The following is a 64,703-nucleotide window of genomic DNA, read 5'->3' on the forward strand; positions in this document are numbered from 1 at the left end:
CATGTATTCTCTCTCTCTCTCTCCCTTTCTCTTTGCCCTCTCTCTCTCCCTTTCTCTCTCTCCCCTCTCACTCCTCTCACTCTTGCTCTCTATCATTCTCCTCTTTCTCTATTCTCTCTCTCTCTGTGTTTTGTCTCTCTTTCTTTTCACCCCCCACCTCTATCTCTCTCTATCCCATTCTCCCTCTCCCTCTCTCTCTCTCTCTCTCTCTCTCTCTCTCTCTCTCTCTCTCTCTCTCTCTATGCCCCCATTCCTCTGTCTCGATTAAATAAGCACAAAAGCAGCAGAGGATGGAGAAATGTTGAAATACTGGGCCAGGATTCAAAATCTTTTCCCTCTTTCCCTCCCTCCTTCCCCCTGCTTCTTACCAGATCCCCGTCTCTCCTGCCAACACCGGCCCAAAACTATGAGCAGTATACACAGCCCTTTAATCTAAAACACATACATGGACACACACTCTGAGAGATTGTTAGTTTAAATAAAGACACATTCCCTCTTAGTGAATTTAAGGCATTAGAGCGCAAACAGACATTTTGGACATTCTAAGGACGCATTTTTAGAGAAAAAAACATAGACAGACAGACGGACATTAACCCGACTCTCCTTCTCTTCTTCCCCCGCTAAAATAGCAGCGCTCTGAGCTCACCTTCTTCCCCCGCTAAAATAGCAGCGCTCTGAGCTCACCTTCTTCCCCCGCTAAAATAGCCACAAGGCCCAGGATGAGTGACTACGGCCTGGGAAGGGAGAGCAGGGAGAGTGGGTGTCCAGAGGGTCTGGGGTCTGGTCAGGGAGAGCAGGGAGAGTGGGTGTCCAGAGGGTCTGGGGTCTGGTCAGGGAGAGCAGGGAGAGTGGGTGTCCAGAGGGTCTGGGGTCTGGTCAGGGAGAGCAGGGAGAGTGGGTGTCCAGAGGGTCTGGGGTCTGGTCAGGGAGAGCAGGGAGAGTGGGTGTCCAGAGGGTCTGGGGTCTGGTCAGGGAGAGCAGGGAGAGTGGGTGTCCAGAGGGTCTGGGGTCTGGTCAGGGAGAGCAGGGAGAGTGGGTGTCCAGAGGGTCTGGGGTCTGGTCAGGGAGAGCAGGGAGAGTGGGTGTCCAGAGGGTCTGGGGTCTGGTCAGGGAGAGCAGGGAGAGTGGGTGTCCAGAGGGTCTGGTCAGGGAGAGAGAGTGAGAGAGACATAGACGGACAGATGGACAGACAAAGCTCAACCTGATTCATAGAGGTGAAGGGGGATCTTAACCCGTTAGCACTGTATAATGACTCCATGTAATAAAGCATTTATAATGGGTTAGTGAATAGTTTATTCATCATTTATTAATCATTACTCCATTCATAAGATGTTTAATATAGGTCCTTATAAACCACTACTAATCATTCATTGTTAGTTGTCAATTCCGAACGAGTAACCTATTGTTCTATAGTCTCTGTATATCGGACTCTGACCCTGACTGACTCTAACCCTGACCCTGACTGACCCTGACCCTGACTGACTCTGACTCTAACCCTGACCCTGACTGACCCTGACTGACTCTGACCCTGACCCTGACTCTAACCCTGACACTGACCCTGACCCTGACTGACCTTGACTCTGAATGACTCTGACCCTGACTGACTCTAACCCTGACCCTGACCGACCCTGACCCTGACTGACTCTGACCCTGACTCTGACCCTGACTCTGACTGACTCTGACCCTGACTGACTCTAACCCTGACTCTGACTCTGACCCTGACTGACTCTGACTCTGACTGACTCTGACCCTGACTCTGACTGACCCTGACCCTGACTCTGACCTTGACTGACTCTGACCCTGACTGACTCTGACCCTGACTGACTCTGACCCTGACTCTGACCCTCACTCTGATTTGACCCTGATTCTGACCCTGACTGATTCTGACCCTGACTCTGACCCTCACTCTGATTTGACCCTGATTCTGACCCTGACTGATTCTGACCCTGACTCTGACCCTCACCCTGTACACAGCTTACTTACTTTCTCCTGTTCTTCCTATTTATATTTTTCATGTGGTTTCTACATTACTTTTTCATGCATTTTGTTATAGTACTACTGATATTGATTACTGCATTGTTGGGAAAGAGCAAGCGAGAAAGGCATTTCACTCTACTTGTGAAACTGAATATGACTACCAAGCCTGGCCTATAGACGGCCACTGTTCTCTCTCACATGTGCCTGTAGACCCAGCCTCACAGCCAGTCACTTCTGTTTAGTCTGTGGACCCAACAGTCTGTGTACATTAGACATAAACAAACAGCACACAGACCCCTCCACTAACCCAAAGATGAAGGGGGATATTCATTGTAAAACAGCCAGGGCTTAAGGAGATAAGGAGACCCCCTTAACCCCCATGTAGCCCGTTATCACAGACCCCCCTTTTATACGCACAAACATACATACATGAATGCATATGCACACACACTCTCCTTCTTTGTTTGTGTTTATGGTGGGAAAACTGTATATATGTAGCACTCACATGACCCTCCATTTGAGCCAATGACATTTAGTCACACACACAGGCATACAAATGCACACTGGTGTGGGAAACAACCAAACCAACGTGTGTTTACCGCATCATCTGTAATGGGTCATAGAGACAGATGTAATATTCACATCACAGACTCAACACATTGGACATGGAGGAAAGGAGGAGAGGAGAGGAGAGGAGAGGAGAGGAGAGGAGAGGAGAAGAGAAGAGAAGAGAAGAGGAGAGGAGAGGAGAGGAGAGGAGAGGAGAGGAGAGGAGAGGAGAGGAGAGGAGAGGAGAGGAGAGGAGGTTTTAATTTAGTGACCATGACTGTAGTTGACCATGGGCACAAGAATGGAGAGGAGAGGAGAGGAAAAGTGGAGGATATGCTTCAATGGTTTAACAGGTTTAACAGTTGTTTTTAATTTAGTGAGGAGGAAATGACTGTATAGTCAACCATGACTACAACAACAGAATACATTTTACATTTTAGTCATTTAGCAGACACTCTTATCCAGAGTGACTTACAGTAGTGAATGCATACATTTCATACATTTTTTTTTTTCTGTGCTGGCCCCCGGTGGGAATCGAACCCACAACCCTGGCATTGCAAACACCATGCTCTACCAACTGAGCTACAGGGAAGAGTAAGATGACGATTTTCATCCATCCAGCCAACCAAACCCACACCATGAATGCATCCCAAAATGGTGTGGCAACCTACTCCCTGTAAAGTGTACTACTTTTGATCAGGGTCCATAGGGCTCTGGTCAAAAAGAGTGCACTGTATAGGGAATATGGTGCCATTCAGGACATACCATCTCTCCTAAAGGCCAAATGTTCTAGTGGTCATATTGGTTCTATTAGACACTAGGTTGGGTTGCCATGTTGGGTGAAATCAATTCAGTTACCTCAAATAGGATGTTGTTATAGTCAGCTGGGAGTGATGAGATCATGATGTCAGTAAATGACCTCAGCCTGCAACTGTTGTTTTTATCTTCAATTTAGATTACTGGATGTGCCACACAGTCTCCAAAAATATGACCTTCTAGGTTGTGATTGATTTGTGTTGATTTAGTTTTCGTTTTGTGGCATAGCTAGGACATTAACTATTGGTGATGTACTGCTGGATAGAACACAAACTATAGGTCAAAGGTGAGAGGTCATGAGGGGTCAAGAAAGGGATCGTGGACGTACTGGTCTGTTTCATGGTTCCCATGCCCATAGTACAGGATAAGGACATGGAATGTAGAAATCGGCCACTCACGAGAAAGCAAATGTTCTGAACACTACTGCAACTAGTTGGGTCAGGACAACCTTCTCCTCTCCACGTTTTCCCCTGGGCCACTATGTGCTAGTTCTAGTAGAACCACCCACCACCCTGCCTACCCACCCACAGACGAACACGTACCTAGGGAAAAGTGACTTACCCTGGGCTGGTTCTCAGCAGAGGCTCCCTGGCCCCTCCAGTAGACTCAGGGCTCCATGGTGGAAAACTGTGTGAGAACACAACAAAGTAGTGAGAGAAATGTGAGAAAGAGGGAGAGAGAGAGAGAAAAACTACACAGAGAGAGAAAGAGCGAGAGAGACAGAGAGAAAAACTAGAGAGAGAGAGAGAGAGAGAGAGAGAGAGACAGCGAGAGAGACAGAGAGAGAGGGAGAAAGAAAGAGAAAGAGATCAAAACTACATTGCAGCTATATCATCTTAATAAGTATACCCACTTACTTGGAACATAGAGTAAAGTGACAGTGCCATAAATTCTGGTGACAATTCAATTGTTTGAGCCTGTCACCAACTAAACCATTTATGCTTGACGAACCACCAAATTAGAGTTCAGATATACCCAAATGCTTAGTTTAGATATAAGTGAATGAGAAAGGAGCAGAGGTTTAGCATAACGCCATATGATGTATTATAGCTGTTCTGACACCTTACTTTAGCCAAAGGCTTCAATTCAGAAAAGAAAACGGATTTCCCATGTATTTTTGTCTTGAGTAATTACAGTACTGAATTCTATTTGTCCCTTTGCGGTAGTGTGTGTATGCGTGCGTGGGTGCGTGCATGTGTGTGTGTGTGTGTCCCATTACCCTTGTGTGTGTTTAATTAAAGAGGAAACATATAGCGTTCTAACAAGGAAGATTCCCATCCTTATGCTGATTTAGATAAAGCAGTGAATCACATCTCTGAGTGAACTTATCTTCCAGATGTGAACATCACAGTCATCCCACCAAGATAAACAGTGGGAATCGCTGCTAGGAAACCGGGAGACAGAAATGTAAAAGAGAGAAGAGAAGATATAATCAACAGGGCCACAACATACACTACTTGGCCAAAAGTATGTGGACAGCTGCTCGTCGAACATCTCATTCCAAAATCATGGGCAATAATACGGAGTTGGTCCACTCTTTGCTGCTAGAACAGCCTCCACCCTTCTGGAAAGGCTTTCTACTAGATGTTGGGACTGGCTTCCATTCAGCCACAAGAGCATTAGTGAGGTCAGGCACTGATGTTGGGCGATTAGGCCTGGCTCGCAGTCACCGTTCCAATTCATCCCAAAGGTGTTCGATGGGGTTGAGGTCAGGGTTCTGTATAGGCCAGTAAAGTTCTTCCACACCAATCTCGACAAACAATTTCTGTATGGACCTCGCTTTAAGCACGGGGGCACTGTCATGCTGAAACAGGGAAGGGCCTTCCCCAAACTGTTGCCAAAGTTGGAAGCACAGAATCGTCTAGAATGTCAATGTATGCTGTAGCATTAAGATTTCCCTTCACTGCAACTAAGGGGCCTAGCCCGAATAATGAAAAACAGCCCCAGAACATTATTCCTCCTTTACCAAACTTTAGTTGTCACTATGCATTCTGGCAGGCAGCGTTCTCCTGGCATTCCATAAACCTAGATTTGTCTGTCGGACTGCCAGATGGTGAAGCTTGATTCATCAGTCCAGAGAACGCATGTCCACTGCTACAGAGTCCAATGGCGGCGAGCTTTACACCACTCCAGCCGATGCTTATCATTGCGCATGGTGATCTTAGGCTTGTGTGCGACTGCTCGGCCATGGAAACCCATTTCATGAAGCTTCCAACAAACAGTTATTGTGCTGACGTTGCTTCCAGAGGTTGTTTGAAACTCTGGCAACACTGTTATCTGTATGTTTCTCTGACAACACAGTTACCTGTATGTTTCTCTGACAACACAGTTACCTGTATGTTTCTCTGGCAACACAGTTACCTGTATGTTTCTCTGACAACACAGTTACCTGTATGCTTCTCTGACAACACAGTTACCTGTATGTTTCTCTGGCAACACAGTTACCTGTATGTTTTTCTGGCAACACAGTTACCTGTATGTTTCAGGCAACACAGTTACCTGTATGTTTCTCTGGCAACACAGTTACCTGTATGTTTCTCTGGCAACACAGTTACCTGTATGTTTCTCTGGCAACACAGTTACCTGTATGTTTCTCTGACAACACAGTTACCTGTATGTTTCTCTGACAACACAGTTATCTGTATGTTTCTCTGACAACACAGTTACCTGTATGTTTCTCTGACAACACAGTTACCTGTATGTTTCTCTGACAACACAGTTATCTGTATGTTTCTCTGACAACACAGTTACCTGTATGTTTCTCTGACAACACAGTTACCTGTATGTTTCTCTGACAACACAGTTATCTGTATGTTTCTCTGGCAACACAGTTACCTGTATGTTTCTCTGACAACACAGTTACCTGTATGTTTCTCTGACAACACAGTTACCTGTATGTTTCTCTGACAACACAGTTACCTGTATGTTTCTCTGACAACACAGTTACCTGTATGTTTCTCTGGCAACACAGTTACCTGTATGTTTCTCTGGCAACACAGTTACCTGTATGTTTCTCTGACAACACAGTTACCTGTATGCTTCTCTGACAACACAGTTACCTGTATGTTTCTCTGGCAACACAGTTACCTGTATGTTTCTCTGGCAACACAGTTACCTGTATGTTTCTCTGGCAACACAGTTACCTGTATGTTCTCTGACAACACAGTTACCTGTATGTTTCTCTGACAACACAGTTACCTGTATGTTTCTCTGGCAACACAGTTACCTGTATGTTTCTCTGGCAACACAGTTACCTGTATGTTTCTCTGGCAACACAGTTACCTGTATGTTTCTCTGGCAACACAGTTACCTGTATGTTTCTCTGGCAACACAGTTACCTGTATGTTTCTCTGACAACACAGTTACCTGTATGTTTCTCTGACAACACAGTTACCTGTATGTTTCTCTGGCAACACAGTTACCTGTATGTTTCTCTGACAACACAGTTACCTGTATGTTTCTCTGACAACACAGTTACCTGTATGTTTCTCTGGCAACACAGTTACCTGTATGTTTCTCTGGCAACACAGTTACCTGTATGTTTCTCTGGCAGCACAGTTACCTGTATGTTTCTCTGACAACACAGTTACCTGTATGTTTCTCTGACAACACAGTTACCTGTATGTTTCTCTGGCAACACAGTTACCTGTATGTTTCTCTGGCAACACAGTTACCTGTATGTTTCTCTGGCAACACAGTTACCTGTATGTTTCTCTGACAACACAGTTACCTGTATGCTTCTCTGACAACACAGTTACCTGTATGTTTCTCTGGCAACACAGTTACCTGTATGTTTCTCTGGCAACACAGTTACCTGTATGTTTCTCTGGCAACACAGTTACCTGTATGTTTCTCTGACAACACAGTTACCTGTATGTTTCTCTGGCAACACAGTTACCTGTATGTTTCTCTGGCAACACAGTTACCTGTATGTTTCTCTGACAACACAGTTACCTGTATGTTTCTCTGACAACACAGTTACCTGTATGTTTCTCTGACAACACAGTTACCTGTATGTTTCTCTGGCAACACAGTTACCTGTATGTTTCTCTGACAACACAGTTACCTGTATGTTTCTCTGGCAACACAGTTACCTGTATGTTTCTCTGGCAACACAGTTACCTGTATGTTTCTCTGGCAACACAGTTACCTGTATGTTTCTCTGGCAACACAGTTACCTGTATGTTTCTCTGGCAACACAGTTACCTGTATGTTTCTCTGGCAACACAGTTACCTGTATGTTTCTCTGACAACACAGTTACCTGTATGTTTCTCTGACAACACAGTTATCTGTATGTTTCTCTGACAACACAGTTACCTGTATGTTTCTCTGACAACACAGTTACCTGTATGTTTCTCTGACAACACAGTTATCTGTATGTTTCTCTGACAACACAGTTACCTGTATGTTTCTCTGACAACACAGTTACCTGTATGTTTCTCTGACAACACAGTTATCTGTATGTCCTCTGGCAACACAGTTACCTGTATGTTTCTCTGACAACACAGTTACCTGTATGTTTCTCTGACAACACAGTTACCTGTATGTTTCTCTGACAACACAGTTACCTGTATGTTTCTCTGACAACACAGTTACCTGTATGTTTCTCTGGCAACACAGTTACCTGTATGTTTCTCTGGCAACACAGTTACCTGTATGTTTCTCTGACAACACAGTTACCTGTATGTTTCTCTGACAACACAGTTACCTGTATGTTTCTCTGGCAACACAGTTACCTGTATGTTTCTCTGACAACACAGTTACCTGTATGCTTCTCTGACAACACAGTTACCTGTATGTTTCTCTGGCAACACAGTTACCTGTATGTTTCTCTGGCAACACAGTTACCTGTATGTTTCTCTGGCAACACAGTTACCTGTATGTTTCTCTGACAACACAGTTACCTGTATGTTTCTCTGACAACACAGTTACCTGTATGTTTCTCTGGCAACACAGTTACCTGTATGTTTCTCTGGCAACACAGTTACCTGTATGTTTCTCTGGCAACACAGTTACCTGTATGTTTCTCTGGCAACACAGTTACCTGTATGTTTCTCTGGCAACACAGTTACCTGTATGTTTCTCTGGCAACACAGTTACCTGTATGTTTCTCTGACAACACAGTTACCTGTATGTTTCTCTGACAACACAGTTACCTGTATGTTTCTCTGGCAACACAGTTACCTGTATGTTTCTCTGACAACACAGTTACCTGTATGTTTCTCTGACAACACAGTTACCTGTATGTTTCTCTGGCAACACAGTTACCTGTATGTTTCTCTGGCAACACAGTTACCTGTATGTTTCTCTGGCAACACAGTTACCTGTATGTTTCTCTGACAACACAGTTACCTGTATGTTTCTCTGACAACACAGTTACCTGTATGTTTCTCTGACAACACAGTTACCTGTATGTTTCTCTGACAACACAGTTACCTGTATGTTTCTCTGGCAACACAGTTACCTGTATGTTTCTCTGACAACACAGTTACCTGTATGTTTCTCTGGCAACACAGTTACCTGTATGTTTCTCTGGCAACACAGTTACCTGTATGTTTCTCTGGCAACACAGTTACCTGTATGTTTCTCTGGCAACACAGTTACCTGTATGTTTCTCTGACAACACAGTTACCTGTATGCTTCTCTGACAACACAGTTACCTGTATGTTTCTCTGGCAACACAGTTACCTGTATGTTTCTCTGGCAACACAGTTACCTGTATGTTTCTCTGGCAACACAGTTACCTGTATGTTTCTCTGACAACACAGTTACCTGTATGTTTCTCTGGCAACACAGTTACCTGTATGTTTCTCTGACAACACAGTTACCTGTATGTTTCTCTGACAACACAGTTACCTGTATGTTTCTCTGACAACACAGTTACCTGTATGTTTCTCTGGCAACACAGTTACCTGTATGTTTCTCTGACAACACAGTTACCTGTATGTTTCTCTGGCAACACAGTTACCTGTATGTAGACTTCAGTTTTTTCTTTATTTTTTCTTTATTTTTTCTCTTCTCATTTCTTTCTTTCTTTTCATCTCACTCTCCATCTTTTCCAATTTATTGTTCATTGCCATCGTTCAGTTCCCTCTCTCTTTCATTTTTTCTGTCCCTTTTCTTTATCCCACTCTGTCTTTCATTTCATTAAAAAAGTTCAAAAGCACCAAGGGGAAAAGACAACTCTCCTCCACCCACCCCCTCCATCCATCCCTCTCCTCCACCCACCCCTCCATCCATCCCTCTCCTCCACCCACACACCCCCTCCATCCATCCCTCTCCTCCACCCACCCCCTCCATCCATCCCTCTCCTCCACCCACCCCCTCCATCCATCCCTCTCCTCCACCCACCCACCCCCTCCATCCATCCCTCTCCTCCACCCACCCCCTCCATCCATCCCTCTCCTCCACCCATCCCCTCCATCCATCCCTCTCCTCCACCCACCCCCTCCATCCATCCCTCTCCTCCACCCACCCTCTCCATCCATCCCTCTCCTCCACCCACCCCCTCCATCCATCCCTCTCCTCCGCCCACCCCCTCCATCCATCCCTCTCCTCCACCCACCCACCCCCTCCATCCATCCCTCTCCTCCACCCACCCCCTCCATCCATCCCTCTCCTCCACCCACCCCCTCCATCCATCCCTCTCCTCCACCCACCCACCCCCTCCATCCATCCCTCTCCTCCACCCACCCCCTCCATCCATCCCTCTCCTCCACCCACCCACCCACCCACCCCCTCCATCCATCCCTCTCCTCCACCCACCCACCCCCTCCATCCATCCCTCTCCTCCACCCACCCCCTCCATCCATCCCTCTCCTCCACCCACCCCCTCCATCCATCCCTCTTCTTCACCCACCCACCCCCTCCATCCATCCCTCTCCTCCACCCACCCCCTCCATCCATCCCTCTCCTCCACCCACCCCCTCCATCCATCCCTCTCCTCCACCCACCCACCCCCTCCATCCATCCCTCTCCTCCACCTCCCTCCCTCCATCCATCCCTCTCCTCCACCCACCCCCTCCATCCATCCCTCTCCTCCACCCACCCCCTCCATCCATCCATCCCTCTCCTCCACCCACCCCCTCCATCCATCCCTCTCCTCCACCCACCCACTCCATCCATCCCTCTCCTCCACCCACCCCCTCCATCCATCCATCCCTCTCCTCTACCTCCCTCCCTCCATCCATCCCTCTCCTCCACCCACCCCCTCCATCCATCCCTCTCCTCCACCCACCCCCTCCATCCATCCCTCTCCTCCACCCACCCCCTCCATCCATCCCTCTCCTCCACCATCAATGATGGTCCAATGATGCCGTGTAGCTGACAGACCTGGGTTCAAATAGTATTAAAAAAATGTAAAATACTTTTAGAGGCGGTTTACCTGACATGGTTTCTGTGGGTTTGCAGGAGCCAGAGCCAGAGAGGAGAGAGGAGACAGGACACAGGAGACAGGAGAGAGGAGAGAGGAGACAGGAAAGAGGAGACAGGAGCATGGAGAGAGGAGAGAGGAGACAGGAAACAGGACACAGGAGAGAGGAAACAGGAGAGAGGAGACAGGAGAGAGAAGACAGGAGAGAGGAGACAGGAAACAGGACACAGGAGAGAGGAAACAGGAGAGAGGAGAGAGGAGACAGGAAACAGGCCACAGGAGAGAGAGGAAACAGGAGAGAGGAGACAGGAGAGAAGAGACAGGAGAGAGGAGACAGGAGAGAGGAGAGAGGAGAGAGGAGAGAGGAGAGAGGAGAGAGGAGAGAGGAGACAGGACAGAGGAGACAGGAGAGAGGAGACAGGAGAGAGGAGACAGGAGAGAGGAGACAGGAGAGAGGAGACAGGTCAGAGGAGACAGGTCAGAGGAGACAGGAGAGAGGAGACAGGAGAGAGGAGACAGGAGAGAAGAGACAGGAGAGAGGAGAGAGGAGACAGGAGAGAAGAGACAGGAGAGAGGAGACAGGAGAGAGGAGACAGGAGAGAAGAGACAGGAGAGAGGAGAGAGGAGACAGGAGACAGGAGAGAGGAGAGAGGAGACAGGAGACAGGAGAGAGAAGAGGACGACGAAGTATCGTCTCCCACACACCAAGTCACCAGTCTCCTTTGGTGTAGTTAGTGTTATACACCAGAGGACCCATAGTAGAAAACACACACACACACACACACACACACACACACACACACACACACACACACACACACACACACACACACACACACACACACACACACACACACACACACACACACACACACAAAAGAAACTATGCTTACACACATCCAAGCACACACAGTCACATATGCAAACATACTCTCAGAAACATATGGGCCCTCAATCCCATCCACAAACACAGCTGTTGTGACACGGGTCAAACCGTTTCAACGGACCTTGTTTTTTGTCAGTCTTAATGGACAGACCCAAACGGTTCTGTAGTCTCTGTTGTGTTGCTCGACCACCACTGTTTTAATTCAATCATATGGAGGAGCCACAGGACCATGAGCTCACTGTCACACACACACACACACACACACACGCACACACGCACACACACACACACACACACACACACACACACACACACACACACACACACACACACACACACACACACACACACACACACACACACACACCATGAGCTCACTCTAACCCAGATAATGGATATTCCACATCTGCCCTCTGTTACGGAATCACTACGATACATCTACAGAACCTTTCATAATCTCCAAGGCAGTAAATTGATAGTTTGGAGAAAGGAACTTTACTTCTGGCCTTCTGAATCCTCAGTACTACACATTTCACAGAAATTACCCCAAAAACATTACCAGGCATGAGGTCATCAGTTTGTGTGCACTATGTCATCATATTTCGCTGCTTAACTGCAGTTGGATGTATGGAGGATTGGAGGGATGAGAACTGGGCCCAGAATATCCATTAAATGTTATTACATCCATACTGAGCAAAAATATAAATACAACATGCAACAATTTCAAAGAGTTGACTGAGTTACTGTTCATATAAGGAAATCAGTCAACTGAAATAAATAAAATAGGCCCTAATCTATGGATTTCACATGACTGGGCAGGCTTGGGTGCAGCCATGGGTGGGCCTGGGAGGGCATAGGCCCACCGACTTGGGAGCCAGGTCCACCCACTGGGGAGCTGGGCACAGCCAATCAGAATGAGTTTTTCCCCACAAAAGGGCATTATTACAGACAGAAATACTCCTCAGCACCCCCTCAAACAATCCCACAGGTGAAGAAGCTGGACGTAGAGGTCCTGGGCTGGTGTGGTTACACGTGGTCTGCGGTTGTGAGGGCGGTTGGATGTACTGCCAAATTCTCTAAAACAACATTGGAGGCGGCTTATGGTCAAGAAGTGAACATTCAATTCTCTGGCAACCTCTCTGTTGGGCATTCCTGCAGTCCACATGCCAATCGCGCGCTCCCTCAAAACATCCATGGCATTGTGTTGTGTGTCAAAACTGCACATTTTAGAGTGGCCTTTTACTGTTCCCAGCACAAGGTGCACCTGTGTAATGATCACGCTGTTTAATCATCTTCTTGATATGCCACACCTGTCAGGTGGATGGATTATCTTGAGATAATATGCTTTTTGTGCATATGGAACATTTCTGGGATCTTTTATTTCAGCTGATGAAAAATGTCACCAACACTTTACATGTTGCGTTCATATTTTTGTTCAGTATATAAAAAAAACACACACGGTATCCATTTTGTAATCAAGTAATCTGATTCTGAATTCGGGGTTAATAATTGAATACTACTGTAGAAAAGGTCTAGGCACATCTCTGTGACCTCTGCTATGTAAATAGTGTGCTAAAACACACACACACACACACACACACACACACACACACACACACACCGTGCGGACAACATGCTAACACAGACACATCCCTCTGCATCTGGCAGTGATCTAGAGCCCTAATCAACAGGGATGGGGGTGAGGAGGGTAGGGGTGAGGGGTAAATTGGGTTATAACTGTGATTATGGGGAAATGGGAAACAGGGGGCCAGTGCTACACACACACACACACACACACACAAATGGATGGACGCATGCAAGAACGCGCATACACACACGTACACACACACACGTACACACACACACACACACAAATGGAAGGATGCATGCAAGAACGCGCATACACACATACACACACGTATACACACACGTATACACACACACACACACACACACACACAAATGGAAGGATGCATGCAAGAACGCACATACACACACGTACACACACACACGTACACACACACACACACACACACACACACACAAATGGAAGGATGCATGCAAGAACGCGCATACACACATACACACACGTACACACACACACACACACACACAAATGGAAGGATGCATGCAAGAACGCGCATACACAGTTGCTGGTGGTTTTATTCTGAGTAATATGGAGAAGTGACTATAGTGAAGGCTCACTGGGAGAGAGCAGACGCCAGGCTACTTTGTCTCTTAGAGTTTATGAGTGTGTTCATGTTTGTGAACAATAGAGACAAAAAGAGAACAGAGATGTTTTATATTACAGATTTCTCATACTTCAGACCAACACAGCTAATTCTCCAATATAGTCTATAGCTCCTTGACTTCTCTACCCTGGTTTGATCCTACATTCAACCTGGGTCAGTAATTGTTTTCCACTACAGCCCCTTCCTGTCCCAGTCTCAGCCCTGTCCTCCCTCCCTTCCCCTCCTACTGTAGCTGTGGTTCCTAGTGTTAAATCACTGCTAGTCCCTTCATTATGATGTCATCATGAGTTGGGTTCCATGGTTCCGTGTTCCGTGTGCCCAGCCCTGACACTAAGCTCTCGGTGGTGAGGTCAAAACCACCATCGTTTGTCAAGGCGGTCAGAACCAGGGCTCTGTCCTTCTCCTCTCCTCCTTCCTCCGTTCCCTCCCTCCCCAGTGTGGTTGGTGAGAAATGGAGAGAGGGAGGGAGAGAGAGATGGATGGAGATATGTTTTATGTGAGAAAGGGAGATATTATGAGTGTTGCTGACATCAGCAGTGTGCCACTATACAAAGGGTTTAACAGACCTATTAGTCCATTCTAATGTTTACATGGGCCCATGTTGATTTTTCCATATTCTATACACCTGTGGGAGTGGGTGTGCATGTGGGTCAGCCAGTAAAATCCTCAGGATTATAAAGAGACATTAATACTCCCTGGGCTTGAGGAGAGGGAGAAAGAAATACAGAGATAATATTTAATAATAGACTTGATCCCACCAGGCCTCCCCTCTCTCTTTCCGTCTATCATCCCTCTCTCCTAACCTCTCTCTTTTCCTCTTTTCCCCTCTCTCCCCCTCTCTCTTTCCCTTTATCCATCCCACTCCCCCCCTCTCTCCCCCTCTCTCTCCCCCTCTCTCCTTCCCTCCTGTGTAATTTGAGGTAATAACCTCCAATCTCTTCATCGCACAGATCCGCCTTATTAAGGTAAATAAGCACGGCGGTTAACATGTGTGTTCAATTCAGACAATTTTAGATTCACCTCACACACACACACACACACACGCACACACACACACACACACACACACACACACACACACACACACACACACACACACACACACACACACACACACACACACACACACACACACACACACACACACACACACACGCACACACACACACACACACACACACACGCACACACTATACAAAAACTTCCTAGCATATTTAGAGAGTGAGGTCAGGCAATATAGACCATGCCAACACTCCGTACTAACAAACAGTGTAAGACAGACAGGGATTCAGCTTTACAAAACATCAAATCAAAACTTTTAACAGACTTTTTTTTTTTAACTGAGTGGAGGGCAATTACTGACAAACTAGGCAACTCAAAGTCATTCTAGAACCCTTTATACGTCCAGAAAGGTGTATAGAAACAGACTACACAAACACAAGAGCTTCCTGGCTGCCAATCATGTCTAATTGACAGCTGGTTGCCGGGGACGACTGGGAAAAGGTTGTAGGCAGCTTGGGGGTCCTGAGTCCTTTAATAGGGGGCCTTCTTATTGCCTGTACAGTACACAACTCAGACAGTGACCACCCAATAACCGCACAGTCCCTCTCAGTGCAACACAAAGGGAGCTGAGAGGAGAGCTGGGAGAGTAGAGTAGTGAATGACCTTTCATTAAAGCAAGAGGCCAAGATTCATTATGAACTCAACCTGACAATGAACTTTGCTGTCTGTCTATGCTTGGACAGCTGCTGCTTCCTTAAGTAAAAAACTGTGTGTGGGGGGGTAACTTGTGTGTGTGTGTGTGTGTGTGTGTGTGTGTGTGTGTGTGTGTGTGTGTGTGTGTGTGTGTGTGTGTGTGTGTGTGTGTGTTAGTCAGAGGAGGCTGGTGGGGAGAGCTATAGGAGGACAGCTCATTGTAATGGCTGGAACGGAATATATGGAATTGTATCAAACAAACAATATTTGGAAACCACACTCCATTTGCTCAACTGGGTTGTGTGTGTGAGTGAGTGAGTGAGTGAGTGAGTGAGTGAGTGAGTGAGTGAGTGAGTGAGTGAGTGATGAGTGAGTGAGTGAGAGTGAGAGTGAGAGAGAGAGACAGGGAGAGAGAGAGAGAGACAAAGTATGTTCAGGTGTCAGTATTTCCTATGTACAGTGTTTATGTGACCATACATTTGACCAAGATACGTGACTAAGTATTAGATTCAGCATCACTATGACTTGAGGCCAGTCTAAACGGTTGTTCACAGGGATCTCTCTGTGCTGTGGGTATGTAGTCTCAGCATCACTATAACTTGAGGCCAGTCTAAACGGTTCTTCACAGGGATCTCTCTGTGCTGTGGGTATGTAGTCTCAGCATCACTATAACTTGAGGCCAGTCTAAACGGTTCTTCACAGGGATCTCTCTGTGCTGTGGGTATGTAGTCTCAGCATCACTATAACTTGAGGCCAGTCTAAACGGTTCTTCACAGGGATCTCTCTGTGCTGTGGGTATGTAGTCTCAGCATCACTATAACTTGAGGCCAGTCTAAACGGTTCTTCACAGGGATCTCTCTGTGCTGTGGGTATGTAGTCTCAGCATCACTATAACTTGAGGCCAGTCTAAACGGTTCTTCACAGGGATCTCTCTGTGCTGTGGGTATGTAGTCTCAGCATCACTATGACTTGAGGCCAGTCTAAACGGTTCTTCACAGGGATCTCTCTGTGCTGTGGGTATGTAGTCTCAGCATCACTATAACTTGAGGCCAGTCTAAACGGTTCTTCACAGGGATCTCTCTGTGCTGTGGGTATGTAGTCTCAGCATCACTATGACTTGAGGCCAGTCTAAACGGTTCTTCACAGGGATCTCTCTGTGCTGTGGGTATGTAGTCTCAGCATCACTATAACTTGAGGCCAGTCTAAACGGTTCTTCACAGGGATCTCTCTGTGCTGTGGGTATGTAGTCTCAGCATCACTATAACTTGAGGCCAGTCTAAACGGTTCTTCACAGGGATCTCTCTGTGCTGTGGGTATGTAGTCTCAGCATCACTATAACTTGAGGCCAGTCTAAACGGTTGTTCACAGGGATCTCTCTGTGCTGTGGGTATGTAGTCTCAGCATCACTATAACTTGAGGCCAGTCTAAACGGTTCTTCACAGGGATCTCTCTGTGCTGTGGGTATGTAGTCTCAGCATCACTATGTCTTGAGGCCAGTCTAAACGGTTCTTCACAGGGATCTCTCTGTGCTGTGGGTATGTAGTCTCAGCATCACTATGACTTGAGGCCAGTCTAAACGGTTGTTCACAGGGATCTCTCTGTGCTGTGGGTATGTAGTCTCAGCATCACTATAACTTGAGGCCAGTCTAAACGGTTCTTCACAGGGATCTCTCTGTGCTGTGGGTATGTAGTCTCAGCATCACTATAACTTGAGGCCAGTCTAAACGGTTCTTCACAGGGATCTCTCTGTGCTGTGGGTATGTAGTCTCAGCATCACTATAACTTGAGGCCAGTCTAAACGGTTCTTCACAGGGATCTCTCTGTGCTGTGGGTATGTAGTCTCAGCATCACTATAACTTGAGGCCAGTCTAAACGGTTCTTCACAGGGATCTCTCTGTGCTGTGGGTATGTAGTCTCAGCATCACTATAACTTGAGGCCAGTCTAAACGGTTCTTCACAGGGATCTCTCTGTGCTGTGGGTATGTAGTCTCAGCATCACTATGACTTGAGGCCAGTCTAAACGGTTCTTCACAGGGATCTCTCTGTGCTGTGGGTATGTAGTCTCAGCATCACTATAACTTGAGGCCAGTCTAAACGGTTCTTCACAGGGATCTCTCTGTGCTGTGGGTATGTAGTCTCAGCATCACTATGACTTGAGGCCAGTCTAAACGGTTCTTCACAGGGATCTCTCTGTGCTGTGGGTATGTAGTCTCAGCATCACTATAACTTGAGGCCAGTCTAAACGGTTCTTCACAGGGATCTCTCTGTGCTGTGGGTATGTAGTCTCAGCATCACTATAACTTGAGGCCAGTCTAAACGGTTCTTCACAGGGATCTCTCTGTGCTGTGGGTATGTAGTCTCAGCATCACTATAACTTGAGGCCAGTCTTAACGGTTCTTCACAGGGATCTCTCTGTGCTGTGGGTATGTAGTCTCAGCATCACTATAACTTGAGGCCAGTCTAAACGGTTCTTCACAGGGATCTCTCTGTGCTGTGGGTATGTAGTCTCAGCATCACTATGACTTGAGGCCAGTCTAAACGGTTCTTCACAGGGATCTCTCTGTGCTGTGGGTATGTAGTCTCAGCATCACTATAACTTGAGGCCAGTCTAAACGGTTCTTCACAGGGATCTCTCTGTGCTGTGGGTATGTAGTCTCAGCATCACTATAACTTGAGGCCAGTCTAAACGGTTCTTCACAGGGATCTCTCTGTGCTGTGGGTATGTAGTCTCAGCATCACTATAACTTGAGGCCAGTCTAAACGGTTCTTCACAGGGATCTCTCTGTGCTGTGGGTATGTAGTCTCAGCATCACTATAACTTGAGGCCAGTCTTAACGGTTCTTCACAGGGATCTCTCTGTGCTGTGGGTATGTAGTCTCAGCATCACTATGACTTGAGGCCAGTCTAAACGGTTCTTCACAGGGATCTCTCTGTGCTGTGGGTATGTAGTCTCAGCATCACTATAACTTGAGGCCAGTCTTAACGGTTCTTCACAGGGATCTCTCTGTGCTGTGGGTATGTAGTCTCAGCATCACTATGACTTGAGGCCAGTCTAAACGGTTCTTCACAGGGATCTCTCTGTGCTGTGGGTATGTAGTCTCAGGCCTGTGGTTGGTTAGTGTGGGGCAGAGTTAAGGCAGGGATTTTAGCCCTGTTTGTGTCTAGGTGGCTTATGCCTGCTTTATGACTGTTTTGTCTGAAGCCACACTAGCTGGTGGGTACCGTGGTGGTGGAGGGGGACCCTGGGCTTGTCACAGGGGCCTAAAGCCTCTTCATTCCTGGGCTGAGGTTGGAGATGAAGCCTGGGAGAGAAGGAGATGGACTGATGGATGAGATGGGGGGATGAGATGAATGAAGGAGTACTGAATCATAAGCAGCATCTAGGCCAGGATGGTTGACAGTCAGAGAGACTATGCTATAGAAGCACCCAAAGCCATAATCATAAGGAACCAAGAAACAGGCCTGTTAAATGAACTTCACTGTTGATCTAGTAATCACTGGCCATTATGAGGGAAGGGTGTGTGGAGGGCGCATGTGTGTGTGTGTGTGTGTGTGTGTGTGTGTGTGTGTGTGTGTGTGTGTGTGTGTGTGTGTGTGTGTGTGTGTGTGTGTGTGTGTGTGTGTGTGTGTGTGTGTGTGTGTGTGTGTGTGTGTGTGTGTGTGTGTGTGTGTGTGTGTGTGTGTGTGTGTGCTAGTGATAAGTCAGCTGCCAGTGACTTGGTTGGATTATTCACAGTTTAGCAGCGCCATCTACTGTATATATCAGGTGCAGACCTACCGACAGCACTGACTTTTAGTAAGGGTCAATTCAATAAAATAATTGTTACAAAGACCAAATATGTGTTTTAATAAAGGTTATATACTTTTTAAATGTGTTTTGGGACACGACACCCTAATGTAAAAGCAGTGGGTTTATAAGCATGTCTACTTTTTGCAAGCTCACTCAACACTGTTTTCACTTTCACCCTGTCGGTGTTTATGATATGGCATAAGACATGTGGTCTGTCTCATCAAGGGTACTTAAGTCCACAGTCTATTGGAAACCTCTGGACCAGAATCTCTACAGCACTGGATCAGGTGTCGGCCCAGAAAAACACCAATAAATGTAACGAGGTCACACAGCAATTGTCTCAATCACTATGGAGACCCCTTCTGCTACAGGCATGCTTTCCTTTTCAGCCTGTCCTTTTCTTCTACACGTAGAACAGTCTTACCTAGAACAGATCAGAGTAGTAGACTATACTTGGGAGAGGCCTAAGCAGCAGTCAAATCCACAAGGAAGTAGTAGGCCTATGTACTGTACATGGTACAAAGTTAGATACTGGAGCTTTGTAGTAATCAAGCTTTTGAATGTACAAACTTGTTGGATACATTTGCTGTTTGTTTTGGTTGTGTTTTGCCCAATAGGAACTGAATGGTGAATAATGTATTGGGTCATTTGGAGTCACTTCTATTGTAAGTAAGAACGAGAAGATGTTTCTGAACACTTCTATTGTAAGTAAGAATGAGAAGATGTTTCTGAACACTTCTATTGTAAGTAAGAATGAGAAGATGTTTCTGAACACTTCTATTGTAAGTAAGAATGAGAAGATGTTTCTGAACACTTCTATTCATGTTGATGCTAATATGAATATGAATAATCATGAATCAATTGTGAATAATGATGAGTGAGAAAGTTAAAGAAGCACAAATATCAACCTACCCCCCCCAAAATGCTAACCTCCCCTGTTATTGGTAATGGTGAGAGGTTAGCATGTGTTATTGTAGTCTCTGTAACCTTCTCACTAAACATTATTCTATTTGTTTTCTTCATGGCATGTCCAGAAACATCTTATTAACTCACTTAGTTCCTATTGGGTAAAACAAAACCCACAACACAACCAAAACAAACTGCAAATGCATCCAAGTTCCCAGATGAACAAGCTTGATGTAGTCATTGCGTGCTACGAATGTGGGACCAAATACTAAACTTTTGACTACTTTAATAGACATATCCTCCCGAGACCCAGCAATTCATTGTTGTCCTCTCTAGTGGACATCAGTTCTTGGTCTGTATCTCTGAGGCCATACAAGCGACTGTGTTAAGTCCTGTTGTCCCTTTAAGAGGACATTCTGGGCATTGCAATGATAGCACTTGTGGGGGTGTGACCTTGACAGTTAGATCTTCCTGGTTCTTCAAAAAATGTATGCCATCAAAATGAGCACATTTTATGGAAATTTGAAAAGAAGTGTGTTTGTAATTATTAACTGTAATTTTTATGAGTTTGATATTCAAATTGTTTCTTGTAAGTGAATATCTCAGGAATATTTAAGTGAGGTGTCAGGACTGTGTAATAATATTTTCACATTAAATAAGAGCTAAATAACAACTTATCAAGAAATGTCCTCTGTAGTGGACACCCGTATCCCACAACTATGTTTTTCACCTACTGTACCCATTGACTGTAATGTCATTTTTTTCACATTTATGTCCTATTTTGGGGGGGGAGTAATTCTAATGAACTTATCCTCTGCAGCAGAGGTAACTCTGGGTCTTCCTTTCCTGTGGCGGTCCTCATGAGAGCCAGTTTCATCATGGCGCTTGGTTTTGCGACTGCACTTGAAGAAACTTTTATGGTGACAGGAGATACAATGGGGAATGGGGAAGAAAGATAAACTCCAGGGGGAAGCACAGAGAGAGAATGAGGGGGAAATGTCTTATTCTAGATGTATTGTCTTACTACAGATTATTTATTTAACCTTTATTTTACTAGGCAAGTCAGTTAAGAACAAATTCTTATTTACAAGGACGGCCTAGGAACAGTGGGTTAACTGCCTTGTTCAGGGGCAGAACGATCGATTTTTACCTTGTCAGCTCGGGATTCGATCTAGCAACCTTTCGGTTACTGGCCCAACATCCTAACCACTGGGCTGGCTACCTGTCGCCACAGATCAATTGTCTTATTGTACATTTTATTGTTGTTGTTTTTATGTATTTTACCCCCTTTTTTTCGCCCCAATTTTATGATATCTAATTGCAATACAATTACGATCTTGTCTCATTGCTGCAACTCCCCAACGGGCTCGGGAGAGGCGAAAGTCGAGCCACGCGTCCTCCAAACATGACCCGCCAAGCCAGCTGCATCAATGTGTCGGAGTAAACACCTTTCAACTGAAGACTGAAGTCAGTCTGCAAGCGCCCAGCCCGCAACAAGGAGTCGTTAGAGCGCGATGGGCCAATAAAGGCCCCCCCCCGACCAAACCCGGACGATGCTGGGCCAATTGTGCGCCACCCTATGGGAATCCCGGTCACGGCTGGGCGTGACACCGTTTGGGAACGAACCCGGGTCTGTAGTGATGCCTGATGCAGTGCCTTAGACTGCTGCACCACTCGGGAGGCTCCATTCTAGACTTCTTGTCTTACTGCAGATTTATTGTCTTATTCTAGACTTCTTGTCTTATTACAGTTTTATTGTCTTATTCTAGACTTCTTGTCTTACTGCAGACGTATTGTCTTATTCTAGTATTCTTGTCTTACTGCAGACGTATTTTCTTTTGACAGACTTATTGTCTTATTCTAAACTTATTGTCTTATTACAGACGTATTGTCTTATTCTAGACTTATCATATTCTAGACTTCTTATCTTATTCTAGACTTCTTGTCTTATTCTAGACTTCTTGTCTTATTCTAGATGTATTGCCTTATTACAGACGTATTGTCTTATTCTAGACTGACATATTTGTCTATTAGTCACTGATTTTCACTTTCATGGCAATTAAGATGAGAATCAAGATGCTATACAATGTAACTACACACCATGTGAAAATAGTATCAAAATGAAGAAATCTGCAATGGGTTGATTCTTCATTCACACATGATTGAAAAGGCAGTAATAACAGAGCATTGTTTCTACCATAATATTTTAATTTATTTAAACCTAGGTAAGTCTTACACATACAACACTACAATGACAATACAACTAAATGCATTGGCCTTTATCAGACCACAACATGATGCAAATGGCTGTGTTCTAGACACCCTAATACTGTGCAGATTATAGGATCGTTATATCATATAGACTTGGTTAGCACTCCTACTCTGAGAAGCTTTATGAATACAGGACCTGATCATCTGTGCAGAATTTTGGTATCTGGAAGACACTCATTGTGAAGTGCTCGCTCAAGTTCTCTCTTCTCCTCACCTCTAATCTTCTCATCTTCCCTTCCTTGCCAAGCATGCAGACACTGGCGTCCACTTTGATTCCCCTCCAGTTATTACACGTTCTTAGTGTCCCACCCCAATACCTGTCTCTTTGGGGACTGAACAGTGTCCATGTGTGGCTTGACTCCTTGATGGACCATTCCCTGAATATAGATGTCCTCTCCTCACATCCAAACCCCTCTCTCTCTATCCAGGCGGTAGGCGAGGAAGGGTAGTGAGAGGGACAGAGCACCAATAGCTTACCTTCTCCCATTATTGTCCTGTTGACCTCTTATCTGGGGAGAGGAAATGAAAAATAGGGGTCAGACAAACTCTTCATAAAGTGACTATTTTGGTCAGGGTTACTGGGAGGGGTGGGAAACAGGTGTGAGGCTGGTTCTATGGAAAAGGCCTAAGGAGAAGAATTAGGAACAGGTACAGTATATTTAGTTATACATATTATCTACAATAGAACAGCAACACCGCAGGTTGGAGGAATGATATGATAGAGTGTATGTGTGTGTGTGTTATGAATGTATATGATTGCTCATGTTAAAATCAGACAAATACATTACAGAGCTAATGTAAAGGGGTGGGGTTAGGGGGTCCTAACTGAGAAGTGACTGTCAGCTAAAGATGTTCTTGATTTTGGAAAAGAAGCCCTCCTCTTCTTCATCTTTCTTGTTCTCCTGGCCCTCCTCTGTGCAGTCTTGATCACTCCTGCCGCCTCCTGGACAAAAACAGGTACTCCAGTCCTGCATCATGTTTGTGAGTGTAACCGATGTGAAATGGCTAGTTAGTTAGCGGTGGTGCGCGCTAATAGCGTTTCAATCGGTGACGTCACTCGCTCTGAGACCTGAAGTGGTTGTTCCCCTTGGCGGCTTTCGTGGCGCGATGGGTACCGATGCTTTGTGGGTGTCAGTTGTTGATGTGTGCAAGGGTCCCTGGTTCGAGCCCAGGTTGGGGCGAAGAGAGGGACGGAACCTACACTGTTACATGTGCACCTGTGGACAACATTCATAATATCCCCCTTTCTAAGATAAACACCTCTCTCTCTCTAATAGACTAGGAGCAATTTACTAGAAACCACAGCTACACCAGGGCTTTAGTACGAACGTAACTGTAGTGATGTGAAATACTGCAGTTACCAGTTGAGCCACTTGATGGTGCTGTGGTTACACTAGTCATCTTACTTGAGTAGAACAACACAGAGTTTGTTACTCGTGTTGTTGGGTTAGCGCATGCCTGCCTGTAGCAACAAGCTGCAGTTTCAAAGCAACAGTCATAAAGTTACTGACCCAGGTTGGCTAGGGTCAGACCAGGCTGTAATTCAGAGGCTGTATGGGAGAATGGGAACTGTTTATTGACGTCCACACATAGAGTGAATAAAGAAAACACATTCTCTCCCAGTGTGAATGATCTATAATCATTCACACTCTCTCCTCCCTCCATCTCTCTCCTCCCTTCATCTCTTTCCTCCCTTCATCTCCCTCCTCCCTCCCTCCCTCCCTCACCCACCCATATTACCAATCAAATACCCAGCAACCCCCCTGATAGGAACCACAGCCCTCCCCTCCTAACATTGACTGTAAAACCTACCTGACAATAATGACTGACTAACTGGAAAACAGTTAGCTGGTGCCACATTTTCATTTGTGACAAAATCAAAATGAAAGAAAAGTTACCGTGCAAATCCTGCAGACTGTGGTGTGAAAAACATATTTATTTGATTATTTACCGTTAATGCGTACTATGGTGTGCTTTGGTATGCTTAACAAATCACCTTTTTCCCCACTCCTATCGATAAAACATACAAGAGTGTTTCTGTCCGTGAAGTTTAAAATGCATACTGTCATTACTAAACGTGGAATGTGATATATTTTAATATGACACTTTTTTTTACACAACACCAAACAGGAGCAAACGTACCTAAAAGTCTGTTCAAGAACGTTTTGAGGAAACGTGTCGTTCAGTACAAACTGTTCAGTAATGTATCAAATGTTCAAGCGAACTGAATGCACCTCAGTCGTCTAGGTCAAATGAAGGGGATCTGATTGTGATTTTGGTCCACAACTCGTGGCTCAGTCATATAGCTCGCCAACTTCAAGTCCTAAAACCCGGAAATGTTCCGTTTCGTTCAGCCATTCCTACGGGGGAAATGAATGGAGTTAGCCGTGAGTTAGCCTGACCCGGTTAGTTCTGAAGGATTCGTTGCCATAGAAATACACCTGGCGAAAAAGTGAGCCACTTTGGTATGACCAGTTATCCCGAGTTGAACTCAGAGTTGACCAAAGTTACCTGGCTAACTCCTCAAACCTGCTTCGTAAGAATACCCCTCACATTCTACTTGTCAACTAATCATCAAGCCCTTGACCAGTTTGTCTATTAATGTAGTAAGTTGTTACATTGTCCAGTGGTTATAATGTTATCAAGTGACTAACAACTTGTTGATGAATAATGAAATAAGAACTTCCCAAAGGCACTGTCCGTATTATTTATTTATTTAATTTCAGATGGCATGTACACGTTGCTGCATGCACATTAACCACAACCCTGCTAGTAACCTGACATTAATATAAACTAGACAACATAATAGTTTATTAGATTAAGTGTAAATCACTATTGATCTAATTACAGTATGTAATTCACAACTAAATGTTTGCCAACTAGATATCTTGCCAACTAGATATCTAAAGTTAACTGTCTAAAATGTGCTAAATGATCTGCATTTGAATTTCTACTTCAGGAGTTAGTTAGCTACCTCGGTAAGTGGTTAGCGTTTTCCAAAATCAAGCATTTTTCGGCTTGGTAACAGCAGAGAATCCCCTCTTGCCATCAAGAGCCTGGCTAGCTAATATTTGTTTTGTGCGTGCAGCAAATTGTGAGTAGCATTTTGGAGTTACTTGTATAGTTTAGGTCAGAAACTGTACAAAATGTTCGCAATGCGCTCGTTATTATTTACGCAGAACAAAAATATAAATGCAACATATACAGTGTTGGTCCCATGTTTCATGAGCTGAAATAAAAGATCCCAGAAATGTTCCATACGCACACAAGCTTATTTCTCTCAAATGTTGTACACATTTTATTTTCATCCTCGTTAGTGGGCATTTCTCCTTTGCCAAGATAACCCATCCACTGACGGGTGTGGCATATCAAGAGACTTACACAGGAGTGAATCTTAATTCCTGTCCCGTCTTGTCTGTAATTGTTTTGCTATGATGTCCTGATTTCTGGAATAAGATACGGGCTCGTATTTCATAGAGCGCTCCGTAAGCCACGACCCAGAGGCTGGCACTTACTTGTGTGTGTGTGTTGTCTAATGTGCTGAGCCAGCTAAGATGTTAGGTAAAGGTTAGACACCATTCATTTAATGTCCCATCTATACAAAAAGTTGCCAGATGGGAGTCATGTACTGAAAGACACCAGATTCTACAGATACACCATTGAGCGCATCCTGTCTGGCTGCATCACCGCCTGTAAAGGCAGCTGCACTGTCCCCCGGAAGATCAACAAGGACTACAGCCAAGGCCTGTTCACTCCGCTTCCATCGGCAGACTAACTGAGCATCCACCACCAGGCTACAAGACTGTAGTTGTTCACCTGCATTTTAAGAGACTATTTCCACTGACTCTCTGTAACAGTATTGCTTCCGTCCCTCTCCTTGCCCCAACCTGGGCTCGAGTCAGGGACCCCTGAACACGTCAACAACTTGTCACCCCACAAAGCATCGCTTTGCTCCACTTAAGCCGCGACCCTTGCACAAGGTGAAGCACGTTCAATCACTCCCATGACTGCTGCTATAATGTTTTACTATATATTTCTACTGCTCACTTTACCTACTTGTTGACATAGCACATTTCATAGTACATATCGTTACTGCTACTGTTTTACTCCTACGTTTATACATTTTAATATTTGTTTAAGCGAGTAGTGTGATAAGAAGCAACGCGGCTTGGCAGGTCATGTTTCATTACGCGTCTCCAGCCCCGGAGTTTTTACATCGTAGGGTGGGGGGCGTTGTGCTGCTGGGTGTTAGCTCCACCCCTTTGCTAGCTCCCCCCCAGGAGCACAACGCCCCCCACCCTACGATGTAAAAACTCCGGGGCTGGAGACGCGTAATGAAACATGACCTGCCAAGCCGCGTGAGCCAGACAACGCTTTCATTGCTCTGACTGAAATAGCTGACAATGAAGACCGATGAAGGTGACAATATTTTGCTTCTTTCTTTTAGTCCCAGATGAAAGTTATAGTCCCAGTCAGCATTGATCTTACTGAACTGGGCTGGTTTACTTCCCAAAGCCTTCGTAGTTAATTGAGCAGGCTACAGGACGAGGTAACATGTTATTATGCTTTGCAATGTTAATGGCAATGGATTAGTGATCTACTAGTGGCACGCGTGACAAAATGTTTACTATCCATTTTTAATGTGTGAAAATTTCATTGGGTTTCCTTACATTTCACTGTAATACAGGAAACAAGTATTTTTTTACATTGTTGTAGCAGGCATAATATGGGCCATCAGTGTTTGAATGTTAAATGACGAGACAGAGGCATGGATGCGAGTAACCAGTCTTGTTCAGTATATTGCAATACATCCGGGTATTTCAAGCACACCGGTAAAACACTGGAGTTGCAGTAATTAACATTTACCAACAGATGGCATCACTGTGCCATCTTACACCCATAACATCTTTCCTTTTATAAAATAGGACAGGAGCTGTCAATTCACTAACAAAACAAACCTAGTAATAATTTCCAACATGAACAGTTTAGTATTATTATTTTTTTATTTTATTTTTTTCTCAGGTAACAACTTAACACATTTTGATACTCTCTTCACTTTTATCTCTGTCTGTCAACAATCCCTAATGGGAAACCTACAGATTAAGTCTTTTTGGTGGCTGGGACAGACGCCCACAGCGTGAAAAGACAGGGGGCTTGTCTGCGAGGACTGCGGGTTCCCGCACAGGCGTGTCACCTGACTGTCTAAGGGGAGTATTGATGTTCGAGGGAGCGGCCGACCTGTGATCCCCTGGCTCTTCGCGCAGTGCCTCAGGCCCCATGTGACTTGCTGGGGTTCTGTCTTTTGTCATGCGACCCCTTTGACCATCAGGGTTCTGAGTAGGTGCTGGCTCAGCAATCCGAAGGTCAACCCTGTTACGACGGTACCGTGATCCATTCACCTCGACCAAGTAGGAGCGTGGTGCCACTTTCTGTACACAGGATCCGAGTCTCCAGAGGCCAGTCCGGTCCCCTGGTAGTGGCTTCATCCGCACCGTTTCACCCACCCTGAGCTCAGGTAAGTCTTTTGCTGATTTGTCATAGATGAACTTGGAGACCTGTCTTCTGTGACGTAGCTTCACCAGCACGTCTGTCACCACACATGGCTCCAGGAGAGTGCTGGCTACTGGCAGAGCTGCTTTTAAGCGCCGTGCCATGAGGCGCTGGGCCGGGCTGCTATCCATGCCTTCTGTCGGGGTATTGCGCCACTGCAGGATTGCTTTCCAGGCATCTTTGCCCTCTCGCAGAGCTTTTTTGCAGAGGTTCTTTGCGATTTTGACTGCGGACTCCGCCTTCCCATTAGCTTTTGGGTGTCGTGGTGATGAAGTGACGTGCTCGAATTCCCAATCTGCAGCAAATTTTCGGAACTCAACTCCGGAGAATTGGGGTCCATTGTCTGAAATTACCCTATCTGGCTGGCCATAGCGGGCAAACTGAGCCTTGCAGCGTTTGATTGTTGTCTCTGCTGAGAGGTCGGGGAGGAGGTCAATCTCCCAGAAGTCTGAGTAATAATCGACTACCAGCAGAAAGTCTTTGCCACTGTGCTGGAAGAGATCTAGACTTACTATCTGCCAGGGGCGCATCGGTAGCTCGTGGGACATCATCGTCTCTCTCTGTTGCTCAGTGGCATATTCATTGCAGATTGTGCATTTACTGACATAGTCTTTGATTTCACTCTGCATTCCTGGCCAATACAGTGTGTCACGTGCTTGTCTGTAACAGGCCTCACCTCCTATGTGACTTGAGTGCACGCGTGCCAACATCTCAGGGCGCAGAGACCGGGGAATAACGACTCTCTGACCCTTGAATATTACTCCGTTTTGAACACTGAGCTCCTCTTTGACTGGCCAATAATCTCTGACGGCTAAAGCAGTTTCTTCCTTGCAGTCGGGCCAGCCCATCAGAATCACAGACCTCAATGCCTGGAGTTGCTCGTCCCTGTCTGTGTGCTGTCTGATTTGTATCAGGCGCTGGTCCGTGACATTGAGGTAGTCAGCCTGGTTGATGTGTTCAACATCCACTTGCTCTGTTTGTAAGCTGCACACTGCGTGTCGTTCATGCATGGAGCGTGTGTGAGTGCCTGATGCAGTAGCCCTGCTGAGCGTGTCACTCACATACATCTCTGGCCCTGGCTTATACACCACCTTGAGGTTGTAGTTTTGTAGGGCCAGTAGCATGCTCTGCAGTCGTTTCGGGGCATTCAGGAGAGGCTTGCTGAATATAGCAATAAGGGGCTTGTGATCTGTCTCTGCGGTAATATTGTCGCGCCCGTACAGATAGTGGTGGAAGCGTTGGCATGCAAACACAATGCTGAGGCACTCCTTCTCTATCTGGGCATAGTTCTGCTCTGTTGGGGTGAGTGCCCTAGAGGCGAATGCCACAGGCTGGCCCTCCTGCATGAGGCAACAGCCAAGTCCATACTGGCTTGAGTCACTCTGAATCGTGACAGGTTTTGACACATCGTAGTATCGCAGTACAGGTGTCTGGGTGACCAGTTGTTTTATTTCCCTCACCGCTGCGTCATGTTTTGGGAGCCAATGCCAGATGGTGTCCTTGTCCATGAGCCTCCTTAGTGGCTCACACACTTCAGAGAGCCGCGGTAGGAACTTGGCCAGGTAGGTGACGAATCCGACGAAGCGCTGCACTGCCTTCACGTCGGATGGGTGGGGCATTTCCAAGACAGCCTTCACTTTTTCAGGATCCGCCTTCAATCCAGTGGAGGACAAGATGTGCCCATGAAAGCGGACCTCTGGCACTTTAAACTGAAGCTTTTTTATGCTTAGCCTTAGCTTGACCTGTCTGCATCTGACCATCAGGGCCAGCAGCTTGGCATCATGGTCACATTCTGCCTCCTCATCACTGTCCCCACAGCCCACTACGAGGATGTCATCTGCTATGGGTTCCACGCCACTGAGTCCCATCAACAGCTCATGCTGCTTCCGCTGATACACCTCTGGAGCCACGGAGACACCAAACGGGAGCTTCAACCACCTCTTCCTGCCCCAGGGTGTCCAAAAGGTGGTCATGTAGCTGCTGGGCTCGTCGAGCTTGCACTGCAGGAAGGCATCTCTGGCGTCCACGAGCGTGAAGACTCTGGCCTTTGGGAGCTTGTAAAGAACATCCTCCAACGTGGGCATAATGTAATGTGAGCGTCTCAGAGCCCGGTTGAGGTGTTTAGGATCAATGCATATCCGTAGCTTGTCTGGTTTCTTGACGATGACCATATTACTTATCCAGTCTGTAGGCTCGGTGACGGATATCATGTGGCCATCTGCTTCGTATTTGTCAAGCTGAGCCTTTGTAGCTGCTTTCATGGCCACTGGTACATTGCGGGGTGCACACTGGACAGGCTGGATTGCTGCGTCCAACTCAAAGTGGACTTCGCCGGGAACTGACTCGACCGGTGCATTGAAGACATCATGGTACTTGCTCAGGAGTGTCTCCTTGCTCAGGGGCCCAGCCTGGACATTGTCTACAATGTTAAGATCAGCTGGGATGGTGAAGTTAATGAGTCCAAGGCGCTCGCATGTAGAACCTGACAGTAATGGCTGTTGACTAGCCTCAACTATTTCAAACTCAAGGGTGTGTTTCTGGCCACGTAAAACACACTCTGTCACAAACAGGCCTAAAGAGGTCATGAACTGTCCCGAATACAGTTTCAGCTTGGTGCTACTCTGTGTGAGTTTGTCTCTGGGCGCGAGCCTCCTTTTGTCTCTAAGGCTCATAACGTTACATGTGGCCCCTGAATCTAGCTGGCATTGCTGTGGTTTATTATTAAGTAGCAGAGTGACAAACCACTTTTGTCCTTTTGCCCTCACTGCCCCTATGCACTCGCTAGCATATACATCCTCTGTGCTGTTGTTCCCTTCATCTGTGTTTGTTTCAATGGAGTGCACTTTACCCTCCTTTCTCTTGCTTTTCATGCAGACCCTTGCGAAGTGATTAGCTGTACCACAGGATTTGCATATTTTTCCATAGGCTGGGCAGTATTCTTTTCCTCGTCCATGAGAAATGCCACAATATCTGCACATATTGGGGTTGTCTGCTGCAGAGTTGGCTGTAGTATTAGCATTAGCAGTGGCAAAGGGGAATTTCCTTACTGGCTGCCTGAATGTAGCATTGACATTGTCCATATGTTGTCTTTCTAGTTCCATGGACCTTACCCGTATATCAGTAAGCTCTGCTGCACGGCATGTCTCCACCGCCAAGACCAGCGTCAGGTCGCGTTCTCTCAGCAAACGTCTGCGGGTGCCCTCATCAGTTATGCCAAGCACTAGCTTATCTCTGATCAGTTCATCTCTTAAAGCACCATAGTCACATGTAGCTGCCTTTTCCCTTAGCCTAGTGACAAAGCTGTCAATGGACTCCCCGTCCTCCTGTTTGCAACAACCGAAAACATAACGCTCGTAGATAACGTTCTTTGCTGGCTTGAAGTAATGTTTAAGAGCATCAAGAATAGCTGTAGCGTTACCTTGCTGAGCTGCTGTTAGGTTCAGGTTGTGTTTGTATACGTGTCGGCATTCTGTTCCCATTATAGTCCTCAAAGTGGCAGCCACTACCTCATCGTCCTTTTCCAGAAGTCCCGTTGCTAGTGCATAGTCCTCCCATTCACCTCTAAACGTATCCCAGTTTGTGCTCCAGTCTCCGCTAAGCTTCATAACGGCGGGAGGGGGAATGTTCGCTGCCATGTCTAATCGGTGCTAACAACACTGAAGCTAACTAGCAAACTCACTCTAGCTAAGGACAATTCCGGCGTCAGGCGAAGTTTACCTCAAAAAAGCATTTTTAGGGGGTAAACCAGAACAGGTGACTCTAATTTGCGGAAAGCATGGTTAGTTATCCGACTCTGACACCATGTTTGAATGTTAAATGACGAGACAGAGGCATGGATGCGAGTAACCAGTCTTGTTCAGTATATTGCAATACATCCGGGTATTTCAAGCACACCGGTAAAACACTGGAGTTGCAGTAATTAACATTTACCAACAGATGGCATCACTGTGCCATCTTACACCCATAACAATCAGTTCTAGCGCGTTAATGTGTTGTAAAAAGCGTTGGAAATAGTTGTGTCAAATAATGCCATCTAAATAGGCTACCTACAACTTGTTGTAACTTGCAGCAAGTACTGCGCCGTCTCCTCTCACTCATAAGACTCAGCTGCAGCGCTTAAAACACACAACCCCACCACTCAAACAGAAACAGACTGCCTCACTGCCTGGTAGTCAGCAGCATCATGTCACAGTGAACAAAAAAAATAAATGAAATGTCCCCTCACTGTCAACTGTGTTGATTTTCTGCAAACTTAACATGTGTAAATATTTGTATGAACATAACAAGACTCAACAACAGACAAATTGAACAAGTTCCACAGACATGTGACCTAACATAAATGGAATAATGTGTCCCTGAACAAAGGGCTGGGGGGGTCAAAATACGTGGGTCAATACGTGTCAAATTTGGTCAACAAAAAATGTAATGGCTTATTTGCTACGTGAGGTTTATTTGATCGAATAGAAGTTTCGTAATACTTAGCTTGTTACAAGTGTTCTGCTATAAGCAGGACACGTGACATCCTGGCAACTTTGAGAAAAAACACTATCGGAATAGTCTCGAAGGCTATGCATATTCATGTTAGGAGGCAAGTAGCATAGTATCACTCTCCATTGAATACAGGCGGTTGACGTAAAAAAAAGTACCCAATTGTCATACTTGAGTAAAAGTAAAGATCCCTTAATAGAAAATGACTCAAGTGAGTCTCACAGTAAAATAATAATTGAGTAAAAGTCTAAAAGTATCTGGTTTTAAAGATACTTAAGTGAGTGTAAATAATTTCAAATTCCTTACATTAAGCAAACCAGACGGTACCATTTTTCTTGTTTTTATTTTATTTACGGATAGCCAGGGTCACACTTCAACATTCAAACATCATTTACAAACGAAGCGTTTGTGTTTTAGTGAGTTCGCCAGATCAGAGGCAGTAGGGATGACCAGGCATGTTGTCTTGTACAAGTGCGTGAGTTGGACCATTTTCCTGTCCTGCTAAGCATTCAACATGTAACGAGTCCTTTTGGGTGTCAGGGAAATGTATGGACTAAAAAGTACATTATTTGCTTTAGGAATGTAGTGAAGTAAAAGTTGCGAAAAATATAAATAGTAAAGTACAGATACCCCCAAAAACTACTTAAGTAGTACTTTAAATTATTTTTACTTAAGTACTTTACACCACTGCTTATTGCCATACAGGGCCTCGCTGTTGTCACTTCCCTGTCATGCTGACCAGACCTCACGTGCGTGTGCCATCGCGCGCATGTTGATTTGGTCCACTCACACCAGACGCGATCAGGACACGCAGGTTGAAATATCAAAACGAACTCTGAACCAACTATATTCATTTGGGGACAGGTCAAAAAGCATGAAACATTTATGGCAATTTAGCCAGCTAGTTTGCTGTCGCTAGCTAATTTGTCCTGGGACAAATTTTACCTGAAATGCACAAGGTCCTCTATGACAATTAATCCACAGATAAAAGGGTAAACCGAGTTTGTTTCTAGTAATCTCTCCTACTTCAGGCTTCTTCTTTGGAATTTATATGACAGTTGGCAACCAACTTTAAGGTGCATTACCACCACCAACTGGACTGGAGTGTGGACCTCAGTTCATCTTTCAATCATCCACGTGGGTATATGCTCCTAAAAACCAATGAGGAGATGGGAGAGGCTGGACTTGCAGAGCGTCACGTGTCACAAACAGAACCAAATTCTATTTTAGTGCCTGGCTATGCAGACGCTCGTTACCGCACGCGAGCAGTGTGGTTGGAACGATTGAATAACAGCGGTGGTCAGCATGTCACTGTCATTTTTCCAACTGTTAACGACGGTGTGTGGAGCGCTTTATGTCCGTGGCAAATAATTAGAAAGCTCACCTACTTACAGCATTGTTGTATTAGTTATGTTACATTTATTTCTCTCCCTTTATGATGATGATCGGGGCCTGTTAGGTGTAGTTGTTAGGGGTAGTTTTGTGATAACTGTACTGATTTTTGTTTTCCGCTATCGACTTTTTCTAAACGTTAACGATCCCAATGTAATTTAAACATTTAACATTTCATACCCCTACCTTAAATTTGACGTTTGGAACAACTTCTAAATGTTGTTTTTAAACATAGATGAATGTCTAATTCAACATGAGACGGAGCTTGTTGAGGCTACTAACTTGGCCGTGTAGCAAATAGGCTCAACTGTGATAAATACTAGTGCAGAGGCCTGACATTTCCTAGGATCCATAAAGTAACTTTTCATGACCTAATTTTGCACCAGTTCTGTCACACAAATTTTGGTGTCAAAAAAGTACAGTTGTTAGTAATGTATTTGACTTATATCACGTTGTTTGTTTTCTCTTCCTTGATGGTCCCACTAGCTTTGGGAGAAGGTCATCCTACTAACAGGACAAACCAAAGGAGGCACAGTATTGTATTGTATCCCCCTGACAGTAAGAACACATGTCATATTACAAGTGTATCTTGTCCACAGCTGACTACTTTGGTGTACATGTGGCCAATCATAACTGAATTACTGAACACACAGAATTGCTCATTCACCTGTAACACACTAATCCTCTATAGACTGCAAAAATGCTAACTATTACATAGAATAACAAAGGAGATGAATCATCACAGTAGGCTACACTGCACTCAATTTTGCTTCTATCTTTTGTCACAGTGAGTTCAGAGCAGACTGAGATCGGTCAGAGCGATCAACCTGGGGGGCCCCTCTGCACCGTGACGCACTGGAGGACGACTCTGACAACGTGGATGATTACCAACTTTAATGTGATGTTCGACCAGGTTCTACATTGGATATACAATGTATTTAAGAAAATGAGGGGAGAGGAGATGAGAAGCTGAGTTGGAGAATGTATTGATTTGGAGCCATGCCCTGCAGTAGTGTGATTCGCTAAGATGAAATAATGAAAAAAGTCATAGAAAACAAACATGTACAGTATATTGCACTGGTTGTGTGGAACCAACTGGACCCCGATCAGCTTCTACCTCCAAACCAGAAGACTGCATGCACTGACCCTTTTTGCACTATTTTGACTCTAGACTCGCATCGCATACACTGCTGCTGCTATTTATACAGCCACGTTATTGTTACTCATTGTGTATTTATTCCTTGTGTTACTATTTTTCTATTATAATTTTTTATTCTTTACACTGTTGAGGTGGACCTGTAAGCCTTTCACTGTTAGTCTACACCTGTTGTTTATGAAGTAGGTGACAAATCAAATTGGATTTGAATGGAAGGAGATCGAGAGAAGATTAAGGTTCAGAGAACCGCTAGGGAGACTGGTAAACAATGTGGGGGAAAAAACAACAGAAAAGAGAGTGGGAATGGTGAGGGAAAAGAGTGCGTGATTGTGACAGATCGCATGGGAAACCAACAAGATTGTTATTTTTGTGTGTATATAGATTGTGGCATTATTGTATGTATTGTATATGTAATATATTTACTACTATGTTTTCCATTTGCTGCCAAATAAACACGGTCCACTTATACTGTACTCCAGAAGGGTTTAGAGATGCAATGATACAACTATGATTATCACTACATTTTAGTCATACGTTTACAACTTCATCATACATTAAAATGCTGCATTGTGGTATTTCAGTTTCAATACTTTATTAACGAAGACTTGCACAGCTGTGTTGCCCCTTACACAATGACAATACAACTAAATGCATCAGCCTTTATCAGACCACAACATGATGCCAATGGGTGTGTTCTAAATACATTCTGCACAGATTATACAAACACTCTTATGGATGTGGTTCCTAAGACACTTCTCCAGACCAGCCATTGTAAGATCAGGGCCCATATTCATAAAGCGTCTCATAGTAGGAATGCTGATCTGGGATCAGTTTAGCCTCAGATTAAAATTAATGGACAAAGGGGGAACTGATCCTAGATCAGCACTCCTACTCTGAATACAGGTCCTGATCATCTGCAGAATTTGTGTATCTGAAAAGCTTGCTCAAATTATTGTCTTCGCTTCTTCTCCTCGCTTCTCTTTGCAAATCTTCTCCTGTACTCCTTGCTGATGTCCATTTTGAATCCCCTCCAGGTAAAACAAGTTTTAGTTTCTCAACCCAACACCTGTGTCATTTGGGACTGAACAGTGTGTGGCAGGGCTTTCTTGATGGCCCGTTCCGTGTCTAAATGGTTGTTCTTACAACAAATCCAAACCCCTCTCAATTTCTCTACCTTCCTCTTTCTCTCCCTCTATCCAGGCGGTAGGCGAGGGAGGGTAGTGAGCGGGACGGAGTGCCAGTCGCTTACCTTCTCCCATTATTGTCCTGTTGATCTCTTACCTGGGAAGAGGAAATGGGGGGGAACAAGAGGTCAGACAAACGCTTCCAAAAGTGACTATATTAGTCAGGGTTGGTGGGAGACATGTACAGGTGTGAGTCTGGTTCTATAGAATAGGCCTAAGCAGAGGACTGAGCAGCAGGTATATCTAGACCTACATACTATCTACAATAGGATAGCCACACTGCAGGTTGTTGGAGTGATCTGTTAGAGAGAGTGTGTGTGTGTGTGTGTATTCTGACATTTTGCAGATTTAAAGCAAATTTTCTTGCAATTCTATTCATTTTGCCATGTCTAATGTAAATTCATGTGCTGTATACCCGCACCCTCCCTGACGACCCCGAGAGTGCCCACCCCACAGTTTGGGATCCACTGTACTATAGGACAGCCACACCGCAGGTTGGAGAAATATATATGTTAGTGTGTGTGTATTCTGAAGGTAAAGTATTCATGTTAGTCAGACAAATACACATTACACAGCTAATGTTTAGGGTGTTGTGGGGTCCTACCTGAGGTGTGGCTGTCAGCTAAACATTTTCTTTATTTTGGAAAGGATGCCCTCTTCTTCTTCTTCTCCTGCCCCTCTGTTCTGTCCTGTCCTGCCCCAAACTCAGAGTGCTGCCCACTCCTGCCCCCACCTGGACAAAGACAGGTACTACATGCATCAGCCAAAATACGACCCATGTTTGCATCATGTTTTAATACGTGTATTTGTGTATACACTTGTGTGCTTGGCGTGCGTTTGAAATGTTTGAATTCTTATTTGTTGTAATGTGATTTGTAGATTAAGTAAAGCATTTAAAATGTGTGTGTGTGTTGAGAGGGCTGGCAGTGGCAGGAGAAGACAAGGTGATCTGGATGTGGAACTATATAGTAGGATTCCCAGGTATAAACAACCTACCTGTGGTAGTAGCAGTGACTCCGTTGACAGTCCCCTCCACATCAGTCTCTTCCTCTGCATAGCTCAGGAGCAGGGAGCGCTGTCTACGGGTTAACTTCCTACAGTGGTAGAAGACAAGAGGGATGGTTAATAACATGCTATTTTAACCGTGAAAAAGTGAAAGCAGTGGTCACACAAAACCATGCAAGCTAGACAACAGTCAGAGTTAAGTGAATGGGTCTGTGTTAACGTCAGACTCTCCACCAGATGGCGCTGACAGACACGCTCAGCCTGTTTCTAGTTCCTATGGAATTATGTGTGTATTATGTTTTTTAGTATTGCATTGTTAGGTATTGTTGGAGCTAGTTGGAGCTAGAAACACAAGCATTTTGCTTCCCTTTAACATCTGCAAATCTGTGTATGCGACCAATAAAACTAGATTTGATTTGTGTGTGTTTATGGGAGTGTGTGTTTATGGGAGTGTGTGTCCCCGCACATCTCTGTGTGTGTGTTCTCTCTTACTTAGGTACTCTGATCTTGATGTGAACGTAGTGATCTCCATAACTATAGCTGTTCATCCTCTGGATCCCCTTTCCCTGAAGACGGATCTTCTGGTCGGCCTGGCAACCCGGAGGGATCTACAAAACAAAGGGCAGTGGTTCGGTCAATCCAGTCTCTTTTCACATCTGACAGTGTGTCTAACGACACAAGCCAAGTAGACCCTTCAGCTTGGACAAGCAAGACTAGGGTTAGTATAACATGTATCTAATGTCATATTTCCAGATGGTTGTCAGATTGACTAGGTCAGTATAACATGTATCTAATGTCATATTTCCAGATGGTTGTCAGATTGACTAGGTCAGTGTAACATGTATCTAATGTCATATTTCCAGATGGTTGTCAGATTGACTAGGTCAGTATAACATGTATCTAATGTCATATTTCCAGATGGTTGTCAGATTGACTAGGTCAGTGTAACATGTATCTAATGTCATATTTCCAGATGGTTGTCAGATTGACTAGGTCAGTATAACATGTATCTAATGTCATATTTCCAGATGGTTGTCAGATTGACTAGGTCAGTGTAACATGTATCTAATGTCATATTTCCAGATGGTTGTCAGATTGACTAGGTCAGTATAACATGTATCTAATGTCATATTTCCAGATGGATGTCAGATTGACTAGGTCAGTATAACATGTATCTAATGTCATATTTCCAGATGGATGTCAGATTGACTAGGTCAGTATAACATGTATCTAATGTCATATTTCCAGATGGTTGTCAGATTGACTAGGTCAGTATAACATGTATCTAATGTCATATTTCCAGATGGTTGTCAGATTGACTAGGTCAGTATAACATGTATCTAATGTCATATTTCCAGATGGTTGTCAGATTGACTAGGTCAGTATAACATGTATCTAATGTCATATTTCCAGATGGTTGTCAGATTGACTAGGTCAGTGTAACATGTATCTAATGTCATATTTCCAGATGGTTGTCAAATTGACTAGGTCAGTGTAACATGTATCTAATGTCATATTTCCAGATGGTTGTCAGATTGACTAGGTCAGTATAACATGTATCTAATGTCATATTTCCAGATGGATGTCAGATTGACTAGGTCAGTATAACATGTATCTAATGTCATATTTCCAGATGGATGTCAGATTGACTAGGTCAGTATAACATGTATCTAATGTCATATTTCCAGATGGATGTCAGATTGACTAGGTCAGTATAACATGTATCTAATGTCATATTTCCAGATGGTTGTCAGATTGACTAGGTCAGTATAACATGTATCTAATGTCATATTTCCAGATGGTTGTCAGATTGACTAGGTCAGTATAACATGTATCTAATGTCATATTTCCAGATGGTTGTCAGATTGACTCGGTCAGTATAACATGTATCTAATGTCATATTTCCAGATGGTTGTCAGATTGACTAGGTCAGTGTAACATGTATCTAATGTCATATTTCCAGATGGTTGTCAGATTGACTAGGTCAGTGTAACATGTATCTAATGTCATATTTCCAGATGGTTGTCAGATTGACTAGGTCAGTATAACATGTATCTAATGTCATATTTCCAGATGGTTGTCAGATTGACTAGGTCAGTGTAACATGTATCTAATGTCATATTTCCAGATGGTTGTCAGATTGACTAGGTCAGTATAACATGTATCTAATGTCATATTTCCAGATGGTTGTCAGATTGACTAGGTCAGTATAACATGTATCTAATGTCATATTTCCAGATGGTTGTCAGATTGACTCGGTCAGTATAACATGTATCTAATGTCATATTTCCAGATGGTTGTCAGATTGACTAGGTCAGTGTAACATGTATCTAATGTCATATTTCCAGATGGTTGTCAGATTGACTAGGTCAGTGTAACATGTATCTAATGTCATATTTCCAGATGGTTGTCAGATTGACTAGGTCAGTATAACATGTATCTAATGTCATATTTCCAGATGGTTGTCAGATTGACTAGGTCAGTGTAACATGTATCTAATGTCATATTTCCAGATGGTTGTCAGATTGACTAGGTCAGTATAACATGTATCTAATGTCATATTTCCAGATGGTTGTCAGATTGACTAGGTCAGTGTAACATGTATCTAATGTCATATTTCAAGATGGTTGTCAGATTGACTAGGTCAGTATAACATGTATCTAATGTCATATTTCCAGATGGTTGTCAGATTGACTAGGTCAGTGTAACATGTATCTAATGTCATATTTCCAGATGGTTGTCAGATTGACTAGGTCAGTATAACATGTATCTAATGTCATATTTCCAGATGGTTGTCAGATTGACTCGGTCAGTATAACATGTATCTAATGTCATATTTCCAGATGGTTGTCAGATTGACTAGGTCAGTGTAACATGTATCTAATGTCATATTTCCAGATGGTTGTCAGATTGACTAGGTCAGTGTAACATGTATCTAATGTCATATTTCCAGATGGTTGTCAGATTGACTAGGTCAGTATAACATGTATCTAATGTCATATTTCCAGATGGTTGTCAGATTGACTAGGTCAGTGTAACATGTATCTAATGTCATATTTCCAGATGGTTGTCAGATTGACTAGGTCAGTATAACATGTATCTAATGTCATATTTCCAGATGGTTGTCAGATTGACTAGGTCAGTGTAACATGTATCTAATGTCATATTTCCAGATGGTTGTCAGATTGACTAGGTCAGTTTAACATGTATCTAATGTCATATTTCCAGATGGTTGTCAGATTACCACATCTTTCAATGTAATACATACTGAACAAAATGACACCCAAACATTGAAATACTTCATGTAGATAAATTCAATAGTCAGGGATACAGTTCCTTTTCCTCTCCCTCACCTGGATGCCTATAATGTTGTAGAGTAAGTGTGACCGGGCAGAAAACAACTTCTTTCTCTCTCCTTCCCTCCCTCTCACACGTATACACTCACCGGACAGTTTATTAGGTACACCCATCTCGTACCGGGTCAGACCCCTCTTTTGCCTCCAGAACAGCCTGAATTCTTCAGGGTATTCTACAATGTGTCAGAAACGTTCCACAAGGATGTTGGTCCATGGTGACACAGTTACTGCAGATTGGACTGGTGGTACATTCATGCTGCAAACATCTCGTTCCATTTCATCTTAAATATGCTCTATAGGGTTGAGGTCTGGGGACTTCGCAGGCCACTCAACTAAACTGAACTCGCTGTCATGTTCCAGGTGATGTTTTTCTACTCCTCAAGTGTCCAGTGTTCACATGCCCACAGGCGCTGCTTCTTCTTGTTTTTAGTTGACAGGAGTGGAACCCGGTGTGGTCGTCTGCTGCAATAGCCCAGCAGTGACAAGGATCGTTGAGTTGTGGGTTCCAAGATGCCGTTGTGCACACCACTGCTGTACTGCGCCATTATTTGTCTGTTTGTGGCACGCCTGTTAGCTTGCACAATTCTTGCCATTCTCCTTTCAACCTCATCAACGAGCTGTTTCAGCCCACAAGACTGCCGCTGACTGGATGTTTTTTGATTGTCGCACTGTTGTGTGTGAAAAGCCCAGGAGGGCGGCCGTTTCTGAGACACTGGATCCGGCGTGCCTGGCACCGACGATCACACCACACTCAAAGTCGCTCAGGTCACTCGTTTTTACCCATTCTAACGTTTAACCGAACAGTAACTGAATGCCTTGATGCCCGTCTGCCTGCTTTATACAACAAGCCACGGCCACGTGACTCGATTCAGTTTGGCGAACAGTGTGGTGTACCTAACAAACTGGCCAGTGAGTGCGTCTATGGTGTTGTAGAGTCCCTGTGCTCTAGCAGAGCCCCCCAGAATAGCCTGGGCTACAGAGATCTAACTCTTTCTCCCCCTCTCACCTGTATATCTATGGTGTTGTAGAGTCCCTGTGCTCTAGCAGAGCCCCCCAGTATAGCCTGGCCTACAGAGATCTAACTCTTTCTCCCCCTCTCACCTGTATATCTATGGTGTTGTAGAGTCCCTGTGCTCTAGCAGAGCCCCCCAGTATAGCCTGGCCTACAGAGATCTAACTCTTTCTCCCCCTCTAACCTGTATATCTATGGTGTTGTAGAGTCCCTGTGCTCTAGCAGAGCCCCCAGTATAGCCTGGCCTACAGAGATCTAACTCTTTCTCCCCCTCTCACCTGTATATCTATGGTGTTGTAGAGTCCCTGTGCTCTAGCAGAGCCCCCCAGTATAGCCTGGCCTACAGAGATCTAACTCTTTCTCCCCCTCTCACCTGTATATCTATGGTGTTGTAGAGTCCCTGTGCTCTAGCAGAGCCCCCCCAGTATAGCCTGGCCTACAGAGATCTAACTCTTTCTCCCCCTCTCACCTGTATATCGATGGTGTTGTAGAGTCCCTGTGCTCTAGCAGAGCCCCCCAGTATAGCCTGGCCTACAGAGATCTAACTCTTTCTCCCCCTCTCACCTGTATATCTATGGTGTTGTAGAGTCCCTGTGCTCTAGCAGAGCCCCCCAGTATAGCCTGGCCTACAGAGATCTAACTCTTTCTCCCCCTCTCACCTGTATATCTATGGTGTTGTAGAGTCCCTGTGCTCTAGCAGAGCCCCCCAGTATAGCCTGGCCTACAGAGATCTAACTCTTTCTCCCCCTCTCACCTGTATATCTATGGTGTTGTAGAGTCCCTGTGCTCTAGCAGAGCCCCCCAGAATAGCCTGGGCTACAGAGATGTGTACATCAGAGTGGATGTTGATACCATCACGTCTGAACACTGGACTCCTCTGGACCTGAAGAGAAGAGGAGATACCGGACCATCAGAACCCTCACAAATATAACAGTGTCATAATAAGTGTTTCACAAATGAGAAAAATATAAATTGTCTCCCCGATGTTTTTATATTGGATAGGTCTCCAGAATATTAGTAAGGCTTCAGGTTGGTCAGCCGAAGCAAAGCTGGATCATCAGAACAAACAATCAATCAAACAAGGATTGGCATGAGTAATAGTTTAGATATCTACGCACCCAAACTCCCAAAGAGAAAGCAAAAGCATACAGTCGTATAACTGATGTCTGAGCTCATTGAAGGGTCGGGTAAACAACTAGCTAAATGCTGTCCACACTTACTCTAAATGTGATGTGGATTTCCTTCTTCCCCACTGGCATTCGTACAGTCTGTCCATTGTCTACTCCTGCAAGACAACAATATAAAACATCAGTCCATGTCTGAAGTCAATCTGCATTTTCATCACGTCATTGAACAATTGTCTCCTTGTATCATGGCCCAACCAGAGACACACACAGTCAGTCAGTGTCTCTCTCTCACACCCCTCTCTCTCTCACCTGCGGGTACAGGCACGGTGACGGTCTGTCTCTGTTTGGTCTGTCCCGAGCCGCGACACATCACGCAGGGCGTGGTCATGATGGAGCCCCGCCCACCACAGCGGCGACACGTAGAGCGCATCATGAAGGGACCAGTGTTTATAGACTCCTACAGGGGGCAGCACAGAGACTAACATTGAGATTATCAGACATTTTTAACATGGCTATTACTACAGTATAATGATAATAAAGGTGCCTTAATAAGTTATGGGAGTGTGGATCAAAAAAGTTAAGCCCTGAAGTAAATTGAGTAGATAGTGAATTTATAATGGGTACTGCCTCCCTGAGATTTCTGTTTTCTAAAAGGGATACAGTCATGGTGGAGACAACCATGTAAAACATCAGTACTCAAAGTAGCATTTCTGATCTGGGATCAGTTTTGCCTTTTAAATCATAATAAATCATTGTGTGACGCTTTGGGAACACAGGTCCTGGTCCCTGACGGTGACAGTTGGTTGACACCACTCACCATGCCGGTGCCGTTACAGTAGTGACAGTGCTGGACCTTGGTTCCTGGCTCGCTACCTTTACCGTCACATCTCTGACACGCATCGTCCAGGTTCACTGTCATCTCCTTGTTCACTCCCTTAGCTGCCTGGGCGAACGTCAGCTCCATCACAAACTGAGAGAGGGGGGAGAGAGAGAGAAAGAAAAGGGTAAAGAGATGGAGGTATAGTGGGAGAAAAATGGGGGGAGGTAATAAAGTGTGAGAGAGGGAGAAAGAGTTACAGATTAAAACATATGGCTGAATATGAATAACTGAGCAAGCTCTAAACATTCACATGAAATCATGTAACATTGCTGTTAATTAGAACTTGTACATTCTACCAATTCTAATTCTATGCCGAATCATGAAATGTGTTATAACCGGGTTATTAATCTGTTATAACATGCTATAACCGCACCTCTGGCCTCTGTTCAAACATGCTGTTGAAGTCTCCGAAACCCTGTGCTCCTGTGAACTCCCCGAAGATCTTCCTGAACATTTCCTCTGGGTCGACGCTGGCCCCCCCAGCCCTCCAGTACTGCTGTCCCCCCGCCCCCCCTCCCGCCTGGCCGGGGTCGAAGCCTGCCGCCCCGTACGTGTCATACTGCTTCCTCTTGACCTCGTCACTCAGCACCTTGGGGGAACAATATCAGGAACAACATCAGGAACAACATCAGGAACAACAACATCAGGAACAACATCAGGCACAACATCCCAGTCATTGCTAAGGGGTTGTGTCTCACTGTCCATCTATAGATAATATAGAAGAGACTAGAAGTTGCTCAAATAGGTACAGATCTAGGATCAGCTCCCCATCAGATCCTATGTCTGGCTTGGCAGAGCGTTTTCATATATTGGAAATGTAATTCTTGGCCAGTCGAAAACATGCAGGACTTGAATTTGTAGAATTAGGCCCAGGGACCAATTGAATGCCAACCTCGTAGGCTTCTGCCAGCTTGGCAAACTTCTCCTTGGCCTGAGGGTCATCCTGGTTGGTGTCTGGGTGGTACTTCTTAGCCATCTGGAATAGGATAGACCAATGGTATTATATAGCCTACCCAGCTGATTTCACTGGACAAGGCCATGTACTATTTCAATGTTTACAACTGAAGTTTGAATCAATGTTTATGAACATTCTAGAACTCCATACGTGTAGAACTCCCATAATGACAACAATCTAGGCCTATATTTCTGCAACCACAACCCACACAGCAACAGAGCTACAGGTGCAGGCTCTCCTAATAGACAACCCTCTCACCTGATAGTAGGCTTTCTTGATCTCTTTCTGAGTGGCCGTGCGAGGCACCCCCAGAACATCATACAAGTCCTGTTTGTTAGCTGAGGAGCAGCTAGTGTGGAAGGAGTGACTACTGCTGACGACATGGGGGGACCTCAGTCCTGTGGAGAGAAGGAGATATGAGCTGCGTCAAACAGCCATAACTTCTGTCCTTGTATTGAAGCAACGCATTCTGGGTAATGGTGTTTAGCATGTCTGTGTTAGACATAGCTAACTAGCTCGACAAATAATGAGAATAATGCATTTCGAAGTCTACTGTACTAGCTAGCTGTACGGACTAGTTAACTACCAGTGCAGACACTGTAGATTGTGTCATGTACATATTGTGCTTGACAACTGACTGAGGACAGTTACATCATGCACGTCCAGCTACTGTACATTGTTGTTGCAGTTGTACCGACCAAGAGTGTCTAATGTCTGATCGCGACATGAAAACACAACAACGACATTTACAGAAAGATTGACAAAACAAATATCTTTCTATAGCAACCAAACTACTACCTAGGTTCACTGGCACCAACTCCAGACAGTCCTTCCTCTCTCACCTGTGAGTCTCAATGTCACTGCATTTCCAGGTCTCAAACAGCCAAAGTCGCCCCCTATCCTGCACCGTTGTGTCCCCAAGATCGCCGTGACACAGGCTTCTCCATGTCTCGCCGAGGCAAGCAGCGAGCAAGCCCGACGATGGCCAGAAGACACTCCTACAGAGTTGAGTAAACGTGCAGTGCAGACAGACACTGAGGACGCCATCTTTGCATCGCTAGAGGCCGGCGGTGCACTGCGCATGTGCGGTATCTAGGCTCCGGAGTGGCGCGGTGGTCTTTTTCTTTTTTTATTAACAAATATCAACAAACAAAAGAGGAATAGTCATATGCAAACAAGTATACATACAAACTATTCATTACCAGGAATCCTAAACAAACAAATCATATTCATTAATAATATAACACGTTTTACTTGGAGTGGTGCAGTGGTCTAGGACACCGCATCTCAGTGCAAGAGGGGTCACTGCAGTGCCTGGTTCGAATCAAGTCTGCATCACATCCGGCCGTGTAGGCCGTCATTGTAAATAAGAATTTGTTCTTACTTGCTGACTTGCCTAATTCTTACTTAATGACTTGCCTAGTTTTAAATAATGGTAAAATAAAAATGTACAGGTCAGAGGGGCAAGGCAAGCACTGAGAGTAGCTACAATTTTTATTTCTATGATTTTTTTGCATCTTTATTTATAAGTTATTATGGATATACAGTATTGTTTTGTCATAAGTTCAGCATGGTAAGCATATGATTAATGCATGAATGATACGTGGTAAAGTTATTTGTTTGTTCTCTAGTGCTATGATGAATTAGTAACAAATATTCAACAGTTAATCATGCAACAACCTGACACACACAATATCATCAACAATCATTGATTTGTTTAAAATGCATCATAGAATGTCATCCATAAAAAAGATGTATTAAATTAATGTAGCCAATAGTTAGAATCTATAGATAATTTCCTTTAAATCACATTTTCCTTTCCTCCAAGCTCCTCTCCTCTTTTTCCTGATATTCCCGATATTCCCCAACTTCTGCATCATTCCCTTAAACTGTTGACCCATGTCAAACCCTCCCTCCGTGCTTCCCTCTGGAATCTCTCTCTCTTCCTCATCCCTCTTTCCTGTCCCCATTCACAAACTAATTTCCTTCCTTCTCGTTCCTGTTCCCTCTCTTCTCTGTTTTTTCATGTTGTTTTTCAGTCTTTTTAGCAGTTCCCTGAGGTTCTGAAGCTCCCACTCTTCTTCTCCCTTCTCCTGACACATCTGTCTATGTTTCTGATTGGTAACCATTTCATCCACCATCCTCCCCAACTCCTCCCTAAGTCTCTGCACGTCCTCTCTGCTCTTATGGTCCTCCTCGACTGCTCTCACTCTTTTCAGGGCAAGCTTGTCAACTAACCTCTCCAACTCATATATAAAGCTTAGTGCCTCTACCTCCATTCCACGGTCTCTTTCTTTCTCCATCTGCTTCAACAAGAGCTCATCTTGAAGCCTCGCTAGCTTCTCTCTGAATATCCTGTGTTCCAAATTCTCCACATTAACTTGCATTCTCTCCCTTTCATTGATCCTTTTCTTAAGTCTGGCAAAGCCATCCAATTGGCCCTTAAGTTGCTCCCTAAACTCCACCAATAGCAGTTGAGCTTCTTGGTGCATCTCCACAGTGTAGCAGCGGTCTGTGCCCTGATCCAAAATGGAGTCGACCTTTCCCAGTAACCCTGTGACTTCCAGCTCTTCACCAATGCTCTTTGGGCAGACGTGAAAACGTCCCCCGCACTCCTCAACCAGCCTCTGGGCCTCTCTCTCCTTCAGAAGATCCTCGAGACTATCCTTCTGCTCCGGCTCATAGGTGAAGAGGACCTGAGTGAAACCATGGGCCTTCTCTCCGAACATCCTTCGGATGCACTGAGCCCCTCTCCTCTCCTGCTCTGTGAGATGACCCAATGGCGCCACCAGGAGAAAAGAGTGGACCCCCTTGGAACACTCAGACAGGGACAGACACTCCATAGCCCAGTCCTGTAGATAAGTTGTCACAATTTATTTGAAGTGCCTTTCACAGTGGGTAAATCTCAATTGTATTTCCTTTATTCCTCACGTCCTCCCTCCTTGTCTCCTTCTCAAAGCAGATTGGAGCAGAAGATCTGATGTTCCTCCAATGTATTTTCAGAACGAGGCAAGGGGATGTGACAGGTGGAATCAAGGATGTACAATTGAGATTCACCCAGTCTCAACACACTCTACAGAGAAAAACAGAACATAAATAAGAACAAGAAACAACAACAGAGAAATCCAAAACAGACAAACAGCAGACACTGACGTTACAATTTAAAATGGTTATGGTACTGGTTAAAGTTAGGGTTAGGGTAAGGGTTAAGGTTAGCGTTAGGGTAGTGACATCCCAATGATTCCTATAGCACATGACAAGGCAGACACAAGCACAGCAGACTATGCCACACCACACTCACCTGTAGCGCCCCCTGGCTCTGGGTGGTGGTTACTGCACCAGGCATGTTTACCACAGAGAGGGAGCGTCCTGAGATGGTGCCTGTAGTACCCCAGAGTCTGGTGGTCCCCAGGGGCTTCTCTTCACCTCCTTTCAGGGCAGCCCATAATATAGCTCCAGGGTCGCAGATGAAAACCAATGTACGTTCTGGTCACGAAAGAGGGAAGGATTTAGTGCAATTAAAGATTGAGTATTATACAAGTTGTCTGATAGGGGAAATCTGAACTTGACTTGCAATAATTTTACACATAAAAAAAAGAAAGCAAACATTATAATGGGTGTCAGCTAGTGTACAGATACATTGTCAACATAAATCTGAGCCAAGGCAAGAGTGTGCCGTTTTGACTAGGCTAGTAATCGTGCATATCTTATATCTTTATGTTTGGAGCAAAATAATATACAGAACTAAACTCACCAGATGGGTTTTTCATATTGAATCAGCTAAACCACGTTCACTTCAAATGCCCCTTCAACTACCTTTTACCAGCAGTTCTCAAGTACTGACAGGTTTTTAACGTCTCGCCTGGGAATCTGTACTTTGTACAATAGTAGTAATATAAAACATGACTAGCAGTAATATAAAACATGAATGTTTTGTATAAATCTGGCCAATGAATGACTTGGGGCAATAAACAGCCAAAGGCATAAATGTGTAAACCTTCAGGTAAAATATTTTCAGATGTGATAAAAGCAAACAGGTTGACTATAGCTGTTTGGTGAGAAAGATATGCAATTTGATACTTTCAATGAAACCAAAGGTCTTGGACATGAAGCTTAATGCTGTTTTGAAATTGTGCTTTAAGAGGATGGTTATGGTAACAAGCGGATCAGTAGAAAATGGTCTTACTGTAGTAAACCAAAGACTCATAAATTGAACTGTATCAAACAGTTCAAGCATATGGAAACCACATGTTCGACCACGTTCCATTTTTTACATTCCGGCCATTACAATGAGAGTCCTCCTATAGCTCCTCCCACCAGCCTCATATGTTACAGTTATCCAGTGGTGTAAGTTATTTAAGTAAAAATACTTTAAAGTACTACTTAAGTATTTTGGGGGGGTATCTTTACTTTACTCTTTATATTTAACTTTTGACTTTTACTTCACTACAAATAGTGTACTTTTTACGCCATACATTTTCCCTGACAGCGAAAAGTACTCGTTACATTTTGAATGATAGCAGGATGGGAAAATGGTCCAATTCATGCAATTATCAAGAGAACCTCCCTGGTCCTCCCTACTGGCTCTGATCTGGTGGACTCACTAAACACAAATGGTTTGTTTGTGAATTATGTCTGAGTGTTGGAGTGTGCCCCTGGCTATCCGTAAATTAAAAAACAAGAAAATTGTACTGTCTGGTTTATTTAATCTAAGGAATTTGAAATTATTTATACTTTAACTTTTGATACTTAGGTATATTTTAGCAACATATACTGCTCAAAAGAATAAAGGGAACACTTAAACAACACATCCTAGATCTGAATGAAAGAAATAATCTTATTAAATACTTTTTTCTTTACATAGTTGAATGTGCTGACAACAAAATCACACAACAATAATCAATGGAAATCCAATTTATCAACCCATGGAGGTCTGGATTTGGAGTCACACTCAAAATTAAAGTGGAAAACCACACTACAGGCTGATCCAACTTTGATGTAATGTCCTTAAAACAAGTCAAAATGAGGCTCAGTAGTGTGTGTGGCCTCCACGTGCCTGTATGACCTCCCTACAACGCCTGGGCATGCTCCTCATGAGGTGGCGGATGGTCTCCTGAGGGATCTCCTCCCAGACCTGGACTAAAGCATTCGCCAACTCCTGGACAGTCTGTGGTGCAACGTGGCGTTGGTGGATGGAGCGAGACATGATGTCCCAGATGTGCTCAATTGGATTCAGGTCTGGGGAATGGTCGGGCCAGTCCATAGCATCAATGCCTTCCTCTTGCAGGAACTGCTGACACACTCCAGCCACATGAGGTCTAGCATTGTCTTGCATTAGGAGGAACCCAGGGCCAACCGCACCAGCATATGGTCTCACAAGGGGTCTGAGGATCTCATCTCGGGAACCTAATGGCAGTCAGGCTACCTCTGGCGAGCACATGGAGGGCTGTGCGGCCCCCCCAAAGAAATGCCACCCCACACCATGACTGACCCACCGCCAAACCGGTCATGCTGGAGGATGTTGCAGGCAGCAGAACGTTCTCCACGGCGTCTCCAGACTCTGTCACGTCTGTCACGTGCTCAGTGTGAACCTGCTTTCATCTGTGAAGAGCACAGGACGCCAGTGGCGAATTTGCCAATCTTGGTGTTCTCTGGCAAATGCCAAACGTCCTGCACGGTGTTGGGCTGTAAGCACAACCCCCACCTGTGGACGTCGGGCCCTCATACCACCCTCATGGAGTCTGTTTCTGACCGTTTGAGCAGACACGTGCACATTTGTGGCCTGCTGGAGGTCATTTTGCAGGGCTCTGGCAGTGCTCCTCCTGCTCCTCCTTGCACAAAGGCAGAGGTAGCGGTCCTGCTGCTGGGTTGTTGCCCTCCTACAACCTCCTCCACGTCTCCTGATGTACTGGCCTGTCTCCTGGTAGCGCCTCCATGCTCTGGACACTACGTTGACAGACACAGCAAACCTTCTTGCCACAGCTCGCATTGATGTGCCATCCTGGATGAGCTGCACTACCTGAGCCAATTGTGTGGGTTGTAGACTCCGTCTCATGCTACCACTAGAGTGAAAGCACCGCCAGCATTCAAAAGTGACCAAAACATCAGCCAGGAAGCATAGGAACTGAGAAGTGGTCTGTGGTCCCCACCTTTAGAACCACTCCTTTATTGGGGGTGTCTTGCTAATTGCCTATAATTTCCACCTGTTTTCTATTCCATTTGCACAACAGCATGTGAAATTTATTGTCAATCAGTGTTGCTTCCTAAGTGGACAGTTTGATTTCACAGAAGTGTGATTGACTTGGAGTTACATTGTGTTGTTTAAGTGTTCCCTTTATTTTTTGAGCAGTGTATTTAAACTAAATACTTTTAGACTTTTACTCAAGTAGTATTTTACTGGGTGACTTTATTTTTACTTGAGTCGTTTTCAATTAAGGTATCTTTACTTTTACTCAAGTATAACCAGATTACAGGCAACATTCGCTCTGAGCTAAAGGGTAGAGCTGCCGCTTTCAAGGTGCGGGACTCTAACCCGGAAGCTTATAAGAAATCCCGCTACGCCCTCCGACGAACCATCAAACAGACAAAGCATCAATACAGGACTAAGATCGAATCTTACTACACCGGCTCCGACGCTCGTCGGATGTGGCAGGACTTGCAAACTATTACAAACTACAAAGGGAAGCACAGCCGAGAGCAGCCCAGTGACATGAACCTACCAGACGAGCTAAATAACTTCTATGCTCGCTTCGAGGCAAGTAACACTGAAACATGCATGAGAAAATCAGCTGTTCAGGACAACTGTGTGATCATGCTCTCCACAGCCGATGTGAGTAAGACCTTTAAACAGGTCAACATTCACATCGGGCCGCAGGTCCAGACGGATTACCAGGACGTGTACTCCAAGCATGCGCTAACCAACTGGCAAGTGTCTGCACTGACATTTTCAACCTCTCCCTGTCCGAGTCTGTAATACCAACATGTTTTAAGCAGACCACCATAGTCCCTGTGCCCAAGAACACTAAGGTAACCAGCCTAAATGACTACCGACCCGTAGCACTCACGTCTGTAGTCATGAAATGCTTTGAAAGGCTGGTCATGGCTCACATCAACACCATTATCCCAGAAACCCTAGACCAACTCCAATTTGCATACCACCCCAACAGATCCACAGATGATGCAATCTCTTTTGCACTCCACACTGCCCTTTTACACCTGGACAAAAGGAACACCTATGTGAGAATGCTATTCATTGAGACCAGCTCAGCGTTCAACACCATAGTGCCCTCAAATCTCATCACTAAGCTAAGGACCCTGGGACTAAACACCTCCCTCTGCAACTGGATCCTGGACTTCCTGACCGGCAGCCCCCAGGTGGTAAGGGTAGGTAACAACACATCCGCCACGCTGATCCTAAACACGGGGGCCCCTCAGGGGTGCGTGCTCAGTCCCCTCCTGTACTCCCTGTTCACTCATGACCTCATAGCCAGGCACGACTCTAACACCATCATTAAGTTTGCCAATGACACAACAGTGTTAGGCCTGATCACCGACAACAATGAGACAGCCTATAGGGAGGAGGTCAGAGACCTGACCGTGTGGTGCAAGGACAACAACTCTCCCTCAAAGTGATCAAGACAAAGGAGATGGTTGTGGACTACAGGAAAAGGAGGACCAAGCACGCCCCCATTCTCATCGACGGGGCTGTAGTGGAGCAGGTTGAGAGCTTCAAGTTCCTTGGTGTCCACATCACCAACAAACTAGAATGGTCCAAGCACACCAAGACAGTCGTGAAGAGGGCACGACAAAACCTATTCCCCCTCAGGAGACTGAAAAGATTTGGCATGGGTCATCAGATTCTCAAAAGGTTTTACAGCTGCACCATCGAGAGCATCCTGACTGGTATGGCGACTGCTTGGCCTAAAACCGCAAGGCACTACAGAGAGTAGTGCATACGGCCCAGTACATCACCGGGGCCAAGCTTCCTGCCATCCAGGACCTCTATACCAGGCGGGGTCAGAGGAAGGCCCTAAAAATTGTCAAAGACTCCAGCCACCCTAGTCATAGACTGTTCTCTCTGCTACCGCACGGCAAGCGGTACCGGAACACCAAGTCTAGGTCCAAGAGGCTTTTGAAACAGCTTCTACCCCCAAGCCATAAGACTCCTGAACATCTAATTTAATGGCTACCCAGACTATTTGCATTGCCTTTCCGCCCCTCTACACTGCTGCTGCTCTCTGTTATTATCTATGCATAGTCATTTTAATAACTTTACCTACATGTACATATTACCTCAGTTACCTCGACACCGGTGCCCCCGTACATTGACTCTGTACCGTTACCCCCTCTATATAGCTCCACTATTGTTATTTACTGCTGCTCTTTAATTATTTGTTATTCTTATCTCTTACTTTTTTAGGTATTTTCTTAAAAATGCGTTGTTGGTTAAGGGCTTGTAAATAAGTATTTCACTGTAAGGTCTACACCTGTTGTATTCGTCACATGTGACAAATATAATTTGATTTGAGTACTTTTTTCACCACTGATGATCTACCGACTGCTCTGAACTTACTGAATGCTCTTCCTTGTTTTCAACTCACTGTCACCTCCCATACCAAACACTAGATGGCGATACTTTGCCACAAATAATCCATCCCAGTCAAAACCAATGCTATTGACAATGACCTAAAATACTGCCGATCCATATGACAATGCTGCAGACATTTTCCCACAACCTATAAAATGATCCTGCCAATAACAGACAACCTTGACGTGAAGCAGCCTCACATCAAAACTCAAGATGGGGGTCCGACACCATGGCAACCAACACATTTAATCCAATCTAATCTCACCATGGATTTGACTGCACGGAATGGACATAAGGCCAATGAAGGGGTGAGGTGTCAAAGGTCAACAAAAGAAGACACAGACAGATAATAGGTCTGTGATATCTGCAATCCTTGGGATGGCCCTACCCCATTGAAATTGATATTTAAATGGTTAGGGTTAGGTAAGGGTTAAGGTTAGGGTAAAGGTAGGGGTTTTGGTTTTGGTTTTAGGGTACGGATGTCTCAAGGATTCTGGATAGCACTCACCACAGATAATAGGGGGAGAATGAAATTGTCCCATCTGCAGTGAGAAGTCAAGATCAGGTCAAACCGTGTTTTGTGTAGTTGTAAGATGGACCACTACTGAGCAGACTGACCATTCAAGATTGATATTGACAGAAGGACTGAAAGGTACTAGGTTTGGGTTGGGCTGTCTCCTGAAAAGAGAAGAAGACTATTCACTCACTGTTTGAGTACTGGTAGCAAATAGTCTATTCTTATTTTTTATATTATATTATTTAAATACCTTTATTCTGTGGAAGTTTGTTGGGTGTGCATTGCATAGGGATCTTTCTACACAGTGTTATTTTGAACAATCAGCTTGGGCTGTCTTCTCCTATTCACTAACACGACCAGTAAAGTGCTGTGCATTGGCAGGAGAAGTAACAAGTACGACTGTGAAAGAGATTTCAGAAGAATATATGTCACTATCATGTCAGTGAAAGAGAGAGGTTGTTGAGTAGAAGTCACTTGTGACGTGACAAGAGATGAAAGAAAGTTAAACTTCCTTTCTTTCTCTTTCTCCCTCGCTTCCCTCCCTTTCTCTCTCTCTCTCTCTCTCTCCCTCTGCCATTCCCCCCCATCTCCAAGGCAACCTGCAAAATAGCATCCCAGCTGGGCCTGTCTTGGTGGAATGCATTTTTTCAGGAGACGTCTGACGTTGTCTACGCACTACTGTAAATATCACACTGAACAACAGGCACAGAACGAGCAACTCTTTAACTCTATCCCCGCCATGTTGTATCTTTAATGCTATCTATATGATATAGTGTATTATCTGTTAGGTTGGAATCAGGGTGTTTCTCTCACCAAACCTGGTACTTCTGGATGTAGGCCTATCTGGTTCTGTTTGGGAAACTGTTGAGAATGTTCAACTGTTGTGGGTAAATGCATGGGGTCAAGGGTTTGGGAATTGGGACAGTGTCAGTTGAGCTGGGGGCTGGGCCGGCCGGGTTGCCACTCACTCCGATCCATATTCTCCCCGTCCCTCCGCTCTCCGCCCGTCATTAGCCTACACCCCGCTGTGATGTCATAAAGAGCCAGCCAGCGGAGTTCAAAGCGGCAGCGGGGAGGGTTCAGCCCTAAACGTTCCATCAACCCTGTGGTTGACTGTTGCTTGTAATGACTGTGTTTGGGGTAATGAATGACGGCAATAAACTGCCATACATCATTCTCTCTGTGACAGAGGGCAGCCCAGCTATCCATAACCTCAGGGCCTAAGCTACATGGGAAAACACTGGTGACCCAGACTACTCTATGCAGCCTAAATGAAGGGTGATACTGTAACATGTGTGAGCACGTGTACTGGGGTGTATTCAGTAGGGACCAAACAGAGCCAAACAAAAGCAAACGGATCGAAACAGGGTGGGACCTATGTGATTTTTTCCAATAGAAACTCTCTTTTTCATTGCAAAACGTTTTCTGTTAATGAACCTTATGGAATGGTTAGCTATGGTGAGCACTAATGACTATACCCCGAACAAGGAAAAACTCTGGGCCTTGGTTGTAGCGTAACTCAGAGTTTTTTTCTGGTCAGATCTCACGGTCAACTTCAGGCCTCAGAAGGCTTAGGTCTTAAAGGTTGAGTCTTTTATGTGAACTGTGTTGAGGACACCTTCGCTGGACCTTCATAATAGAATGGCAGCTTTATTAAATCATAGAGGCACTTACATAGAGAGTTTCAAGTGTATACAGATGTAGGATCTTAATTTGATCACCTTGTTGCAGAATAACTTTCTTGCAATGCAGGAAATGTAAAACTTGTACTGTATTTGAGTTTAAAAAGGCTTTGGAAGTTTGTAATTTCTACTTTGAAATTTCAGACTTGATTTTCCCTTACAAAAAATGTATCACACCTACAAAAATGTCCATTAATTATAATAATATTTCCTGTTACTGCAGGATTATTTCTGGGTGTAGCAAACTGGCTCAAATGAAGATCCTACATCTGTAATGGATTCACTCCTCTCCAGCCCTCTACCTTTCTCCCTCTCTAACTTACAGTAAACACTTACAGTAAACGTCTTCATTGACCAAAACATTCAGATCTCTACAGACCTCCACAGACATACAAACACCTCTTTAGCCACATGTTCCTTCTTGAATCCCAGCCATAGAAATACAATTACTAGAACAGCCATTCCCATTCAATGCAATGGGTCTGTAATGGATGGACTTGTATTTCTATGGTTCCAGCCATAGTTCTCTATCAACCCTACAGCTGTACAGTCTTTGTGCTGTGAGTGAACAGTGTGTGTGTGTGTGTGTGTGTGTGTGTGTGTGTGTTTGTGTGTGTGTGTGTGTGTGTGTGTGTGTGTGTCCATACATGCGTGTGTGTGTGTGTGACGCCTCCCCCTCTTCACACTGCTGATAGTTGCTGCTGGATACTAAGGCTTTGCCCTCAGGCTACCCAGACAGCTGTGTGTGTGTGGCAGTAGTACAGTTTTAAATGGGAGAAACTGTGTTGCATGGTTGGGGGTGTGTTAGCTGACTGCTTGAATTCCTTTCCATGCCATTGATACACTATATAGGCAGATTTCTGAATCTAAAATACAGTGTATGGTATGTACGCTATGTTTAAAGACAAGTGCAAGCATGAAGAGTGGGAGAGTTGCTGTAAATTACTGTGTCAACTTCTCTTCTTGTCCTTTCTCTCAACCCCCTCTCTCTCTCTTTCTCTCTCTCTCATCCCTCTCTTCTCTCTGCTGTTTTTATGACCTTAAAAGGTCAGGCTGCCTGTGGCGGAAGGAGGGAGGGAGGGAAGAAGGGACAGAAGAGAACAGATATCAGGGGACAGACCTCCTCCACCACTCCGTCAAAACAACACGATGGAGGGAGAAGGAAGGAGGGAGGTATTAGTAGAGAATGGGGGGATGAGAGTGGAGAAGTGGAGTGGGAACTCCTCCAATCTCTCCTGTTGTCCCTCCTGTCCTTCAACAACAGCAGCAGCAGGAGGGATGAGGGGTGTGTGTGTGAATAACGGAGAGTTTTAAATTCTGTCTTGTAATCCTCAAACAACAGAGGAGAGAGAGATTACAGGACATGATAGAAACCTCTGTATTTGTCGTCCTCACCCAAACATGCCTATTCTCCAGAATCAGTGTCCTCTCCTCTCTCACACAGCAGCTCAACCCCACCACTGTCACCACAACACAGTGGCTGATGTACTGTAGAGAACCCTCAGCCCCACCACTGTCACCACAACACAGTGGCTGATGTACTGTAGAGAACCCTCAGCCCCACCACTGTCACCACAACACAGTGGCTGATGTACTGTAGAGAACCCTCAGCCCCACCACTGTCACCACAACACAGTGGCTGATGTACTATAGAGAACCCTCAGCCCCACCACTGTCACCACAACACAGTGGCTGATGTACTATAGAGAACCGTCAGCCCCACCACTGTCACCACAACACAGTGGCTGATGTACTATAGAGAACCCTCAGCCCCACCACTGTCACCACAACACAGTGGCTGATGTACTGTAGAGAACCCTCAGCCCCACCACTGTCACCACAACACAGTGGCTGATGTACTGTAGAGAACCCTCAGCCCCACCACTGTCACCACAACACAGTGGCCGATGTACTATAGAGAACCCTCAGCCCCACCACTGTCACCACAACACAGTGGCCGATGTACTATAGAGAACCCTCAGCCCCACCACTGTCACCACAACACAGTGGCCGATGTACTGTAGAGAACCCTCAGCCCCACCACTGTCACCACAACACAGTGGCCGATGTACTATAGAGAATCCTCAGCCCCACCACTGTCACCACAACACAGTGGCTGATGTACTGTAGAGAACCCTCAGCCCCACCACTGTCACCACAACACAGTGGCTGATGTACTATAGAGAACCCTCAGCCCCACCACTGTCACCACAACACAGTGGCTGATGTACTGTAGAGAACCCTCAGCCCCACCACTGTCACCACAACACAGTGGCCGATGTACTATAGAGAACCCTCAGCCCCATCACTGTCACCACAACACAGTGGCTGATGTACTGTAGAGAACCCTCAGCCCCACCACTGTCACCACAACACAGTGGCTGATGTACTATAGAGAACCCTCAGCCCCACCACTGTCACCACAACACAGTGGCTGATGTACTATAGAGAACCCTCAGCCCCACCACTGTCACCACAACACAGTGACTTCCCCATAGATAGTCTCTCATGACAGACATTAGTAACCATCGTGCATGGGAGATTTATCATATAGAGATTACCCTATGGACCCAGCTCTCCTTCTCATCTTAGTCTTCCTCTTCTTTATCTTCATCATTACGTGCTCATCTTTCACTCATCTTATTCTTCCTCCTCTCTCCTCCTCCTTCAGTAGAATATTATAGTTCTGGGACTGACTGAGACATTATATTCAAACCGATGTGGGTGGCACATTGCTTGATTAGTCTAATAATAATATACTGTAATCTCTATTGTTAACTTAATCCCTCTGTTATGTTGACTTTTTCCTTCCCTCGCTCTCTCAAAAATACAATAACAAAGGAAATGGCATCATCTGTTGAATCGTAATGTGAAAACACAGAATATCGTGGAACTCTAGTGTGAAAATAAACATTACATTGAAAGGGTCTCGATCAGGGGTTTGGGGATGTTTTCATTTCAATTAAATTGGCATTTTGAATAATGGACTTGGATGTGGTTGTTGTGGTGTGTTTTTGGAAATATTGAAATGTTGTTGACCGTAGCTAGGCTAATGGTTGGACTGGAAGCCTTAGGGCCTTTGTTTAGCCTAGCACTGACCCTCCCTGACTCCTTGTGTAGGCTTTGACAACTCAATCATACTCCCATTCTCCTTTAATTACACAAGCCTTGTGTGTATTAATACAACTCAGGCCTGGATTCAATCAGATCGAGCGTTAGCCAGCGCTGGCCGACAACCACGTAGCAGATGTTTTGGAGGTGTAACTGCAGTATGTGCTGACGTATCGGTGTTGGAGGTGTAACTGCAGTATGTGCTGACGTATCGGTGTTGGAGGTGTAACTGCAGTATGTGCTGACATATCGGTGTTGGAGGTGTAACTGCAGTATGTGCTGACATATCGGTGTTGGAGGTGTAACTGCAGTATGAGCTGACATATCGGTGTTGGAGGTGTAACTGCAGTATGTGCTGACATATCAGTGTTGGAGGTGTAACTGCAGTATGAGCTGACATATCGGTGTTGGAGGTGTAACTGCAGTATGTGCTGAAATATCGGTGTTGGAGGTGTAACTGCAGTATGTGCTGACATATCGGTGTTGGAGGTGTAACTGCAGTATGAGCTGACATATCGGTGTTGGAGGTGTAACTACAGTATGAGCTGACATATCGGTGTTGGAGGTGTAACTGCAGTATGAGCTGACATATCGGTGTTGGAGGTGTAACTGCAGTATGAGCTGACATATCGGTGTTGGAGGTGTAACTGCAGTATGAGCTGACATATCGGTGTTGGAGGTGTAACTGCAGTATGAGCTGACATATCGGTGTTGGAGGTGTAACTGCAGTATGTGCTGACATATCGGTGTTGGAGGTGTAACTGCAGTATGAGCTGACATATCGGTGTTGGAGGTGTAACTGCAGTATGAGCTGACATATCATGTTGGAGGTGTAACTGCAGTATGAGCTGACGTATCGGTGTTGGAGGTGTAACTGCAGTATGAGCTGACATATCGGTGTTGGAGGTGTAACTGCAGTATGTGCTGACATATCGGTGTTGGAGGTGTAACTGCAGTGTGAGCTGACATATCGGTGTTGGAGGTGTAACTGCAGTATGAGCTGACATATCGGTGTTGGAGGTGTAACTGCAGTATGAGCTGACGTATCGGTGTTGGAGGTGTAACTGCAGTATGAGCTGACATATCGGTGTTGGAGGTGTAACTGCAGTATGAGCTGACGTATCGGTGTTGGAGGTGTAACTGCAGTATGTGCTGACATCGGTGTTGGAGGTGTAACTGCAGTATGAGCTGACATATCGGTGTTGGAGGTGTAACTGCAGTATGAGCTGACATATCGGTGTTGGAGGGATAACTGCAGTATGAGCTGACATATCGGTGTTGGAGGTGTAACTGCAGTATGTGCTGACATCGGTGTTGGAGGTGTAACTACAGTATGAGCTGACATATCGGTGTTGGAGGTGTAACTACAGTATGAGCTGACATATCGGTGTTGGAGGTATAACTGCAGTATGTGCTGACATCAGTGTTGGAGGTGTAACTGTAGTGTGAGCTGACATATCGGTGTTGGAGGTGTAACTGCAGTATGTGCTGACATATCGGTGTTGGAGGTGTAACTGCAGTATGAGCTGACATATCGGTGTTGGAGGTGTAACTGCAGTATGAGCTGACATATCGGTGTTGGAGGTGTAACTGCAGTATGAGCTGACATATCGGTGTTGGAGGTATAACTGCAGTATGAGCTGACATATCGGTGTTGGAGGTGTAACTGCAGTATGTGCTGACATCGGTGTTGGAGGTGTAACTACAGTATGAGCTGACATATCGGTGTTGGAGGTGTAACTACAGTATGAGCTGACATATCGGTGTTGGAGGTATAACTGCAGTATGTGCTGACATCGGTGTTGGAGGTGTAACTGCAGTATGAGCTGACATATCGGTGTTGGAGGTGTAACTGCAGTGTGAGCTGACATATCGGTGTTGGAGGTGTAACTGCAGTATGAGCTGACATATCGGTGTTGGAGGTGTAACTGCAGTATGAGCTGACATATCGGTGAGCGGCTGCTCTTATGTGTCACAAATCACTCCCTTCCTTATTATTTCTACTGAGTAGGAAGTTGAAAACGTTAGTAGAAAGTGTAGGCTCTATCCATGTTAGATATAATCCCTCTGAAACGCCCATTGATGTTAGGCTAATGCATGTTGTCATGTTCATTTGGATGGGGGAAGTTCTGACTATCAGTGTAATGTGAGTGTTTGAACTGGTAACGCGGCTGCATGAACTTGTAACGCGGCTGCATGAACTTGTAACGCGGCTGCATGTGATTCGTCGGATGAAAGTCTGGTGTGGTTCTGTTGCATCCAATGGCAGTGTCCGCAATAAGGTCATGCAACAGGCCGCTTGTGGATTTGACAGCTCTAACCTCCAAAACAACCGACATTTTGTCTTTTTATTGTTTTTATTTCTTTACTTACCTATTGTTCACCTAATACCTTTTAAAAAAAATGTACAATTTGTTTTACTTAGAAATTGCACTGTTGGTTAGGGCCTATAAGTAAGCATTTCACTGTACACCTGTTGTATTCGGCGCACGTGACAAAAAATTTGATTTGGGGATGTCAATTTGATCGAATCTAGCCCTCTATCAACCTCTCAATCGTCAGTCAATCACTCATTATGTAATTTCATGGTTGTCCCTATAGGTGGTGCTATTTACTCAAAGCCAAGGCCAAAGGGTACAGTGGTGTGTACTTCAGTGGGTTGAAGTTAGTTCTCTCTGGGACAGTGAGGGACAGAACTAAGGATTGGGTAAGAATCTGATGGATGGATGCTCCATTGCTAGGACTATGTGCTTGAGTCAAAGTGTGCATAGGACATCACTCATTCATAAACACACACACACACTCACTCACACACTCACTCACACACTCACACCACAGTGGCTGGGAGTAGAACCAGAGGGACCACAAAGACATTTATGGCGAGCCCCATGGCAGTCACCCCAAACAGGCCCGCCACCACAGAACTGCAGGGGCCTGAAAGAAACCTCCGCTGTTGATTCTGCAGATTAGTTGACGCAATATGGCCACACAAAGACTCCCTTTCTCAAAGATTTATTTAAGTACTAAGGACTTCGCACTAATGGTGGGAGTTAGTCTGTGTGTTTTTTGAGAGAACAGTGAGAGAGAGAGAGAGAGGGAGTGTGTGTGTGTGTGTGCATTCCTGTGTGTGAGCGAGAGAGAGAAGGAGAGTGACAGAGAGAGAGAGGTAGATGTCATGTGTGTGTGTGTGTGAGAGAGAGAGAATTGGCGTGAGAGAGAAAGAGTGAGTGTATAGCCTTAACCCAAAGTGGACAGAGGCTTTGCTAAATGATTGAGTCTAAAAGACTGATTATCTAGATAAACACCTACGGGTCACAAGGCCGTAAGATTCCACACCTGTGAATCATTCTGGCGTGGTCAAGACGACCGCATTCCATCAGGTAACATGACCTGACCAAGACCTTAAACACTGCTACTATATCACTGATTAAACAACCGACACTAAACACACACGCACAGTATAAACAGTCCATCTGGATCTGAAGGTTGACCCCGCTGAACCACTGATGAATACTACCTACGTTAGGCCATGGGTCATCAGAATAGACCTGATCGTTGAGGAGGTGTTACTGCTTCAGGTCAGGGTGTTAGGGTCATCAGAATAGACCTGATCGTTGAGGAGGTGTTACTGCTTCAGGTCAGGGTGTTAGGGTCATCTCCTTTACATTTACATTTTAGTCATTTAGCAGACGCTCTTATCCAGTGCGACTTACAGTAGTGAATGCATGCATTTCATTTCATTTCATACATTTTTTTTCTTCTTCTCCGTACTGGCCCCCCGTGGGAATCGAACCCATAACCCTGGCATTGCAAACACCATGCTCTACCAACTGAGCCACAGGGAAGGCCTTTTTTGGGGCTCATGAATCCTTGGGCAGGGTTGGGGCTCATGAATCCTTGGGCAGGGTTAGGGCTCATGAATCCTAAGACAGGGTTGGGGCTCATGAATCCTCGGGCAGGGTTGGGGCTCATGAATCCTTGGGCAGGGTTGGGGCTCATGAATCCTAGGGCAGGGTTGAGGCTCATGAATCCTAGGGCAGGGTTGGGGCTCATGAATCCTAGGGCAGGGTTGGGGTCATGAATCCTCGGGCAGGGTTGGGGTGATGAATCCTCGGGCAGGGTTGGGGTCATGAATCCTAGGGCAGGGTTGGGTCTCATGAATCCTAGGGCAGGGTTGGGGCTCATGAATCCTAGGGCAGGGTTGGGGTCATGAATCCTAGGGCAGGGTTGGGGCTCATGAATCCTAGGGCAGGGTTGGGGCTCATGAATCCTAGGGCAGGGTTGGGTCTCATGAATCCTAGGGCAGGGTTGGGGCTCATGAATCCTCGGACAGGGTTGGGGCTCATGAATCCTCGGGCAGGGTTGGGGCTCATGAATCCTCAGGCAGGGTTGGGGCTCATGAATCCTAGGGCAGGGTTGTGGCTCATGAATCCAAAGACAGGGTTGGGGCTCATGAATCCTAGGGCAGGGTTGGGGTAATTTATTCTTCCAATTTGGAATTGGAATTACTTCCCAAATTGACTGAATTAAAATGGACCTAACCCTGCCCTAAGGCATTGAGCTTCGCAATAGCTTTACAATAACATCAGAATGTGACTTCAGAAGAGGTTTCCTGTAGATGCAAAGAAACAATGAGTGACCAAGTTATTTATTGCAGCCAGGTATCCAGGCCTGAACAAATGGAGTCACCCAGGACAATGAAAACGGTAAGGACACACATTCCTTTGAGGGATGATATCAGTTGTATCTATGCATAACAGTATGTTGGATGACCATGTTGCATATCCTGAGGATAGTCTTCCAAACTAGCTCCAGACAGAGTCAGCTCATTGAGCCCAGGTACTGTCTGTCTGTACTGTGTGTTCTGGGTATTATGAGCAGAGCAGACCAATTGACTGGGAATGAATGGGAAATGTTAGCGAACATTTTTCTTTTTTGCAATGCCAGTTCTTGAGAGGACCCTTTCTGGGTTATGTGTGAGTGGGTGGTCCGCTTTGGGTCTCTCCTGGGTCTCCTTGTCTGGTTCCCCTTTAGCACACACACACACACACGCGCACACGCACGCACACACACACACACACGCACACGCACACGCACACACACACACACACACACACACACACACACACACACACACACACACACACACACACACACACACACACACCTGCCTCTGCTGATTTTAATAGCTGTGGGGGAACCATATCCGCGGAGCTACTTTACTTATCAAGGCTCCGGATATGTGGATTTTTATCACTGTAATGTGAATATGTTCCCTGGTGGAAACCCTTTGGCAAACCACAAAACATTTGACTCTGATTCTAAAAAGAGACCAGGCCTGACTCACATGTTTAAATGATTTGAAAAATCAGCCACAAGACGTCAGAGTTTTAGGGGCTTAAAAGTAGAGATGGAGAGGAGGATAGCAATGGAGGGAAGGAGAAGGAAGGAGAGGGAAGGAGAGGGCGGGATACTGTTGAAAGATTGTTCCCACATCCCTCCTCTTCTTCACTCCCTTTGTCACTCGCTTCCACTTTTCATCTTTAGCATCCAGGAAATGGACTATGCTCAGCCTTAACCCAGATAGCCCATCTGTCACCACAACCCTTTGAGGTCGCCATGCCAAGTTGTAACATATAACAACTGTTACCATTGTCCGAGACAAGCAGAGAGAGGCTAGCTACAAGGAACAAGACAAGTGGACTCAATCAGAAGAATGACATGTCTATGCTACTACAGCTTGTCCTGTTGACAAAACTCTTCACCTAGCCTAACATCCTGCCACGGCCTGTGTTTTCTACAGGTCTTACCCCCCTCCCTCCCCCTCCCTCCTCTCCACACTTTTCACCTCTCTCTCAACCTGAGAGACAAGACAAACGTCTCTAATGGCTTATGTCTCCACTTGGTATGTGAAGTGCTCGACGAGAGAGAGAGAGAGAGAGAGAGAGAGAGAGAGAGAGAGAGAGAGAGACAGAAGACATTGGCCGATCTGCCCAAAATAACCTTCCTGAGGCTAAAAAAACGAGCTGAAAGCGTTGGTGGTCTCATGGGAGAAGAGATAGAGAAAAGAGAGGTGGAGGTTAAAAGAGGAGGAGCAGGAGGAGGTGAAGACCTGACCCGTAGCTGGAGGCCACATTGCTTAACAACCACCCCAGGGGGAAGGTCAAAGGGATGGGCTGGGCCGAG

The 64,703-nt window shown here is 45.2% G+C and overlaps 2 protein-coding genes and 1 long non-coding RNA gene across 4 annotated transcripts; 1 reads left to right on the top strand and 2 right to left on the bottom strand.

Annotated features, from left to right (window-relative positions):
• The first annotated feature begins 33,669 nt into the window (after window positions 1–33,669).
• On the top strand, window positions 33,670–35,574 carry LOC115147414 (uncharacterized). Its single transcript, XR_003866331.1, has 2 exons — window positions 33,670–34,503; window positions 34,734–35,574. It is a non-coding gene; the product is annotated as an uncharacterized LOC115147414 (long non-coding RNA).
• Window positions 35,575–35,676: 102 nt separating this feature from the next.
• Window positions 35,677–45,703, bottom strand: LOC115147411 (dnaJ homolog subfamily A member 3, mitochondrial). 2 transcript variants are annotated; one of them, XM_029689650.1, is made up of 12 exons: window positions 45,463–45,703; window positions 44,879–45,018; window positions 44,558–44,641; window positions 44,039–44,254; window positions 43,603–43,755; window positions 43,095–43,242; window positions 42,879–42,943; window positions 42,413–42,541; window positions 37,783–37,898; window positions 37,282–37,379; window positions 36,890–37,018; window positions 35,677–36,382 (listed from the first exon to the last, which is right to left on the bottom strand). In XM_029689650.1, the coding sequence occupies exons 1-11, from the start codon at window positions 45,701–45,703 to the stop codon at window positions 36,921–36,923; spliced, it is 1,488 nt and encodes a 495-aa protein (XP_029545510.1). In that variant the 3' UTR covers window positions 35,677–36,382; window positions 36,890–36,920. The 2 variants fall into 2 exon arrangements, with proteins under 2 accessions (XP_029545510.1, XP_029545511.1); XM_029689651.1 differs by lacking the exon at window positions 36,890–37,018.
• Window positions 45,704–45,744: 41 nt separating this feature from the next.
• Window positions 45,745–48,475, bottom strand: LOC115147412 (GTPase IMAP family member 4). Its single transcript, XM_029689652.1, has 3 exons — window positions 48,375–48,475; window positions 47,922–48,106; window positions 45,745–47,472 (listed from the first exon to the last, which is right to left on the bottom strand). The coding sequence occupies exons 1-3, from the start codon at window positions 48,388–48,390 to the stop codon at window positions 46,591–46,593; spliced, it is 1,083 nt and encodes a 360-aa protein (XP_029545512.1). The 5' UTR covers window positions 48,391–48,475; the 3' UTR covers window positions 45,745–46,590.
• Between the last annotated feature and the right edge of the window lie 16,228 nt (window positions 48,476–64,703).

This window comes from Salmo trutta, chromosome 14 (assembly GCF_901001165.1).
Source record: "Salmo trutta chromosome 14, fSalTru1.1, whole genome shotgun sequence".
Classification (NCBI taxonomy): Eukaryota; Metazoa; Chordata; class Actinopteri; order Salmoniformes; family Salmonidae; genus Salmo; species Salmo trutta.

Excerpts from the sequence above, each read along its gene's own strand:
- LOC115147411 (XM_029689650.1), bottom strand. The coding sequence starts at position 45,703 with ATGCGCAGTGCACCGCCGGCCTCTAGCGATGCAAAGATGGCGTCCTCA. Across the intron at positions 42,542-42,878 it reads AAATCCACATCACATTTAGA|GTCCAGAGGAGTCCAGTGTT; the intron begins GTAAGTGTGGAC and ends TCTTCTCTTCAG. Across the intron at positions 37,019-37,281 it reads AGTCACTGCTACTACCACAG|GTGGGGGCAGGAGTGGGCAG; the intron begins GTAGGTTGTTTA and ends GTCTTTGTCCAG.
- LOC115147412 (XM_029689652.1), bottom strand. Across the intron at positions 47,473-47,921 it reads AGAGCCAGGGGGCGCTACAG|GACTGGGCTATGGAGTGTCT; the intron begins GTGAGTGTGGTG and ends ACTTATCTACAG.